The sequence below is a fragment of the Nicotiana tabacum genome, chromosome 10 (assembly GCF_000715075.1).
Source record: "Nicotiana tabacum cultivar K326 chromosome 10, ASM71507v2, whole genome shotgun sequence".
Lineage (NCBI taxonomy): Eukaryota > Viridiplantae > Streptophyta > Magnoliopsida > Solanales > Solanaceae > Nicotiana > Nicotiana tabacum.
In genome coordinates, this window is record NC_134089.1 from 61,456,034 (window position 1) to 61,528,122 (window position 72,089).

The 72,089-nt window shown below is 38.0% G+C and overlaps 1 protein-coding gene across 2 annotated transcripts; it reads left to right on the forward strand.

Annotated features, from left to right (window-relative positions):
• Nucleotides 1-7,521: 7,521 nt before the first annotated feature.
• Nucleotides 7,522-59,156, forward strand: LOC107776854 (N-terminal acetyltransferase B complex auxiliary subunit NAA25). Of its 2 annotated transcripts, none has more exons than XM_075222908.1 (18): nt 7,522-8,010; nt 8,095-8,213; nt 8,294-8,368; nt 15,579-15,672; nt 15,778-15,896; nt 20,005-20,075; nt 22,173-22,314; nt 22,410-22,585; nt 23,026-23,228; nt 24,538-24,668; nt 34,864-34,940; nt 40,613-40,687; nt 40,842-41,034; nt 42,051-42,170; nt 42,843-42,981; nt 43,118-43,158; nt 56,802-57,065; nt 58,140-59,156. In XM_075222908.1, the coding sequence occupies exons 1-18, from the start codon at nt 7,707-7,709 to the stop codon at nt 58,842-58,844; spliced, it is 3,048 nt and encodes a 1,015-aa protein (XP_075079009.1). In that variant the 5' UTR covers nt 7,522-7,706; the 3' UTR covers nt 58,845-59,156. The 2 variants fall into 2 exon arrangements, with proteins under 2 accessions (XP_075079009.1, XP_075079010.1); XM_075222909.1 differs by having other exon boundaries at nt 58,161-59,156.
• Nucleotides 59,157-72,089: the final 12,933 nt, after the last annotated feature.

Genomic DNA, 72,089 nt, shown 5'->3' on the forward strand with positions numbered 1-72,089 from the left:
CTTGGCCTTATTACATTTGAAAAGCAAATAAACCTAATTTACTTGATTCTATAAGGACTTTCTCCAGTCTGGATGCTCTTATCGATCAGATTCCCCAGTTCGCGCAGGTTCAGCAGTAGGTATGCCTTTGCTAAATGTCCTCCTTCGCTTCCTTCAGTGTTCTGGCAATCGGTGACTCTCTTCCTCATTTTTCCCTCCAATTCCATCAGACTGTACTCCAGATATTCCAACCTTTCACTGTATTTAATAGCCTTCTCTCTCCATTCATTGATTAGTTCCATATCGGTCTTGTGTCGCTCCATGAGCTCGGCCTCGGCCTCGGACTCGTGAACTCTTTTGCCCGTGCCTCGGCAACTTTATCTATGACTCTATTTCCTGGACCAACTCTTGGCTCGAATATTCCTACTATGTTATCCTCTAACCATGACGGGTAAAAGTACACATGACCAGTATGATGTCGATCTGGCTCGATGGTATCCTTTTCCACGATAATTTTCAAATGCCACATGTGATGAGCTTCACATTTGTATGGGACGCCGTCATCCTAAAAATCTGCCCTGAAGTGACTCATTTTAGCAACTCGCGGTATGACCTGCTTCCTGCCTGCCTATCTTATAACTCTGATGAGAGCATAAGTGTATATGACCCTCAACCTGATTAGTACCAAGTGTGGAACATCCCTAGATCTGATGATGAACTCGTCGGTAGGGAACCATTCGAATATCCACTGAACTTGATCCTCGGTCAAATTGCTGAAAAACCGCGCCCATCCTATAACATTCTCGGGTTGAGCAAACCTGTCTGGATATAAGTCATTCTCTTAGGATGATGGAAAGCTATATGGTCATTCCACGGCCTTCGAGGAAGCTCTTGACGGTATTGACCCTTTTGGAGATGCTCTAACAACCAAACTTGTAACAATAAATTACAACCTTCGAAGTATTTGTATCCTTTCTGACAGCGTTCTAAGGCTCGGTATATGTCTGCTATGATCATAGGGACAATGGTATATGTTTGCCCCTCGATCCCATCCATAAAGGTTTTGTCTACCATGGCCAGTCTGGTGTGGATTCTATCCCCTTGGATCGGAAACACTAACATACCCAAGAAATAGACGATGAACACAAAAAACTTGCGGTGAATTTAACCCAAGTAAGTGATGGAGAATTCGTCATCAAAAATACGATAAGATCCACTGTGACCGTATCATTCATAGAAGAAGTCAAAGGGTATGTAGGAATTCTTCAGGCACTCCAATTCATCATTCTTCTTTAATCCCATCATCTTCAGAAACCCCCTAGTAGAGCAATTTTATGGTACCAATAAACCAGGACTATCCCAAGGTAGCCCAGCAAATCCCCCTATTTCTTCCAAGAGAGGGGTCATTTCTATGTTTCCAAAGCGAAACACGGCTCTTTCTTTGTCCCAGAATATTGTGGCAGCTTCGATTAACATGTTGTTCGGCTGGAGGTCCAATAAAGAAGGAAAATTTCTCAAGACCCTTTTCACATGATTCTTATAACTTGATGGAAGATCTTCACACCAATCTAGCAACAATAGTGGTATGTTACGAACCATGCCGAACTTGGGGACTTCGTGCCTCATTTTCTGCAAAACAAATATGGTTAGGCCCTTTCCCCCTCCAGATCCAACTATTTATACAACAATGATTAGCATTTTGGCACTTATTTCTCCAAAATTAATGCACACAATCGTGGTTGCATCCATTGGGATTATGGAAAATCTGATGGACTTTTGGACGAGGCTTGTCTTAAAGGGTTATTATGTGGATAACATATTAACCCGGCTAGGTTTGAGCATGATGCATGTACAATTAATCAAAGTAAGGTTTCTAGAAAGGTCTAGACCGGCACAAAACTGTCAACTGCACCGCTGATCGACTAGTTTTACCGCAAATACGCCTTTCCGAATTTAAAAAGTGACATATAGGAAGAGCGAAACACTCATCAAACGTTGCTATAAGATTGATTACGCACGAGTGGAATATGATGTTGATCATGATTTATGCAACAATAAATAACATGTTGTCACGTATTTGCACGTAAAAAATGATAAAGGCAGTATTTAATAATTAAAATACGTTTAAGAAAGAAAACAAGGAGACAGGTTAGTTTCTGTAATAAAGGAAATCATAAATGCTTAAAAATAGGCAATTAAATCCAAATAAGGGGGGAGGGGGAGGGGAAGGGTGCACATGTATTCACGGGATAAAGCATGCTCAAGACTAATTCACAAAAACAAGTTTATTATGGTAAGAGCCTAAAAATATCTCTAATAGAGTCGTCATGCTGTCGCACCCCCTTTTTCCTCACGGAGTCCGGGCTTCGACATTTTGGGGACAACTCCTTTCCTTTTGGGAATTGGGTAAGAGATTTGAAGAGTCGCCACCTAACGGATTAAGGTGCGTTAGGGCACCTAGAACAAATAACTCATGAACTAGTTTACATTACCAGAGATTGGGTAAGGGCTCGAAATTACCTTGAGGGAAAGGTGTTAGGCACCCCTCGAGGTCCACAATAGTGGGTCCCGGCTAAAATCAATTTAAGTGAATTAGTCTTATAAGCAGATAAACAAACAGATATTACTTTAAAGAACTAGGAGTAAAAGGGTCCTAGGTTTTTTAGCGTATAGGATCACTTCTGTGCAATACTTGGTAATCGTCTCCAAATTGGAATGCTACACATAGCATTAGCGCATAGGTCATCATATCCTTTACTGCCTGATTACCCTCCCCTTAATTATTACCTAAGCGTTCTAACAACATCGAATACGTATCATGTGTGTGCACTACATGTCCCTTACTTGTGGCCCTAGAGGTGTTTAGGACCTCTATTTAAGGTGGTTCTAGACTCACCTATGGTGCTTAAAAGGAGAAACTAAGCGCCAAACAAAAACAAGCAGGGCTGCCACATAAAAGATCACTTAAGAGACTCATATTTACCTCCAAAAATAGACAAACAGATGCACGCTATTCAAACAAGCAGTTTTAAAACGATTAAGGTCCTAGAGGCAGGATATCTAAATGAGCATAGAATATGCAACAGTTTTATTAAGGCGAGGCAGTGAACACTTATCAGTTTGCCTACTAATTTTTTATCACGTACTAAATCTGAGCACGTTTCAAACAGCAAGAAAATCACAATTTCAAACCCAATATTTAATTGTCCTACAGGCTTGCCTAAGTGATAACTGGCAGAATCCTATAGATATAACATCTAAACGTTAATTATACCATAATTTTATAAACTAGTGATTGATTCTTAACATGTGGATTTTATCTTTTAGACCCTAGAGACATGCTTTCTAAGTGCTAAAAACTATTCACAAACATTATTTTATGACACATAAAATTGATTTTATACACTTTTTTCTATAGACATGATATCTAATGTTGAAGCTGTTTTTACACTTATTTCCTATATGCACGATGTCTAAGTGTCAAGACTGATTTTTATATGTGTTTCCTATATGCATGATTTATAGGCAAGTAAAAGCGTTAATCAGTTGCCAAGCGAGTTCAACAAGGAAATTCATAGAAACATGGTTTCTATTGCACCCATGAAGGTTTTGAAAACATGATTATTGAGGCAGAATTGAGAAACGTCTTAGAAGTAGGATTCCTAGTGATGCAAAGTATGGAAATTCAGGATTTTAAAGAATGAGATAAGTTCTATAGGCATGGCTTCTAATGCATATAAGTAAACAATCGTCACAACAACCTATAAGCATGATTTCTAATGCATATAAATAATCACAACAATCCTATAGGCATGATTTCCACCCGATCCCAACAAAGATATATAAAAATCCCTCCCAACTTTACTAATAGACTAATATAAATAAATTATATAATAAAAGAACCATTATACTATAGGGAGCCTTCATAGGCCCAATACCAATCTGGTAACCAGGCCTTTAAACATAGCATCTCTGAGCATAGTGGTAACCTATCCATAACACATAAAACTGGTTTCTGGTGTGTCAAAGTTCGCAAGGGCCTCAAGGACCCCGGGCAATGCTCACACCAGAATCAGATGTTCAACAAAATTCACCAAGGATTGGAAAACCATCCCCAATGTATCAGAGTTCAGAGGAGTCTCATGGACTCTAAGCAGTGCTCACACTAGGGGTGATAGGACCCTAGTTAACTAAGAGTAAGAGTTGGAAAACAGTATACAAGGGTGGGGGTAGTTTTACGAAAAAAGACAGTTTATTTTCAGAAGTGAATAGAAACAGGTTGCAAACAGAACAGGACCATGTTTCAGCAGATTGATTTAGACTTAGTTACCGGTAGTTAAACAAAACAGGAACACTAGAATCATAGACAAAACAAAGTCACAAACAAGGTTTCACATTGCTGGAGCTGATTTAGTCTATTAACTATTACCAAATATAATCATATAGACATGTATTTAACAGATAGAAACATGATTAAGTCAAATGGCTAATCCGACAGCCATACAGAAAAGATAGTGATAATCTAAAGCATATTATTCTTGAAAGAAGTACACAGAAACCATGAGTTGATCAAGAACATGCTAAGGCAGACTATCAGCACATAAAATAGGATAGGAATGGGGGCATGCTAGTTGAGAACTGGGTAAATAAGTGTCATGGATCAAACAGGAACATGCTATCATATAGAACATGACAGAACCTAAGTCATGCTGGTTAAGAGAAACATAGGGCAGAACAGAAGCATGTTGAAACACTAACCACACAGCCACATGGGACAAAGAGGTAACAAGACTAAAACATACTGGTTAAAATAAACAAGAAACATATAATAAACATGCACATATTGAGGTTCAGGGTAAACTAATCATATAAGTCATAGAATAGGAAATGAAGCATAGTAGTTGAGAAAGAGATGGGTAAGAGGCAAGTATCAAAGCAGAAGTATACTGAGATACATAACACTTAGAAAAGATTATAGTAACAGAAATAGGGGCATACTAGTTAAGAGATAGCAAACAAGAAGGTGAAAGCAAGTTGAATCCAATAACCTAGCCTTGACTTTCAGCCGGCTAGACAGTGTAGCAAAACAAGTAACAGAAAGAACTACAATGGAGAGTGTGTGTGAATAAGAGTTTGTGTGTGTTTCTGTATCTTTCTGAGTGTGTTTGAAAGAAGTCAGAATGGGGGAATTATATAGCACTTAGCAGGGTGAAACAAATAAGACAAAGAATAATTCAAGGTTCACAAATAAGGTATACAAATAAAATCAATCAGTTAATTGGGGCTAAACTAAATCAAATAACTCAACAGGATCTGGGAAAGACCCCTTGAAATAGGGGAAATTAATTAACAACCCAGATTAGAGGTTAAACAAGGCAATGAAATCAATCAAAGACCATCTAGGAGCCGGCTAAGGCAATCAAATCCCATAAATCTGGTTAATAAACTAATTAAGGCAAGTAGTACCAATTAAGAGTCACAACTAAGGAAAATAGGTTAAAAAAAATCACAGAAAAGTATCAATCTCGGCAGAAAAATATAATTTGAATCCTAATAAAATCAGCCAATCTCTTCTAATTGTCAGAGATGAAAATAACGAGCAAATATTGAAATAATCAGTGAAATAAGCAGAAACCCTAAGGTTCAGAACATATGCAGTCAAGCAGACAAAGAATAACGGAATTAAATACTCAAACTTCTTTAGAAAAGTTTTGCAGAAACGCAAAGAAATGAAGCCCTAGTTTTAGAGAAACATTAGAATCGGTTAATAATAAGGAAGAAACATAAGGTTTTTGAAGAAAATACCAGATAAAGTTAAAATCATCTCAGATCTACATGGATCTGAATAGACTCAAGTAGAAAGAGATTAGGGTTTTGAAAAATGGAACGAGGTGAGAAAAATTCAGTTAAGAACCAGAGTTTCAAACCATAATCATAAAGATAATAATACTCACAAACATAGCAATGAACACAAGGCAGGTTCATCGAAGAAATGAAGATTTTAGGTTGACTCTGAGTTGAACCTCTTCGAGATTCCTTCAGATAACAGCAAAATCGAACAACCAGAAAAAGTAAGAGGCCGGCTGGGGCCTAAAGTCAAAGGGAAACCCCATGGAACAGAGGGTTTTCCGGTGACGGTGGCTAGGGTTAGGGGAGCGCCCGAGAGACAAGAGAGAAGATAGGGATTCAAGGGCGGCGGTTTGTGTAAAATGAGGTAGGGTTTGGGGGTTTGGTATATTAAAAAAAGGAAAGTGTGTCCTCGACCGTTGATCTCTTGATATCAACGGTTAGGATTGAATTTGGGGTTGGGGCGGGTTAAAATAATTGGGTTATTGGGTTTGGGTTAGATTAGGGTATTGGGCTAAGGTTTACACTTCATAGGCGACACTTGGAGAAGAACCTTCTCACCCGCCATGTAGGCGACATCTCGAACCTTCCTATCCGCATAACTCTTTTGCCTTGACTGAGCTATACGAAGTCGCTCCTGAATCAACTTAACCTTCTGTAAAGCATCACAGATCAAACAGTGCCCAACAGTCTAGCCTCACTGCGCGCAAACCAACCAATCGACGAATGATATCGCCTCCCATACATGGTCTCGTACGACGCCATCTGAATGCTCGATTGATAGATGTTGTTGTAGGCGAATTCCGCTAAAGATAAAAACTGGTCCCACTGACCCCTAAACTCTATAGAGCAGGCCCGCAACATGTCCTCCAATATCTGAATACTGCACTCAAACTATCCGTCCATCTGAGGATAAAATGTGGTACTCAACTAGACCCATGTGCGCAACTCATGCTGTACGATTCTCCAAAAATACGATGTGAAATGTGTGCCTCGGTCAGAAATGATGCAAATGGGCATGCCATGCACGCAAATAATCTCACAGATGTAAATCTTAGCCGACCGCCTTGAAGAATAGGAAATCATCACCAGAATGAAGTGTGCATACTTAGTCAACTAGTCCACAAAAACACATACTGCATCATATTTCCTCAATGTCTGTGGTAAGGCTACAACAAAATTCATAGTGATGCGCTCCCACTTCCACTCTGGTATTTTCAATCGCTAAATAAACCCACCCGGCTTCTGATGCTTGTACTTCACCTGTTGACAATTCAAACACCAAGAGACTTAAGCAACAATAGTGCTTTTTATCCTAATGTGATTTTAACTCCAATTCTAATTACTTTAACTCAAATTTTTTGTTCTTTTGTTCTACCAATTCTCGTTCCTTTCTTTATGTTAGTCTTTTAATTTTTTTCTAATGATAGTTAAAGACATAATTGGTGATAAATAAAGACATATTTGGTGATAAATTAGTAGAAAGAGATCTTCTTAAATTATTTTTATGCGTAATTCTTGAAAAATTTAATATTTAAACAATTGAATGTATTTTAATAAAGTTATCAATTACAGTACAATACCATACAATTAAATCAAACAATAATATGTTATTTAATAATAACAAATAATATAATCTATCATAATATAAAATAATATAATATAATACAATACAGTATCATCCAAACAACATCTAAGCCCCGACAACCCTGAAGTTGCACGGATATACCAGACCGCACTCACGCTGTAGGCATCAATTAGGTTTTTTCTTCTCTCACACAAAATAACTTTAAGCCGACTCCCAAAGCTGATAAGTTACCACAAGCTTTGACTCTGTAATCCAGTAGTCTCTGTAAATCCAATTCTCAAACGGCTGGAAAATGGCGTCCAAGTTTGGGTTGGCTGGTGGCATACCGGAGCGTAGAGTTCGACCCATTTGGGATGCCATTGATTCTCGCCAGTTCAAAAATGCTCTCAAGCACTGCACCCCTCTCCTCTCCAAATACCCCAATTCCCCTTATGCTCTGGCACTTAAAGCTTTGGTTTTGGAAAGGATGGGTAAAGCGGAAGAAGCATTTTCTGTTTGCTTAAATGCCAAAGAGCTTTTGTACACTAATGACTCTGTCTTGATTGACGATCTTACTCTCAGCACTCTACAAATTGTTTTCCAGCGACTTGATCACTGTCAGTATCTTGATGTTTTCTACCGAGCTGGTCATTCATTCTTTTTTGACTCAATGTTTTGGAATTTGTTTTGTATCTTCACAGTGGATATGGCAACAAGTTGCTACGAGTATGCTTGTGGCAAATTTCCGAGTAACCTGGATCTAATGATGGGTCTCTTCAACTGCTACGTCCGCGAATACTCCTTTGTGAAGCAACAACAGGTTTGGCAGCATCTATTCTCAAGTACAAGTTTGATTTTCTACAACCAAAGCATAGTTTCATTTCTTTTACCCATTTACAGATAGCTATTAAAATGTACAAGATTGTTGGTGAAGAAAGGTTCCTGCTTTGGGCAGTATGCAGCATTCAGTTGCAGGTTCTGTCTTCACTTCCTTCTCTATCTTTTTTTTTTGATAAGTAATTAAAGATATTATAAATTTATGCACTAAGCCAGTGCATCAGGCATAATTACAGGTTGTGCAAACCCTCTATTGTATCTAGCATTCCATCTACATCATGTTCAATTACCAGATTGCACCAAAAAGCTAACAAAAAAATACATCTCTTTAAGGCTGTGAATATTGCTCGATGTGCCTTCAAAAATTCTATTGTTTCTTTCAAGCCAGACAGTCCACCAGATGGCTTGAGGTATCGTATTCCAAGTTCTTAGAGATTTCTTACTAATCCCCTCTCTGCTCCAACCTTGCAAGAGCTCAACAATTGATTTTGGCATGGCCCAACTATTGCCCAAAATTACCAGAAACATATTCCACAGCTGCCTAGTGACCCTACAATGCAAGAAGAGATGGCCAACTTCTTCCGGATGCTCTTCACACAATGGACATCTACTGCACAGTTGAAACCCCCTCTTTTGGAGGTTTGATTGTGTAAGACAAGCCTCCCGAGCAACAATCCAAGAGAAACAAGCAACCTTTAAAGGAGCCTTGCTTCTCCAAACCTTTTCCCAAGGACATAATACCCCATCGCTGCTAGAATCCAGCATGTGGTAACAACTTTTGACTGAAAAGAGACCCTGTTGATCGCTTTTCCAACCTATGGAGTCTGTTCTGTTGTGATCCAAGGTTATGTTGTTTAACCTCTGAAGCAGAATACATAGTCTTTCCACTTCCCAATCATTAAAATCCCTTCTTGGGAAAAGATTCCACCCTTGTGTTGAAAAGAATACTGCAATTTCTCCCTTTTGTTGAGAAGATAAGCTGAAAATGTCCGTGAATTGGTCTTTTAGTGGGGTGTGACCCAGCCATGCATCTTCCCAAAATCTGATTTTCCTCCCATCACCAAGAATAAAGCTTATATTTGACTTGAATTTGTTCCAATAACCTCTGATATTTTTCCATACTCCGGTACCATGGGAGGCTGTAGATATTTTTGTACTCCCGGGGTTCTCAAGTGTGAATTTTTCCACCAACACCCTCCTCCATAGTGCCTCTACCTCCTTGTTGAATCTCCAATGCCATTTCATCAACATGCTTTCATTGTGACCTTTTAGGTTCTTAATACCAATACCGCCTTTCCTTCTATCTCTAGTGACTGCTTTCCAATTCACTAGGCAGAAAGCATTGGATTGTTTATTTCCTTGCTAAAGGAAGTTTCGTCTCAATCTGTCAAATCTTTTCAAAACTGAGGCAGGAGCCTGGAAGAGAGACATGGTGTAGGTAGGAAGTGCACTGAGCACACTGTTGATCAAAGTGACTCTGCCCCCTAAAGAAAGATATTGTCTCTTCCAGTTAGCCAACTTCATCTCCGTCTTCTCAATCACCTCATTCCATATTGTCACTGATTCATGAGATTTCCTTAGCTTTGTTCCACTGGAAAGATAATTCAGTTCTGGGTTCCAATTGTTTTTAGTCTTCTTTATTCAGTTTCATTAAGCTCAAAAACTAAGTCTAGTCTTGTGCATTAAATCCAATTCGTTGTTAATTACTTTCTTATTTCTCACAAATTGGAGTGGCTTCAGAAAGTCGATCAAGCAACCAACTACACCTGAATACCAAATTAACTGCAGTATATCATATGAATCCTTTCATATTCATTCTGCTCTATACATTTATATTAGTGTTAAGTGGAGTCATCCTAGTTAGAATATTTTTACTTTGGCCGTCACTCTGTACAGAATTCCTCTTCCTCGCCTCGGATTTGTGATCAGTTGTGTCTTTAGAAGCTCACTTACGTGTAGTTGAATGACTTGTGAAAATATGAAACAAAAAATCAGCATTTTATTCATTCAAAGTTGGATTGTTTTACGTATCAGGATCAAGCCTGATTATGAAGGGCATTGATGATTTTGAAACATAGACACAAAGTAATTAAGGAAGCTTGAGAAGTTCAAATTTATCACTTTGACTCTACCCTTTTTGAATAAATATTGATTCTTCTACCCCAATAATATTTTCCCAAAACTTTGTAGCGCTTGTCGTCAACACTCCTCAACCTTGAATCTTCCTCCTAAAGGTTGTCCCAAATATTTGGTGGGAAGCTCAACAACTCGACATCCCTATGCTAGCCCGCCCCTGTACATTACGTACCTTTCTAATTAGCATTAATTCTGATCTCCACATTAATATGAAGCCCAAACAGTACTTATTCAAGAATGGGAAATAGATTGGAGCAAATCAATTTGAACATGCAAATAGAGGACATGTTAAATGGAGATGCGATGGAAAAGGTAGTAATACACGAGGTTTTTTATATCCATCAGTGAGATACAGATGAAATAAATGCAAGATCATACAACATAAAGCTTGCCTCATGCAGGATGGTCTCTTTAAAAGGGGGCTCACTGAAGTGACTGCAAAAGTGATGTGTTTCAGCTGGGTAGTACTACATAGAGCTTGCCTCATGCAGGATTATCTCATGAAAAGAGGCTTTTCACTGATAAATTGATACTTTATAATCTGGAGGATGCGAATCATCTTTTCTTGCACTGCGTCGTGGGAAGAGATCTCTAGAACATGTCTCATACTCTTTCTGGAATTCACCCTGTGATGCCATTCACCGCGAAGACTGCCTACATCAGCTCGTGTTTCTCGAGAGTAGAGAAACATATCCAGGAACTATGACGTACCATACTAGATGCATTTTTTGGGCCCTTGGAGGGGGAGAAATTTGATATGCTTTGAAAGAACCGTCACGTCAATACTGATTCGAAAGCTAGATGTTTGCTGAAACTTATTTTGCTGGAAAAAACTCAACATTGTGAATGGTGGGCATCAACTTCTTGACTTTGTTGGTTCTTTAAGTTTGTGATGGGAGTCACCCAAGCAGTTGTACAATTCTGCATCATCTGGATGTGGTTAGCAGCAAAATTTACATTAGTTTACCCCAAAACTCTTTAGCAATAAGACCGATATCTAGCAAAAAGGTCTCGTGCCTATACAATAAGTTCTGGATGCATTTAACTTTTGCAACAGCTATGAACTCCATCTTTCCTTCAAAAGCATCTTCTATTTCTTTCTAGCCATATTATCCATGCAATGCACAAGTGAACTGTCCTCCAAATGCTTTAGAAGAAAAGTTCTATATAGGCGGTATATATTAGTATAGAATATGTTTTAGATGTTAATACTTTTACTGTAGGTCCAGTGTTTTGAATAGCGTGAGACGACAAATAACGATGAGGGCCTAATTCACTGAAGCGAGAAGCGAAGCGCTCGCCTTTTTGATGTGAAGCGACAATTTATATAAAAAAATAAAATATTAAATTATAAAAATATTAAATTATATATATACACACAATATATCAATTAAAAACTCAGGTTTGAAGAAGCTCTCTGCCTTTGCCCATTAAGGAATTGAAAAACAGAGCAAAAAAAAGAACGAAGAGAAGAAGAAACAGGAAGGAAGGAAGAAAGAATGAAACAAAGAAAAAGCTCTCTGCTGCTCGATCAAAAACAACAGAGCAAAAAAGAAAAAGAAGAAGAGAAGAAGAAGAAAAAGGAAGAAAGAAAGAGAGGAGAAAGAAGAAAGAATAAGAAAGAACGAAAAAAGGCAGAAACTCGAAGAAAAGAACTCAATGTGACTGGGTTGACTTGAAGGGGAAAGAAGAAGAAATCGCTGAAGCCCTAAATTTTTTCTTTTAATCACTGGTCTGCTGCCTTTTTTCTTTTCTTTTTTTTTCAAAAAGCGACGCTACAGGGCGCCTCTCGCTACACAGGCAGAGGCGCTCGCCTTTTTGAAATCGCCACGCAACAGAGGCAAATAGAGCTGGAGGCTCACATCGCATCGCCTCACGCTATTAGCTGAGGCGAACGCTATTTACAATACTGTGTAGATCTTATGCTTTTAAGAAGTGGTTTAACCTTTAGGGATTTATACATTTATTACAAAACTTACTACAATACTTTTTATTTGTATTTGCATAATATTGGCATGAGATATCTTATTAAAAAAATATTGACATGATATTTTAAATGCAATAACGTGGTCAACAGGGATTGGTATAGCCGAACCCAACTTGTTTGGGAGTGAGACGTAGTTGTAGACAATAAGACCTTACTTTCGCCTTTTACGGATATTAATCCTGACATTCATTAGCCACTAAAACAACATCAACAATCTTTTTACCTCTAATAAAGGCATTTTGAGTCCCTCATACTAAGTTATTCATCATCACTTTTGGTTTTTCCGTGCACACCTCTACGATAATCTCATAAATCTTGTAAGAGACTTATTGGCCCGTAATCTTTAATATATACAGCTCTATTCCATAAGTGGGGTATGCGGAGGGTGAGATGTACGCAGCCTTACCTCTATCCTGGAAGGCAGAGAGGCTGTTTCCGAAAAACCCTCGACTAAAGAATCTTTGTTTAAGGGCAATAAATAATAAAAGTAGCATTATACCTTTTCTCAAATGTTCCTTCCAAATAAAAGAACTAGAAGGTCTTCCTTATTCCATCTTTTATAATATGGCAACACATTTGGAAAAAAAGCCAAATTACACGCATCCAGGTTAAATGCCTTATCACCTTCAACTATCTTCATCATCTCTATTTCACTCCCTTAATCATTATTCCGATCCACAATCACGAATTCACCCTCCCTTACCTCATTAATTTCTAACTTCCTCTTGATCCATAATAGAAGGATGCCCTTGCACTCCCAATACAGGAAAACACATCATATTTAACCCACTACTCCCATACAATTCTAACTATTACATCGGTCATAGCCTCCATATTTGTTTCTTGAAATCATGGTAAGTTGGTCCCCGGTTCTTGAACTCCCACCTTGAAGACGACTCTTTTGTTTGGGTCTATTAGAAGATTCCCATATCGGATGGGGAGGGATGGTAGGTTTCTTTATATGGCCTTGGGAAATTCTCATCTCATGAGCTAGCTTTTTGGGGTTGAGTTAGGTCTAATGTCCAATTTTTTTCATCGTATGAGAGCCAGACCTATCCTGATTCTTGGTTTTTGATGTTGAACCTCCATCTTATGTTGTCCCCACTCCAAATGTCCTGGAAGAGTCCAGCATCGGCTGTGGAGGGATGGGTAGGTCTCGTTATATGATCTTGGGTAATCCTTGTTCAGGAGCTAGCTTTTGAATTTGAGTTACACCCAAAGTCCATTTATTTAGGATCATTCATTTCCCTCGTATTCCAAGTTATTACCTTAACATCGATGGACAATATCTTTGCCCTTTCCTCTCAACCTCCCTCGCCTCCTTCAATTCACCCTTTTTATTTCCTCCTGAACTTCCTCTTGTAAACCACCATACACCACCATCCTTTTTGGGCTTTCCCCTTCCTCCTTCCCATCTTTTCCCTTTCATCCACACTCTTGGTCCGCCTTGCTCCTTTTGCCTCTAATTCAATGTCAAGTGACAATTCTATGACCCTATCTTCCTTCCTCCTTAAAGGACACACCCAAGAACTCCCCAAAATATAAAATACTTTTTCCTCACCTATTTGGTAAGTCACCTCTCTCCATCAATGATTGCTAACGGTTAGCCATCTTTCTCTATTTGTGGATTTTCACACATTCTGGAGCAACCAGCACTGCCAGAATCAGCTATTTCTGGGAACTACAGTCAACGTAGGTCCTTCAGCATGTTCTCTGGAAATATTGGTGCTGTTACTTCCCCCTTTGAACCCCTTGAATATTTCCAGCATTTCCTGGACCTTCTTGAACAGGCACAACACTCCCAGATTCGCAACATTCTGCCGTCGGCGTGGTTGGCGAAGCGTACCTGGAACTTGGGCAGCCTTATTAGACCTCCTTGGAGACACATATTCTCATAATGGAAGGGTGATGGTCCAATCTTCTTCCACCATCTTCTAGCATATTAGGGAATGATCCAAAACAGGCTTCACAACGCTTGTTGAATGGAATTTGGAAACTTCTTTTGCCATTCAGTACTCTAATATCGCGGTTATCTACCTTATTCAAAAAAAAAAAAAATCGCGGTTATCTACTCTTATGCACTCTGTCAGTTTAATCTGTTTTCCCATTGAATTATGTTATTATTGTGGTGCTGTCCATTTTATGCTAGAAAATCAAATTCCAGTAACTAGCCGTGGAAGTCCATTTCATCAGAGTTAATTCTTCTAGGTTGGCCTTGAGCATTCTGTTCTACTGTTTGTCCTCATTTATGGAATGGTGATGCCTAATCTTCTGAATATCTGTTGGGATATGCTCTGTTGATTTTTATGCACTTCATACAAGCTAATGTGCATTTGAGACTGATTATATGAATTAATGAGGTTTATATTGTGATGTGGAAGGAGTCTGATACACTTTCTGGGAGCATTATTGCTAGATCTAATTCTGTGGTTTGTCTGATTGCATGAAACTTTGAATAATATTTATTCAGATAGGCTAAAGTTAATAGTGAATTTTTGAATAATATTATTTGAGGGGAGCAGAAATATGGTGCTTTTAAGAGGGAAAAACAATTACTATTGAAAAGATTTATGTCTTGTCTGCGCACATGGGCACTTTATAGTATGTGCTGCATTCCTTGTCAGAACTATTGCAGACTGAGTTTGAAGCCCTTTTTGAAATTATGCAGGAGCAAATAAGCAATTTTTTTGGTTGAAAATATTGTGTTTCATTATCCAATTTTTTTTTTTTTTTTTTTTGGTTAACGCTATGCGTGCTACAATGAAAAATATTTCTCATGATTGGAGGATGACTGTGTCAAATGTTAACACATTTTTTAGAAGTAAAAATCACTTATTTGTATCATATGTTTTCACAAGTCTCTCCCTTTTTGTTCTGTACACCCTTGCTCCTATCTTGCTCTCAATCCTTCTTTGATTACCTTTTGTCTGTGGACTAATCATGTTGTTAGGCACACTTGGTTCTCTATCATGTTAGCTACTCCTTGCTAGTGCCTTTTTTCTGATTTTGCTTGTTTGGTCTTCAGAAAAGTAGTAGTACTGTAGTGTGTGTATGTTCGTCATATATACTTCCTCTGAATCTATGGTAGTTTCAGCCTCCTAAATCTTCCTAGTTTCAGAGAGTAGATCCTGAAAATTGTAATTGTTCATCTCTTTGCAACCATTTGATGCTCAACTTAACCTTTGTTATTGTTTAATTTCTCATATTCCTTTCATCTTGTTATAGGTTCTCTGCGGCAATGGAAGAGAGAAGCTGTTACACTTAGCAGAAGGCCTGCTGAAGAAGCATATAGCTTCCCATAGTTTACATGAACCGGAAGGTTTTTTTTGTTTATTCTCCTGTAACTCATGAGTAATCAGGCCTAACGCTCTCTTATCCTTTGTCCGTATTCTATCTACTGAAACATTTTATGCTTTTTTTGCAGCTCTTATTGTATACATTTCCTTATTAGAGCAGCAATCTAAATATGGAGATGCCTTAGAACTTCTTACTGGAAAATTTGGGTCTCTTATAATGACTGAAGTTGATAGACTACGTTTGCAGGTACTGCCTGCATTTTTCAGCTTGTACAGTTGTGGTTGTTGATTAAGTTGACTAGTACCCATCCAAATAATAATCGATCAATTTGAAAGAGAAAGGAAGAGTTCCTTTACATTTAGGGGCAATTGTTCGCCCCTAGGGATTTGGTCGAATCGTAAGAGCGCAACAAGTAATGTGTGGGTTAGGCATGTTGCCGGTTCAAATCTTGCTGTTGGCAAGTGCTTGGTATTAAAGTGCAGAAGGGTAGAGGGCAGGCCTGTTATCCACCAGGTTTCAAACTGTGCGCCTTTAGCCCTCGAAATTTCTCGGTTATGACCACGACCTCGCGTGGATTGGGTGTAACCTCGGGTCCAAGAGTGCGCATTTCTCTCGCTAATTGTACTTTTTTCTATCCCAAAAGGAATGTTGTGTCACGACCCAAATTTCCCAACCAAGGGGTCGTGATGGCGCGTAACAACATGATATCATAAAAAGGATAAAGCTCAGGAATGTATAACACAACTAAAGCCAACAACCGTCTTAACACCTTCCAGAACCGGAATCACTGTGTATATGAGCTTCTACAAAATTACTAAATACAATGTATGAAATAATAAATACACTGTTTGATTCGAATAAACAGTAGAAAGTCTAAAAGAGGGGTGACATCAAAGCCTGCGGACGAGTGTGCAGCACTACCTCGAGTCTCCACAACCAAGCAAGCTAGTCCGGCCTCTGAGTAACGCTAGGTCCGATGCCAAAATCTGCACAAGAAGTGCAAAAGTGTAGTATGGGTACGATCGACCCAATGTACTTCGTAAGTGTCGAGCCTAAGTAGTGACATGGCTAAGACAAGATACCAACATATAAACCTGTGTAGTTAAGTAACGAAAAAATAACGAGAGATATAACAATTAAGAGAACAAGAAAAGTAGAAGTAAGATAGCAAATAGGTAGCAAGTGAGATAACAAGTGTACTAGCAAGAATTAATAATAATGCGAGAAATACTAAAAGGAGCAACTACGGAATATAATGACTGAAATTTCAAAATAACACCAAACAAGCCTTTCACAACAACTCAAGTTCAAGAAATCAACGAGGCAACCATGAAACAACATAGCCAAAACCTCTATTCGCATAGTAAAAGCAAGGAAAAAGAAGGTAACATATCAATTAGCACGGAAGCACCCGTTGTGCATATTCACTCTTCCTCACAAGCACGGAAGCACCCATCGTGCAATACCTCTTACCTCACAGCATGGAAGCGGCTGCCGTGCAATATCTCTCAACCTCACAGCACGGAAGCACCCGTCGTGTAATATCTCTCAACCTCACAGCACAGAAACACCTGTCGTGCATAACACTCATCCTCACCAAGAACACGTAAAATCAGTATCAAACAAGGTGAGGAGCAACAACAACATCAACAAGAGTGATTAAATATAACACACCACAAGAGAGATAACCATCATTTTTGCACCAATAGCTAAACCAACATATCAAGAATTTCCAATGCGCAACATCTCAACAATCCTAACGTAGCTATCATCATGAACAACATCAAGGATTTTACGATCTATTTAAAGCAAGTAAGACATGATACATAAAACAACATAACATAATCATGTTAGTTCTACCCGCTGCTTAACCCATAGCAATCGCATATACACTCTTCGCCTTGCATATACTGCTCCCAACATATATAGCACATAGAGAATAGACCCAATGACATCCTAATTCCCTCAGATCAAGGTTAACCAAGACACTTACCTCTTTTCGGCACAAATCAACCCTTCAATACTGTCTTTCCTTTAGCACAAGCTTCCAAACCACTCGAATCTAGCCAATTAATACTCAAATAAGTCACAACAAGCTTTAGAAACTACCCTAGTATAAAATATGTTTGACCTTTATCACATTTGGAAAAGTCAACCTGGGTCCACATCATCGAAATCTGAAATTAAGACCAATTCCTGTTTTTTAACCATTCTCCCCCGAGTCCAAATATGTTGTTTGCATCAAGATTGGACCTCAAATCGAGGTCCAAATCCTCAAATTAGCTCTCATAAGTTTTTCTCCAAAACCCCAATTTCTACGCTTTAAAATACTAGATTTAGGAATAAAAATCTATGGGAATTCATGATAATAAATCAAAACTAGGTAAAAGTTACTAACTGTAGAAGTAGGGATGAAAATCCTTTAAAAAAATCTCCTCAATATGTGAACTAGGTCTCAAAAATGGTGAAAGTAGCTAAATCCCGATTTTTCAGCCCTTTATATAACTAGGCGTCAGGTGCTCTTCGCTTTCGCAAAGCACCTGTCCCATTCGCGAAGGTCAACGACCAATTGGTCATCGCGTCCGCGAAGGCCTCCTCTCGTTCGCGAAGGTTATCGCCGCCAAGACTCTGTGTTCGCGATGTTGTGGTCGCGTTCTCGATGAAGAAACTCCTACCAGCTCTTAGGTCGCGTTCGCGATGAAGAAACTCCTACCAGCCCCCAAGAGCTTAGGCCTACGCGTTCGCGTTTGGGCAACCGTGTTCGCGAAGGCCTACTCCCAATGCCCTTTAGAACGCGAGACAAGCTCCGCGTTCGCGATGCACACTACACCAACAGCATATCAGTTGCTGCAAATTGTGCAGAAATGGTCGGAAACCACCCCGAAATTCACTCGAGCCCCCCGAGCCTTACTCCAAACATTCACACATTTATATAAACTTCATACAAACTCGCTCGTAAGATCAAAACACCACAATAACATAAAAAATCAAGAATCAACCATCAAAACTCAAAAATTTCGAATTTCAAATTTTCAACTTCTCATAATAAGCGCCGAAATGGCCTCGAGTCACCCGGGACCCCAACCAATCATGCATACCCGTCTAAAATCATCATACAAACCTTCCAAACCTTCCAGAAATCAAAACGGATTATACACGCAAGTCATAAGTCATCAATTCAAAGTCTTAAAACATGAAACGAAAAGCTAGAACTCAAAACGACCTATCAGGTCGTTACATGTTGGTTTCAGAGTACTAGGTCAAAGTATCTATAATTAGGGTTTGTTTCGTATAACAATCCCTTGATTTAAGAATAAAATTTACATATTCAAGAACTACTCTCTCCATCTCAATTTATCTGAACCTATTTCCTTTTAGCCCGTGCCAAAAAGAATGACCCCTTTTCATATTTGAAAACAATTTACCTTTATGCAATGATTTAGAGTCGCACAAAATATATGTGCCTCATATTACACCACAAGTTCAAAAGTCTTCTCTTTTTTCTTAAACTTCGTGCCCAATCAGCTAGGTTCACATAAATTGAAACGGAGGGAGTATAAAAAAGTACTATTAACCTAAAGTTGTAAAAATTAAACATACTTTGGAAGAAGTTTGATAAAATTTTTGTTGACTTTTTTTGTATATATAAGACAGGGGGAGTTGCATTTTCGGCTAATACAAAACACCCAACTGCATAATTAGCGTTCGCGATTTCTACTTGGATCACTGATGGTTGATTGTTAAACAAGGAAGAATTTGTGCAAGGTGTTTGTAAATAGCATCTTCAATTATCAAAAGAGAAAAATTGTATGAATAGCATTTTTCATAGATATATTACTCCTTAATGTAGATAACTCTCACTTTAAGTGTCAGACTCTAAGTGACAGTTGTCATGAAAGCATAGAAATTTGTTTTCCAGAAGTTGTGGAGCACATAATTCAACCTTGCAAACCTTGTCTTTTTTTTTTGTTAGTATGATCTTTTCAGTTCTGCAAAATGTTGAAAGCATACTATGTTAGTCATGTTTGGAGCCTCTTCTTTTCTGTTCTTGCGTTAATAGGACACTAATAATATTTTTTTTTAGTGTGGGGCTTTTAGTACGTTTTCAGCAATGATCTGGGACAGCAGCAGCACTATGCACTTGGTTGTTTGTTATTATGGTAGAAAAACTTTACTTCCCCCCTCCCACACCGTGCCGTCCAAAGAAAAAAGAAGAAAAGAATAAAGCTTTTCTGTAAATTGGATATATATATTTCATTTCATGGCATATTAGTCCAAGGGTGCTCTCCTTTATTTTCTAGGGAACATTGGTTTTCGTTCCTTAAATGTGCATTCTTTGACTTCAAGTTGACAGGGGAGGCTTCTTGCCAGAGGAGGTGATTGTGCTGCTGCAACTAGCATATTCCAGAAGGTTTTAGAACTCTGGTATGTAATTTGAGAATGCTGATGGATTCATGTTCATTTTTTGTTTGTGTGTTTACTTGTAGTAATTTGAATATTGAAGATGCACTCTTAGCTCTTCAACATTGAGATGCATCTCAAAATATGTTGCTTTTAGAATAATATGTTACCATATCAAGAAAAAAAACATCGATGCTTTTAGAATGATTTATGGCATTGTTTCCAGATATTCTGGGTGATATCAAAGAAGATAATTTGTCTCGGTGAATATTTTGTTTGTTAAAGAAGATAATTTGAATAAGATAGCTTCTAGCAAAACCAGGGATGAATCTAGGCACTATGGCTGGGAGGGGCTACAAATAGTTCTGGGTACTGAAGTATTTTTAAAAATGCAACAAAATGAATTCCTACTTTTTTTGATCAGTACAAAGGATAAAGAAAAAAAGGAGGCTAGAGATATATCAACGCAAGTTTAAATAACACCTGTTTGGATATCCAAAGGGTTGGTTCAATGGAGCCGACTTGCTCCAGCCTTTAGTGGACATGATTACCTTGATTTGTGTTTGCCGCTGTAGCAAGCTCTCAGTGAATTCTTCAAAGGCAACCTGGAATGGACACCAACGTCGTGGGAAAAAAATTATGTAACACTGTTTGCAATGCCATGTTCTAGTCAACAGCCAAACTGCAAACCTTTAAGACGATCGTAACACACACACACACACATATTTAAATCTGACAATTAAAACGTCCTCCTCACTGACATATTATTTGTCTCTCAGTTGAGTTTCGAGGAAATTTTGGATTTAACTTGCATTGAATAAGAACATTCAAATTCTGCTTGACTTATTATCTTTATTCTTTAAGAAATGGCATTTGTTGCTCCATTCTTAGTTTTTCTTTTAAGAAATATGTCTGACTTAAGACCAAATTATGCAAATGTAGATCATTAAAGATACTAAGTGAAACAAGAACAACTGAAGTGTTTAAATTATAAGTTCAAAAGTTTGTTATTAAATAGATTACTCAAGTTTAGTAACTATTTTAGTTTCATTTTTTAGAAGTTTAGTTCACAGTTCACTTATCAGCTGGTGGATGATAAAATTTTCTAGTTATTTCTTGTCTCCTTATATTCCTTTATATATTATGTTGTCTAATTTCTTTTCTTAACATATTATAAAGCAGCCCCTGTTATGAATGATAAAGTTGCTACCCCTTACATTTATTTGTAAGGAGGAATGTTTACAATTATTTAAATATACTAGGGTACTTATAAAGTTTATAAAGCTTTGAGGGCAGCACATCTCCATCTTACACATAAGATATCTTCACCAATTTCAAGAACTGGGTATACTCAAGTACACAAATGAGAAGTAATTAGAATTTTCTTCGCCAATAGTTCCTCCATGACCGAATTTCTGCTTAATTGATGTGATGTTGATTCATTTTTAATATGATTTTGATTCATTTAGCTGGAGGAGGATGTATTGTCTTTCTTCTGTTCTTCTTTCTCTCTTGCTGTCTAAAAAGATGGTTAATCATGAAAATTCAAGTCTACGCACACAGCACCAAAAGTATTGTTAATCATGAATCTCAGAGACAAAATGAGGACTTCTATCTGCAGTGCGAACTCATCTATGTCTCGGTTTCGACGTGTGCTAGCATTTGTTTCTTGGATTCTCCATTAAAAAAAGGTCTTTCTTTTTATCCGAACACATCAAGTTAGTACCAAATAATCCTTATAAAAAAAGCTAGTACCAAATAATGTTTACCATTTTATTTTCTATTTGTTCACAAAACGGCAAAGCCTGGTTTTATGCAGGTCTTTTCCCGTATAATCCTGGCAGACTTTTTCAGTGTTAGTGCAAAAGCACTATGCATTAAGAATTAGATTCTCACTAGCATTCTTTGGCTTATTTTGTTGTTACACATGGTCTATGTTAAGTCTCTTTAAGAACCAAGGTCAGTCTGAAAGTTTTGACCTTGCATGAAATCTTACTTTCAAAATGATGGAGGTGGTAACCAAATGATATTAATTTCTCTTATGCTCATGTAGGAAGTAATTTTGGCCTTGTTTTCCACTGTTCATCATAAAAGTATGTGTAACACTAAATTCTTTGGCAGCCCTGATGACTGGGAGTGTTTCCTCCATTATCTTGGCTGTTTACTGGAGGATGCTGGTAGCTTGTGCGTGGGAACAAAGAATGATTCTACTTATCCTCTAAAGTCGATGGACTCCCAAGTTTCTCATTTGACAGATGAAGCAGTAATTGCTGATATCCCTAGTAATTTATGAATTATTACTCCAACTTCTAGGACAAAAATCTATAATGTCTGACTCATGCAAGTTGTTGAATGTAGTTTGGTTCTCGGCTATCAAATGCGTCATCTCTTGTACAAAAGTTGTTAACAGAGGCAAGTGATGATACTGTAAGATGTCCATACTTGGCAAATATTGAGATTGAAAGAAGAAAACTTTTACATGGAAAGGGTGATGCAAATAAGTTGACGGAGGCTTTGATAGAATATTTTTTCAGGTAGATTCTAATATTCTTTCATCAATTTTTTGAGTTAATTTGAATTTTAAAATCACGATAGAGTGATGTAAGACTTCTGAGATTTTTCTTGAAGACTGTAATGAGCAACAACATCATTACCTTAGGATGTTTTATAAGTAATATTAGAATTGAATATACCATGGATGTCTGCTGAGAATAGTCTAAGTTGTCAGTTGTGAATTAGAGTCTCTAAGTTGGAACTGATCAACATACCTGCTCTGCAACTGAAGTTCTTGTTGAAAGATATTTAACTTTTGCACGGATGGATAACTTTGTTGGAAACCTTTTTCGGTCATGCTCATCCCATTTTGCTGATTTGTCCAAATCAGGGATGTATTCTACTCTTTTTTGGGATGTCTCGTAGTTATACTTGATTATAACCTCCATATTATCCTTGAGTTTTCCTTCCTTGATTGCAGGTTTGGACATTTGGCTTGTTTTGCTTCCGATGTTGAAACTTTTTTACACATTTTGGATCTTGATAAGAAGACACAGCTTCTGGAGAAGTTGATGGAATGCTGTGAACGTATTCCAACAAATCCCAGAAAGACTCTTGGGCAGCATATTACCGTCTTCAAAATTCAAAATATTGTTGGAAGCATGTTCACTCTTCCATTAAATGGTACATCTAGAACACATTATTTTTCATATATGAGCCTGTTCTTTTTTTTTTTTTTCCTTTAGTTTGGGTGTGGATATGATTTGAAGTAGATGCATGTTGAATTAATGTTTTATCCAAGACTTGAATTTTAACTTAGGGGTCATAGTGAAAGGGAATTGAAACAATGAAATATGTTAATGTCCATACATCTTGGATTGCTTGCGGACTGTAAGCATATGTTTTTATTCTGGGCAGGTTGCAATAATAGAATGGTACAATAGATATGAGGGAGGAATTTTATAGTCGAGGGATCAATAATGGGTTGGCTTTTTGTAGTGGCAGGGACTATGTTTTTGGTGATGGTAGGGGTTTAAGTTAAGGTGAAATGGATATTTATGTATTGGGGCATTAGGATGGTGAGGGTTATTGGTGAAGGTCGAACTAGAGTGCACTTGTGCTCTGAAAATCTCCACCTCATTGTTGGTGGTTCATTTGGGGTGGGTTGGGGGTGGTGGGGGTGGGGGGATAGTGTGTGGAGTTCAATTCAACTTTTTTCTTACATCGTCAGTCAACATTTGCCTTCACTCCACTTATTTAAGATGACAGTTGAAATTGTTATTTTTTATGGCAAGTGACAAAAGTATGCATGTGACGGATTTTTGATATTTACCAAATTAGAGATGCTATATTAGACATTATCTATAAGGAGAAGAAATACAACAGTTGGAACAACAATTACAACAACAAACCCAGTTTAATCCCATAAGTGGGGTCTAAATACAGCAGTTGGAACCTTTCGAGAAAAGTGGACTTCGTTTGGTGTTTCCCAAAATAGTAATTTGAGTCTGCAGCTCTCTTGATGGAAAGAGTAAATGCTTTGCACCAATCATGGTTATCAATAGTTCAAATGGTTCTAGCCTATATTGTAGATTGTATACAGGTATAATCATAGTTATCAATAGTTTAAAGGGAAACCAAAGTTTAAAGGGTGCTAGCCTGTAGTGTGGATTGTATACATGTACCTCGAGAATTACTTTAATGACATTTTAGTTGGGAATCCTTTTACTGTTTCTTTCAATGAAATCAGTGACCATGTTTAAGAAAACTGTGTAGACATTTTGTTTTGCAAATTCGTATAGAGAGATCGACCTGTTTATCTTGAATATCTATAGTTTTGTGGCCGAGCATAATGTGTCACTAATCATGTAAGAAGCTTTGACATCTCAGTTCATCTAATCATTTCATGAAGTTATGTTTTTGAGAAAGTCAACATCTGTGCAAAGCCCATTTTTGGTGCATAAGCTAGAGTATTAACATTCTTCTTTTCTAGAGCTGGAGACAACGGCCGTAAAGATGACACAATTGTACTGTGAAAATCTCCCACTGTCAAAAGATTTGGATGCTCAAGAGAGTATGTATGGCGAAGATCTTCTGTCTATGGCATGCAATTTGTTGGTTCAGGTTCGGATTTTCAATATGGTGTTACAGTGCTTTATTCATTATGGATTATCACAATTATGTGACTCAAAAGCTGCAGGTTCAAACTGTACTAAGATGTGTTTTATATGATGTTCCTTTAAATGGCTTTCTAGTAATTAAAGACACCAAATCCTGTTGCCTAAGTGTTTATCTTGGCTGGTAAGTTGTACATGTTGAAGTGTGTGACTATTTCATTTGATAGTTTAAGCTGTTATATAGCACATTTTTTATTTTCTCAGTTATGTCTTTAACACGTTCCTTCACATGAAGGCTTGATTCTTTTTCATGAGCCAAGCACGTGAAATTACTATCTGTTAATAGATGATGGTGAGACTCGAACCTAGGACCTCATCTACCATATTGAAGTGTGTGACTATCTCATCTAAAAGCTTAAACTGGTATCGGGAGCTCACTTTTCATTTTCTTAATTGTCCTCAAAAGTACATTTGGGAATACTTTTTTAAAAAATACACATTTTTGTAGGTCAAAAAGTGTGACATGTTCTTTTCCTATTCTTGAAGATATCCGTCTTTGATTTTTATCTGAATTACAAGCCAGAAATAACCATATTCACCTATCAGCCATAATACGGGATTTCATCTATTTCCTTTTGTTTTTTTTTCGGGGGGGGGGGGGTTGTTTGTTGAGTTTTACATAGAGCAAGAAAATCCGAAATGATTTCTGCCACCAGGTTACCACTATCTGATCATACATCAAGACATCATCGTGCAATTCTATCTTTTGTGAATGCGTAGCTGTGCACTTTTGCTTTAGGGGTTAATGTATTGATGGCACTTTTCCCTCCATATTTTGATATTTATGCATCCTCTCTCCACTTAAATTATGATTCACATGTAGAAATGTGTGGAGATTTAATGTGCACCAATATGTTATACTGCTTTAGTTTTATATGCAAAACTTGGTTTATAGCATGTTTGACCTAGTTTTTGAAAAATTACCAGTGCTTATTTTTCAGTTGTACTTATTTTGGAGAATTGAAGTGTTTGGCCAATTTCTCAAAAAAAAAAAATGGTTCGTAGTAGTACAAAGGAAGTATAAACTTGTATGTAGCTTCTCATTGGAAGCAGAAGTACGAAATTAATATTTCAAGACGAAAATATGCTTATCAAAAACTGAATTTTACCAAACTATCCTTAATTTTTAGATGCAGTGGTATGCGGGAAGCATGAATGGTTCTTGACTATTCCACCGGATACCTGTTACCTTCCACCACTAATATAAGTACTGTGTAACTCTTCCCACCATGGATTATGTAGATGGAAAAAAATCACGTAAAGTTGTTCCCCCTTCACAATTTTCCAATGGAACACCTCTAGTTGGTCAGAATACACAACACCTATAACCCTATGTGTTTCTCACTTGCCCTGGTATGGATAACACATCATAGCCATGACCTATAAAATCATGGCACATCATCATCTTCATCAACCTAAAACCGAAATATAACCTTGTGAGGTAGTCTTCGTCGATTGAAGCAGTGCCCTCGACCCCACTGGTATCAACTTCTCCACTGTCATTGCCCAACACCTTCTTACACTCCTGTATCAAAACACCATTTTCACCAACATAAGTACGAAAATAATACAAATGAAATTGTTGTTAACAAGTAAAGAAAACATAAGATACATCCCTTCATGACCCAATAAAATTAGAACATAACAGAGCAAAAACATGTGACGCAATTCTCGATTGCATTTTGGTAGGAAGCCCATTTTTGTCTAAATTTGATCTTTTCACCATTGTGATTGTTAACTTGACCTAGTTTTGTCAGCAAAAATGTTGAGGCCGCTACCCCAGAGTACCAATTGTTAGTCACACTTAATTCTCCAAGGAAAGTCGTGGGCCTCGAGATGGAGCTTTAGGAGAGACCTCCAACGTTGCAATTCTTTACTGGTGCCTTCTCAACCAAACCAAATGGGTGAAGTAGAGTCTGTGTGTGATGAATATCTGGAGTTGGATCTGACTGTGGTTTTCTTTAGATTTGTTTACGGAGCTTTTGTACTGCTATTGAGTTTTTCGGCTACAGACATGGGTGTGTATTTGTGTGTTTCTTGTGAAGAAGCTGGTGAAGGAGTGAGATTGTGTGGGAGTAAATAGTGTTTCAATTGTGGTGTGAGTTACTAGATGGGAGGTTAAAAAGTGGGATTCCTGGGATTTTATGCAAGCTGGACGTAGAGAATGCTTTTGAAAAAGTTAACTGGTCTTAATTTACTAGCAATGCTGAAAGATATGCGGTTTGGTGACAAATGGATCAAATGGATTAAATTCAGTCTCACCACAATGAAATATTCATCTTAATGAATAGGACTCCAGTTGGGTTTTTCTCTCCATAAAGGGATAAGACAATGAGATCCACCCTCTCCTTTTCTTTTCATCTTAGCCATGGAAGGATTGAGTAAGATGTTGAACAAAGCCAAGCAAATGCAATGGATTGAAGAGTTTAGGGTGGGCAGCAGTGTAGCCAACCCAGTCACATTTGCTTTACGTTGATGACACATTAATTTAGGGTGGGAAGCAGTGTAGCCAACCCATTCACAAATTTTGAAGCAGAATGCCGATAAAACACAAAGTGATCGGCTTTAGTACGATTCATGCCAAACTCCTGAACAACTGTGCTAAACTAACAACCAGGCTCGAGGAGACTGTTTTAGACCATAGAGTGATCGACAAAATCGACATACAAGACCACTAGACTCCCCCTAAGCAATGAAACCAGGTGGTTAATCCATGTAAACTTTATTCTCGAGACATTCTTAATGTCCAACTGATAGAGAGGCCCAGAGCTAACATCAACCATGGATAGAAAGAGACGAACTGATGCTATTGTAGCCACGGGAGAGGAAGTATTACCGTAATTAAGCCCAAATATCTGAGTATACCCTTTGTCAACAAGCCGGGGCTTAAGCTAATCAATCTTGCTATCCAGACCAACTTTGATTGCATAAACCCAATGACAACCAACGATAGATTTACTAGAAGGAAGAGGAACAAGTTCCCAAGTACCACTCGCATGTAAAGAAGACATCTCGTCAATCATAGTCTGTCGTCATCCTAGATGAGCTTCACCTATAGACTTAGGAGTGGAAACAGAGGGCAGAAGAGACAAAAACTTAATGGGGTGATGACAGGCGATGATAACTTAAACCGACATAATGTGGATTAGGATTAATGTGGACCATATACTTTCCGAAGTACAATGAGTGGACTAGGAGGAGACAAGTCCGCGGTAGAAGCAGGGTCAGGTGCATGGTGTGAATCAGCTGGGCCTGATGCTGGATGCGGACGACGATAATAAGTTAAGAGTGGTCTTCCAGTGGTTGGGGATCTAGGAAGAGCAACACTAGATCACTGTAAGACTAGGCGCTGCATCAAAGTGAAGTAATTGAGAGAATAATTCATCAACTGTAGGGACAATTGGATTAGCCAAAGTCTGGTCGCGTATTGGATCAAGTTTGTTAGCAAGTCCAGCGAGTGTAAGAACTAGAAACATCTTCTGTCATTGCTCTTGTAGCTTTCCAACACTAGTAGAAACTGGCATCAACTTTTCAAATACCTCTATGACTGTTTGTACTTGTCTCTAGTAAGTAGAAGTATCCAATTCCTGTTTCTTCAAATTTCTCACCCGTGATATCACATCATAAACATGCGATATGTCATTAGTGTATAAGATGCGACCCTTTTTCCAAACTAATTGACATGTCTGTAATGGACGAAACAAGAGCATCAATTTGGAATCAATAGATCACCACAAGATATTACACAACTAAGCATCGATCTTCTCCCAAAGTGCTTTGGCTTTTTCATATCCCTCACTAGTCTTTTTAGTTAAGTGATCTTGAAATCCTTGATCCTTGCACCACAACTCAATCGAGGAATCCCAAGCTAAATACTTTGAACTTCCCATTAAGGATTTCGAAGATCTGTGTTTATGGAACCAAACAATATCCAACCCTAGAGACATGATAAGATTGAAGAGAGTTCTAGCAAAATATCACCAAAAACAGAAAAAGAATCAAGGATAGTTAGTGTAGCTCGCTGGAAAAAGAAAATAACTGCCAGAATCTGTAAACAAAACAACATACCCAGTAAAATTCCGTTATTGGGGTCTGGGGAAGGTAGAGTGTACGCAGACCTTACCCCTACCTCGGAAGGGTAGAGAGGCTGTTTTCGGGAGACCCTTGGCTCAACAGAAGAGATAATAATATCGGAAAAGAAATAAAAGAAAAGGTCTGTAACAACAAAAGAGGCCACAAAAGTAATAACAACATCGTAAGAGAACAAATAAGTGATAGGTCAATAGCATAATACTACGCAAAGCAACAAAATAGTGTGAACACTCCATAGATCGCTAACAGACCTAGACAAGACTCTATCAGACTACCCGGTACAAAGAGGGAAAAACGCTCGACTATCCCCTAGCCTACAACCCTAATTCGACCTTTATACGTTCCTATCAAGAGCCATGTCCTTGGAAATCTGAAGCCGCGCCGTGTCCTGCCTGATCACCTCGCTCCAATACTTCTTAGGCTGCCCTTTACCTCTTCTCGTACCTGCCAAAGCCAACCGCTCGCACCTCCTAACCGAGGCATCTATGGTTCTCCTCCGCACGTGGCCGAACCATCTAAGCCTCGCTTCCCGTATCTTGTCGTCCACGGGAGCAACACCCATCCTCTCCCAAATATCTTCATTCCTTATCTTATCCAGTCTAGTATGCCCGCACATCCATCTCAACATCCTCTTTTTGGCTACTTTCATCTTCTGGATATGTGAATTCTTAACTAGCCAACACTTATCCCCATACAACATGGCCGGTCTAACCACCGTTCTGTAGAACTTACCTTTGAGTTTCGGTGGCACCTTCTTGTCACACAGGACTCCAGACGCTAACCGCCATTTCATCTACCCCACCTCAATACGGTGCGCGACATCCTCGTCGATCTTCCCATCTCCCTGGATAATTGACCCTAGGTACTTGAAACTCTCTCTCTTGGGGATGACTTGCGAGTCGAGCCTCACTACCATGTCCGCTTCCCCCGTTATGCCGCTGAACCTACACTCCAAATATTCCGTCTTAGTCCTACTCAACTTGAAACCTTTAGACTCCAGGGCCTGCCTTCAAACCTCCAGCCTCTCATTGACGCCGCCTCGCGTCTCTTCAATCAGAACTATATCATCAGCGAACAACATACACCATGGCAGGGCGTCCATCGCCAGGGAAAATAAGAACGGGCTAAGCACAGATCCTTGGTGTAACCCCATAACCACCGGAAAAAGCTCTGAGTCACCTCCCGCTGTTCTGACCCGAGTCTTAGCTCCATCATACATATCCTTTATCGATCTAATGTACGCTACCGACACCCCTTTCACCTCCAGGCATCTTCAAAGAACGTCCCTAGGGACCTTGTCATACGCCTTCTCTAGGTCAATAAACCAGAATTTGCAAACAACTCGCCGAATAATAAAAAGGCCGACTGAATTTGGTTTAACCTGGATGTGTAGGCTCGAAATTCCCTTGCGAGCAAGCTGTCCTGAAGAAATTTTGCAAAAAAGTGGCCGGAACAGGTCCCACGCGCCGGCGCGTGAAACGGATCTCACCGGAAAATTCCTCCTCTGTCCGGCGCGTGAGGGCGCATGGGGAGGACTTTTCCGGTGGGGTTGGCTGGGGTTTTCTCGCCGGAACCTGAGGAACCTGCTGGTGGTGTTGCTTTTCGAACAACATTCACGGAAACAAAGATGGCGCAAATCAGATCGGAAGGTTATTGGAAAGACACACGACGACTGCCTTTTCTGTCCCGGATGTTTCTTTGATACCATGTGAGAAAGTATGGGAAAATTATATTATTGATATTATATTACCTAAAGTATCTTACAAAATACCTATTTATATACATTGTTTAGATAGAAGTAGAGATCTATTTCCCAATGTGGGACACTATACATAATAACTATCTAACAGTTAGTGGTTCAGATTGCTAGTGATCCCAACTCTACAATAAGTCAATATAGATCAGGAAACTCATGGGTCCCACTTTTCAGAAGGAATATGCATGACTGGGAGTTGGGTAGTTTGTTTACATTGCTTGGTAGACTGGGAAGCTTCACTATGAATGAGCAGATCCCTGATAGAATCAGATGGGTTGGTTGTGACTCAAGTCCATATTCAGTGAAGATGGGCTACAGAAGCATGTGTGAGCATAATGGAATCATTGACTCGTGGCCATGGAAGCTCATCTGGAATACAAAGCTTCCAACAAAGGTTATCTGCTTTACTTGGACTGTACTCAAAGAAGCCTGCCTAACTCAAGACAATCTCTGCAAAAGGAGCTTCCAGCTAGTAAATAGATGCTACCTATGTCAGCAAAGTTCTGAGTCAATCAACCACCTATTCTTACATTGTCCAGTGGCAGCAGACATGTGGTATATGTTTCTTTCTATCCTGGGAATAAGCTGGACACAACCACAAGGCATCAGGGAAGCAGTGGAAGGTTGGAGCAGTTGGAAAGTTGAAAGGGCCATCAAGAAAGTCTGGAAGATAATCCCAGCATGCATTTTTTGGTGCCTTTGACAAGAAAGAAATCACAGATGCTTTGACGGCATTTCAACTTCTATGCATGCTCTCAAAGCCAAATGCCTCGTGCAACTATTTAGTTGGAGTTCTCTAACACCTGTAAATAATGTAATTCCTCTTCTAGATTTCATTGGATCTATGTGTCTAGCTTAACTCAGTTATTTCCTTACTTTTGTTTTTTTGAGTTAGCTCCCTAAGCAGATTAAGTTTTTTGTTGTAATGGAGTTAACTCAATCTCTTCTTGTAACTTTGCATCTTCTGGATGCCTACAATGAAGAATCTTATTTCATCAAAAAAAAAAAAAAACTCTTGGAAAGTTGACAGAGCCATCAAGATCTGGCAAATGATCCCAACATGCATTTTTCGGTGTATATGAACAAAGAGGAATAGCAGAAGTTCTGATGGCATTTCAACTCCTAATTGTACCATGAAATCTAAGTGTTTGATGAACCTGTTAATTCCCTTAGAGCTTGTCCAATACCACCAGTACCAGAAATGCATCTCCTTCGCCCGCGCGAGAGACTTCTATGCCAGCCGGGAATAACGGCTCTGTTATGAAAGAAAGCGGCGGACAGATTAATTTGGCCGGTATTCCCTAATGAGTAGCTTTAGGAGATAAAGGTCCCCCTTATATACGGAAACCCTCTGCAGCCTTCTTGACGATCAAGTAAATCACAAGGAGGTCCACATTATCCTGCTATTCTACGACCAGCCGCCTACTTAATTACACTTCCGGCATTAAGCAAGTTCCTTCTTCTGCGAATATGAGATAGACCGATAGCAGCAACAGTTGTACCTTGTCTTGGGGCGTCTTTGGATTTACGATAGAAAGCTCGCCGGAGAAAGCCAGGTGCCGTAGGTAAGCTCTATTTGGCCCGTAAGTTGCATCTTGAGTCTTAAGAATTGGGTCCCTTAGCCCCTGGATTGGTGCGCAAGCAAAAGAAGAACAAAAAAGAGGGGCCTCTGGCTTATTAAGAAGCATATAAACGACATACTAAGCAGAAGCGCGTAGCGTCGAGTATACACCCGGTACCTAGCTTCCCGTAAACGATACGACAATGGAAGATCCTTAGACATAATAGCCCTCATTATAGGAACAAGGGATATGGAACTAACTAAGGATCTTAACATGTGAGAGGAGACAGGAAAAAAGTCCTTAGTCACTCCGTGTACGAAGAACCGCTTAGCAAACTCCAAAGCACCAACTGACGATACTAACGATTTCTCGTAAATGATATATTTCCCTGCTAGATTTTATTGGCTCTCTCTCTCTCTCACTATAGCTTAACAACCATTTTTTTGATTTTTGTTTAGCTTCAGGCTCTGACCTAGGAAAACTTTGTATTAGGAACAACTAAACTTCTTTCTTGTGCTTTTTGCATCTTCTTGATACCTTTAATGCAGTATCTTACTTCATAAAAAATGTATGTGCATGTATTTTGGTTGTGGGTTGTTCACGAAGGAGGCGGTGTGAAACAGTGTTATCAAAGGCGAAAAACGCAAAAAAGCTCTAAGGTCTGTTGGGGCTTTAAGCGCAAAGCGCAAATAAAGCGTGGGCTTTAATGAAGAAACACACAAATGCAGAAAAACTATAAATATGTATGGCGTAGTCCAAGACTAATATCTATAAGCATGAATACCAAATATATCTGGACAAAGAAATTGAAGAAAATTTACGATAAAGTGAAATATCAATTATTTTAGTGTCGCCTCTTACGCAGTGTTGTCAAAGGCGCGCTTAAGCCCTGAAGCGAGGTTCAAAACACGTTGAGCGCTTCGCCTCACTTTGTGGGCGCTTTAGTGTCACGTCAAAGCTCTAAGGCATACTTTTCCTTGCCAATGAGTGTAATCCTGAAAAGTCGAACTTAAACAATTGATATTTCACTTTATCGTGAATTTTTTTAATTTCTTTGTCCATATATTTGTTATTCATGCTTATAATGATTAGTCTTGGACTACATGCATATTTTTACTTTTTTCCCATTGCGCCTTTTTTCATTAAAGCCCAGTCTTTATTTTCGCTTTGTGCTTAAAGCCCCAACACACCTTAGAGCTTTTTTGCACTTTTCGCCTTTGATAACACTGCTTTTACGTATTACGCTTGTTAGTAAGGAAAAGTACGCCTTAGAGCCTTGATGACAAAACCTGAAGCGCCCGTTAAGCGACGTGAAGCGCTCAACATGTTATGAGCCTCGCTTTAGCGCTTAAGCGCGCCTTTGATAACATTGGTGTGAAGATGGTGAATGAAATGGGTTCTACGAAGCTCCTTTTGGTAATTAATCACTAGGTTCCTTTTCTGGATGTACGAGATAGGTGCTTTGTTAACTGTTGGTGAATTGGTGAAAAAGTGAAGAAAGAAGAGAGGGCCTTCTTTTCCAGAAAGGGGGTGGGGGAGAGGAAGTGACGGGAAGGAGAAGGGAAAACGAATGGAAGGAAAAGACAGAGAAAAGAAAAAGAAGTGAATATTTTGTCCCTCTTTTAATTTCTTTTTATCACCACATCCGCTCCTCACAAGCATGATTAGCCCGACTTTTGCTGCTCCTTACAAGCATGATAAGCATGACCAACAGTTATAGGCGTTCATTATGCGATTGTCCTTACCAAACAAAGGTGTTTAGCCGAGGAAAGTCTAAGTACAAGGGCCAGCTGTGCGAAACGTGCAAGTTGGAGTGCGATCTGTGTATTAGGACCAATATATATATATATATATTATATTAAGTGATGTAATTTGATATATTTAAATGATCATATAAAAATTAAATAATTACTCCCTCCATTCCAATTTATGTGAACCTGTTTGACTGGGCACGAAGTTTAAGAAAAAATGAAGACTTCTAGAATTTGTGGTCCTAAATAAGTCAAAAAGGGGCCCAGAGTATTTATGTGGTTATAAAAGCTTCTCATTAAGGGTAGAATTGTAAGTTTAAGCTAAATTATTACCAAATTTAGAAAGGGGTCATTCTTTTTGGAACGGACCAAAGAAAATAGGTTCACATAAACTGGAACAGAGGGAGTATATATTTTGTGATGTTCAATATTATTACCTTGATTTAAGTATACTTATATTAAATAGAAGCTTTAATGTATTTGTGATTTTATTTTACATATTAATCAAGTAAAATCAAAAAACATAATTAAGTTTTTTATAATAAATATTTAAAAAATTTAAATGATACTAATTGTAAAGCGAATATTTAGATGTTTTTTTCTTCATAATTTGACACTCAAAATCACTTTTTGAAAAGATTGGCTAAACAAAACCATTCCTCTAGTACTTAGTAAGTGCTTTTCAAATGGATTGGCCACATACAAACTACTATTCTCCCCAAGTACTTCTTTGACAATCCATTTTGGCAAAAGTGTTTCTCAAAATAAGCAGGTTTTGGAAGATTGACCAAATGTGCGTTTACTGGTTTTTGTGTATTGCTTGCTTTCAGCTTATGTATGTGTTTGACTATAAGGTGATTTGAATTTTCATAATTTCCAATTGCTAAGTCAATATTTTTCTTTCTGTTCGTGTATAATGGAAAAGCTTGTTAGTATCTTGTGGAACTGTCTAACTGATGAATCTTCTTCCCCTGGCTGTAGCTCTTTTGGCGTACTAGGCATATCGGATATCTGGTGGAATCAATTATGATCTTGGAATTTGGTTTGGCAGTACGAAGGTTAGAAGATTTAAATTTTTATATGGCTTCTAAATTACATTTGCTATCCCATTGGTCAGATGTATATCTTTCTTGAATACAACAAAAAAATAAAGACATGTTAACTGATGTATGGCTTACACGAAATGTGTAAATATTGTAGACTTGACTAATGGATCCTGTTCTTGATTTTCTTACTAATTTTGAGGGTCATGAGATCTAGTAAGGAACTTTGATTTTATGCACATTTTTGCTGATCTATATGTTTTATTAACCAGCAGACCTTGGTCACTCTTGAATATTTACATTTAAAATAGAGTAGTATGATTTTCATCTGCTTATAAGTTTGAAAAAATGCTCTCAAAAGCGAGTCACTAGGATAGAGTCCAAAACCTCTTTCAAGTGAGTTGTGCCTACTGTGAGATGTCCCTATTGTGAGATGTCTGGTTGCGTGGATTAACTTAGTTTTTTATCCGTTTCCTTGGTGATTGTTTTAAAACTTCATTTTCTTTCTTTTTATCATGGATAACATCATCTAGTCCAATATTGGTGATAAGTCTTTCCATATTACAGAGAACAAAGATAGAGCAGAGATTTGGTATGAGTGGGTGGAGCGAAAGACAAATTTCATGAGGACTGTGGATATGTGAACTCTTGCATATCACTTCAGAAGGGAAGGAGAATGATATCAGGAGATGGAAGTGTCGCGGTCATGTCTTTAGTTTTTATTGTGCCAAAAAGTACAATGACTATGGCTGGTTCATTAGTGTTGTCGCAGTGCAAGGAATACGTAGAGCAGTTACAATTCTTCCAGGTATCCAACTGAGGCAGAAGAAATGGTGGAGCATTGTCCAAGTAGTTGGTGGACAATATGGATGAAAAGGAACCGTAGATGCTTTGAAGATAGATTTAGTTCTGAATAGAAGATCAAGATGAACGTATATTTTTGTTTCACTTTTGGTGTAAAGAGGCTCTCGTAGAAGATGTAGAGTCTATAGTGGACATCATTGGGGCCTTGTAACTACCAGAAGACTAGGTTTTTGCTCTTTTTGGGGGTCCTGTGATTTGCTGTAATCTCTTAGGACGAAGAAGATGCCCGAAGAATGAAGCTGGAGCATGATGATTCCGTCGTACATGAACAAGTGTGATATCCGGAATTACAACAACTATAGAGGTATCAAGTTGTTTAGCCATACCTTGAAAATTTGGGAGAGGGTGGTGGAAGCGAGGGTGAGGAGGAGTGTGTCTATTTTCGAGAATCAGTTCGGATTCATGTCGGGGCGTTCAGCTGCCGAAACCTTTCACCTTGTAAGGAGATTAGTAGAGCAGCAGAGGGAAAGGAAGAGGACTTGCATATGGTATTTATTGATTTAGAAAAGGCATGTGACAAAGTTCCTAGGAGGTGGTATGAAGATGTTTGGAAGCTAAATGAGTTCTTGTTGCTTACATTACGGTGATTAAGGACATGTATGATGGAGTTGAGACACGAGTGAGGACAATGAGAGGAGACTCAGAACACTTTCCTATGGTGATGGGGTTATGCCAGGGATTAGCCCTTAGCCCGTTTTTATTTGCCTTGACGATTGATGCACTGACACGTCACATTCGAGGAGAGGTGCCATGGTGTATGCTATTTGCAGATGACATTGTATTGATTGATGAGGCTTGGACAGGGTTAACGCGAGCTTGGAGGTTTAGAGAGACACTGGAGTCTAAAGGTTTCAATTTGAGCAGGATCAAGACTGAATACGTGGAGTGCAAATTCAATGATGTGACTCATGATGAGGATATGGACGTGAGGCTTGATACACAAGTCATCTCCAAGAGAGGAAGTTTCAAGTACCTTGGGTCAGTAATCCAAGGGAATGTTGAGATTGACGAGGATGTCACACATCGTATCGGAGGTAGGTGGATGAAATAGAGGCTCGCATCCGATGTTCTGTGTGATAAGAATGTGCCACCTAAACTCATAGGTAAGTTATACAGAGTGGTGGTTCGGCAGACTATATTGTATGGGGTTGTTTGTTGCTAGTCAAGAACTCCCATGTCCAGAAGATGAAGGTAGCAGAAATGAGGATATTGAGATGGATTTGCGGTACTAAACTAGATAAAATTAGGAACGAAGATATTCGGGACAAGGTGGGCGTAGTCCCCATGGAGGACTAGATGCGGAAAGCGAGGCTTAGATGACTCGGACACGTGAAGAGGAGGGGCGCAGATGCCCTTGTAAGGAGGTGTGAGAAGTTGGCATCGATGGGCCTGAGGAGAGGTAGAGGTAGGGCAAAGAAGTATTGGGGGGAGGTGATTAGACAGGACATGACGCTGCTTCAACTTACCAAGAACATAACTCTTGATAGGGGAGTGTGGAGGTTGAAAATTAGAGTAGAAGGGTAGTAGGCAGTCGTGAGCCATGCCTTTTCTTTTTTAGATTTCTATTACTACCTGCTGTTTCTCTCGCCTCGATTTTCTTGTTATCTGCTTCTTTTTGCATCTTTTCTTGAGCCGAGTGTCTATCGAAAACCACCTCTCTACCTTCTCAAGGTAGGGGTAAGGTGTGCACACACACTACCCTCCCCAGATCCTACTTGTGGGATTATACTGTTGTTGTTGTTGTCTTAGCACAATCTTTGTGGTAAGGGTTACTGTATCTTATATATAACTTATGTTACCTTCTCCAAAAAAAAAAAAAAAAATAGAATGGTCAAATGAGGATTTTCATGTAACCAATCTGGACCTTTTTAGGATTGAGACATACAACAGAATGGTCAAACTTAATGAGGCGCATCAATGCTACTTATGCTTGAATACTTATGTGTTGTACAAAAGAATACTTATGTGTTGGATTTGAATGGATTGGGTTGTTTGGTATCTTCTTGTGTAGTGAAGAGAGGTAAAAGTAAGAGTGGTTTTTCTTGAGATCAGCAATGCTACTTATGCTAGATATAACTGAGTTGTCCTTGAAGTCTGAATTTTTGCAACTCAAGAAAGGAAAGTCTGTGAAGGATACAAAGGGTATAGTGAAAGTTGCCCAAGGAAACATGGAATTTGGTGCTAAGGTGCTAATATTCATGTAGGTCAAAAACTAGATCCAAACTTGATTTTAGCAGATACCTGGGAGAGATGGTCTGTTAGAACCATAAACATGTACCATTTTACTGATTCTTTTGTGCAATTATACAGTCTGGTTAAGATGCCATTGCCAATTCTTAGAGTGTGCTACTTGGTTTCCAAACTATATTTCCTGTTTTCGAGAGAATAGCTGGTTTTGATTTTGAAACCAAACAACAATTTTTTTTTTTAAACGTGGGAAACCAAAACATTTTTTTATTTTATTTTTTATGTACAGTAGTTTCTAGGGGAAAAAAGCGAAAAAAGGCAAATGGATGTATTCTAATAATAGAACAACCCCTTTTCTACTTAAGCTGTTCTTTAATTTTCTAAATCTGTTTTTTCTTAAGTAATTCAGATTCTCATAATTAGTGGTGGCAAAATGGATAAAAGAAAACAGTTATCCACCCATATGATCCATTAAAAAATGGGTTTAATTTTTTAAAATGGATAATGAACTTTTTAAAAACGGGTCAAATATGGAAAGAATTATATTATCCACTTAGAAAATAAATAACCAATGGATACCTAATGAGTTTAATTTTTACATTTGTAAAGCCTCAAATTGGGGGTTCCTCAAGTTTGGGAGACTAGGAATTTCTCCAAAAAGTGATCATATTCAAGAAGCCATGGATAGTATGGATATCTATATTATCCGCCGGTTAACCCATTTTTATCCGTATTAAATATGGGTCGGTCGGATAATTTATCCGTTTTTGCATGACCTGTTTTCGACCCGTCCCATATCCGACCCGACCTGCTCGTTTGCCACCACTACTCATAATTATGTCTATTTCTGTCTATTAACCTTTTCTTTAGCCATTTTATTGCATAAAGGCCCAATTCTTTCAGAAGCAAATGTAAAATACATAAATTTTTTCCAACGACCAAAACCAAACTAAAAAGAAGCCTATTTCCCAATTCAAATGCCACCTTTACATTGGGTTTCTGTATCCATCTACATTAGGAACTTGCTGTAATGCAATATTCAAGTGTCAAATACATCACGAGTGACGTATATGTTTGCATACTTGCATTGTGGAATAAGTCTTTTCAATCATTCGAGAAAGTTAATCTTTTGAACTTCAGCTATAGTTTTTTTCTGAAACTGGTAAAGTAGTGATATTACAAAAGTCAACAGCCAAGCACTAAGACGGTGCTTGTGAGTTACAAGATTTGAGAACCCCCCTACAAAAACAATAAAAGAAAGGGATCCTGTACTGAGTTGATGAACTCTATCATGCCGTCTTCATCATTACATCATGAGTGTTGCAACAGAACGGCAAAAACCAGAAACATTTGTACTTTAGAAACTCTACTGGGTTGCTTTTTCCTTCAAAGCACTTGGAATTCCTTTCTTCCCATGATACCCAGCAGACACAAGCTGGCATTGTGTTCCATATTCTTTTCAAAGATTTTCTAATACCACCATAATCTCAACTGAACAACAAATCTTTCACGGAGCAAGGCATCACACTGCGCAGTGCATAAAAGGATGATTGCTGTTCTCTTTCTCCTTGTACAAATCTGCTGCATATCATCATTTCCAGTCGCTTCAGGTTGATTCAAGTGAGAGAAGCCTTGTGTGTAACTAGCCACATAAAACATGCCTCAGCTATATTCTTACTTACAAAAAAACTGCAAGAGTAAATCAATTTTTTGGTGTATCTGGACGGAAAGAAATCAGAGGTGTTTTGATGGCATCTCAGCTTCAACCTACTCCCTCAAGACTATTTGCTTAGTTAATCTATTTAGCTGGATTCATCTTTCCCCTGTAACTAGTGCAGGCCACCTTGTGGATTTCATTAGCTCCCTGTTCTTAGCATAAATTTTTGTACTGGAGCTAGTTATCTACCTTTTTGTATCTTTTGCATCTTCTGGATGCCTATTCATGAATCACCCTTACTTCATCAAAAAAAAAAAAAAACTGCAAGAGTAAATAAAAATAGATGCTTTTGAAAAGGAAATAGTACTCCATCCCATTTTATGTGACGGTTTTCAACTTTATGATGTTAATTTGACTTTTAATTATAATCGAAGAAAATATAAAAGCAATGGGTGAAAAGTTAGTATGATGAAGAAAACCTATCAAAGTTTTAAGATTTGAATTGTTGAAAGTACTGGAGTTGTATGGAAAAGGAATCGTAACCGTGTGATGGACTCGCAGACCTAACAAGTTGGTCTTAGGGAAGATTTTTTAAGATAACCAGTTGAGAAAAATGAAGGTTAGTGCAGATTAAGAGAGGACGGCCCACCGAGAATGATTCCTTAATGTTCTTTGTTCTTGTTACACAATTGGCACATGTTCAAAACTACTGCAGGAAACATGAAGCTTATATTTCTGTACTTTACCTATCTTTTTCCTTTTACTTTGGAAATAAATTTTACTATTACTTTTCTACCAATAGAGTTACTGCTATTAATTCATATGCTATAATAACTTCAGTTCCTTATCATATAACTAGAGAACTGTGCTGATGTGAATTCTGATAATCCTTCATGATACATTGTATATTTTTAGTGCTTAGCTTCTCTTGAAATGTTGTTTTTTCCCTGACAAATTATCTATGATGCATGGTTGACAGACATATTTGGCAGTACAAGATTTTACTGTTGCATTTGTACTCTCACTGGAGTTCTCTTCCATTGGCTTATGAATGGTAAGATCATTTTTTCTCATTGTTCACCAGAAATCTGTACATTACATGTTTGTGATATGTTCTATTTCTGTCATTGGGAAATCAATCTTTGGGATTACCATTTTTGAAGCTTCCATGTTTCTTGTATGATAACAGTTCTCCTCTTCCTATTTAGGTATAAAACACTGGACGTCAAGAACATATTGTTGGAAAGTGTATCGCACCATATTTTGCCACAGATGTTATCATCGCCATTGTGGGCTGATTCAACAGATATTTTGAGGGATTATCTAAGATTTATGGATGATCACTTCAGAGAATCTGCTGATCTTACATTTCTTGCATATCGTCATCGGAGTTACTCTAAAGTAAGTTTGTGACCTACGAAAATCATTCCTTCGGTGTTTGTAGTGCTAAATTTACCGTCTCAATTCAAGCTGGGTTAGCGTGGGTTTCGTGGAAATACAACGGATCTCGGCTTTAAGAAAATGCTTTTCTTTTGTAATATGGATTCTCTACCAGTGGAAACTAAATGGTTGCAAGATTTATCCAACATTATTTATAAAATAAAAATATTAGCGAGACATTATTTATAAAATGAAAATATTACCAAAAATTTGAAATCAATTGATGATGTATTCCAAGCTCCCAGAATGCGCAGAAGTTTCATGCAATTTACACCATATCTGTACGCCCATATTGGCAGATTCTAGTTCGTGCATTGTGCTGTTAAATCATAGCTTTATATCAATTGTGTCTTTGATAGGTAGATGAACAAATGCTAGGCTTTGCTGCATGATGCAGGAGTACCTATCATGAGAAAATCTAATTCTTTCACAGAAATATAGAAATTTGTCCCTTATTTTCTTGCTTCAATGTCGGAAGTAGCCTTTTAACTGAAGGTCAACCTGATGGAGGTAAACGGATAATCAGTGAACTTGTGAACTACCTTTTTCCTTAAATGGCACATGAGTTCTCTTACCTCTATTTGTATAGTCTGCATCTTCTCCCAAAGTAAGTAAAATAAGGTTAAGTTGTTTTTAGTAGTTCTGGGAGTATTTTCGCATAGAAGGGGTTTAATAATTTCTCTTTCCACTGTATTGTCAACCTTTCCTCTGGCTATAGCAACTGAGGAGAAAGGCTAACAGGAAGTACTTTTCACTATATTTGGACACCTTAGCTCTTGTGATGCGAGTTCCGAGAGGGTATTGATGGAACAAATATTTATTTTCTTCTTAGAGGCTCACAATGCTTATTATAACTAAATTGTTCTCTTTTTAATATCATTTCAAATGGTTCCTTTCTTTGAACAAAAGAATAATTTAATAAAGCATTCAGTAAATAGGCATAATGGTAACAATATTTTCATTTGTAAATTTTCTAGGTTATTGAGTTTGTTCAGTTCAAGGAGCGATTGCAACAATCTAGCCAGTACATGATGGCAAAGATTGAAAAAAGCATTCTGCAGTTAAAGCAGAAAGCAAATAACATCGAAGAAGAGGAGGTAACCTTTTTTCCATGTCACTTTAGGTTTTTCTTCTGAACACTTCTTTGTTGCACGTTTATAACTGCAATGCCTTTGAAAACCATTTTAGCCCTGGGGTATTTGACATCTATTTCACCTTATCTTGAGATACCCGTTGATTCGATAAAGTGCAACAATAGATAGATCCATCAAACTTGAAATACTTTGTCAAAAAAGAACAATATGCATACATTCTTTTCTTCCCCTTTAACTCTTTCTTTTGTTATCTTTTCAATTTAGCTTCACGAATTGATTAGATAATATAATTTAATAAATGGGCGTATGGTTCCTTATTTTTTACTTTTATCTCCAATTGTATAAAAAGAGCTTATGGTCGAGTTGGTCAAAAGCTATTGGTTTTAGGAGAGCACTTGTTTTCAGAAGTAATGTGGAGTTATGATCTAATAAAAGAAGAAAGTCAAAGGGATTAATGTGCTATATGGCTGTTAATTTTGATGGATTTTTACAGACTTTTCCCAATAAGTTTTGGGGGTAGTATATATATTTGGGAGGTAAGGAGATATATTTTGCTTCCCTAACTAAAAGCTCCACCAAAAAAAACTAAAAGCTCTACAAAAGGAGGGGGGGTATTTGAATTGTATTTAACTGTTTAATATTTCAGTGACGGATTTTCTTTTTGGGATTTCTTAGGGCATTCTAGAAAGCTTGAAACATGGAGTTCAGTTTCTTGAACTCTCAGATGAAATTGGAAGCAAATCATTGACCTTCAATGAAGAATTGCAGTTGCGGCCCTGGTGGACGCCAACTTGTGACAAAAATTATCTCTTAGGTTGGTATATGATGCACCTGATCGTATGATTTTGACAACTTTATTATTTGTATCATGCAGGTAGAACTTTTGTCTTTCCACATAGTTTGCTGCATACATACTGTCTTAAAAAATGATTGCTTTTCTTTGTGTGCAGAGCCATTTGAAGGATCATCTTATTGCACTCAAGAGACCTTGGTACGAATTTTTGTCTTCAATATTGCATACACTAATGATGTTTATTCAAGGGGGATGTATGAGGAAGAGTTCAATTCAAGATAAAAATTTATAAACTTCCGTTTCAAGATTAATTACATTGTAACTTAAAAATGAACTTTGACGCAAAATCTTCCTTAAGCATTACTCGTCCTTGTACGATGGGTTGGAGACGGTCCTCATTAATTCTAGCAGCAGTATACTTGCCATTATGCGTTCTTTCACTCTTTGGGATCAATATTTCCTTGATAAAAGTTAAACTTGACCTGCTTTCTTTTTCTAATAGCGGGTTCTTTGTTTTCAAGTTGCTAAGTCATACCATGAAAATTTGGGAGAAGGTGGTGGAAGTTAAGGTGAGGAGTAGTGTATCTATATTCGAGAATCACTTCAGATTCATGCTAGGGCGATCGACCACAGAAGCCATTCACCTTATTAGGAGACTAGTGGAGCAGTATAGGGATAGGAAGAAGAACTTGCACATGATGTTTATTAACCTAGAAAAAGCTTATGAAGGTTCCGAGGGAGATTCTTTAGAGGTGTTTGGAGGTTAGATGTTTGTCCGTAGCTTATACTAGGGTGATCCAGGATATGTATGATGGCGTTAATACCTCGGCTAGGACGGTGGGAGGATACTCGGAACACTTCCCTGTCGCGGTGGGCTTGCATCAGGGATCCGTGCGTAGCCCGTTTTTATTTGCCTTGGTGACTGATGTTCTGACGCGACACATTCAAGAGGAGGTGCGATGGTGCATGTTATTTGCGGATGATATAGTACTAATTGACGAGACGCGAGGTGGTGTTAACACGAGGGTGGAGGTTTGGAGACAGACCCTGGAGTCAAAAGGTTTGAAGATAAGCAGGACTAAAACAGAGTACTTAGAATGCAAGTTCAACAACGTGACCCATGATGCGGACGTGGAAGTGAAGCTGGATTCACAAGTCATACCTAAGAATGGGAGTTTCAAGTACCCCGAATGTATTATCCAAGGTAATGGTGAGATTGACGAGGATGTCACACAGCGTATTAGAGTGGGATGGATGAAATGGAGGCTCGCTTTCTGGGTTTTGTGTGATAAGAAGGTGCCACCAAGACTTAAGGGTAAGTTTTAGAGAGTGGTGATTAGACCTACTATGTTATATGGGATAAGAGTGTTGGCATGTTAAGAAAACCCATGTCCAGAAGATGGAAGTGACAGAAATGAGGATGCTGAGATGGATGTGTGGGCATACCAGGTTAGATAAGAGAAGGAATGTTGTTATTCGGGAAAAGGTAGGAGTGACACCCGTAGAGGACAAGATGAGGGAAGCTAGATTGAGATGGAACATGCATGTGAAGAGGAGGTGCATAGATGCCCCAGTGAGGATGTTTGAGAGGTTGGCTATGGGGGCTGAAGAGAGGTAGAAGTAAGCCCAAGAAGTATTGGGGTGAGGTGATTAGGCGTGACATGACGCTACTTCAGCTAACTAAGGACATGACCCTTGATAGAAAGGTATGGAGGTTGAGAATTAGGGTAGAAGGGTAGTGGTTAAGCGGTAGTGTCTTATTTATATGCCGATACTATTAGCGTTAGTCTCGTATTTTCATTTCTTCGTATCCGCATATTTCTTTTTGTTAGTTTTTTAAAAGATGGGGCAGCAAAAAGATTAAAAGTATTGATTGAAAATGTCTCTAAATTATTTTATTAAGTGTGAGAATGCACAGGAGAAAATATTATTGATACTATTCTCATATGTTAAACATGATACAATGAGCCCTATATATATAATAACATGTCCTACTCCTAATACATATGGGATTGGGGTTATTTACTACTATTTACATAATTATTCTAACACTCCCCTCAAGTTGGTGCATATAAATCATATGTACCGAGCTTGTTACATATGTAGTTAATACGAAGACCAGTGAGGGACTTGGTGAAAATATCTGCAAGCTGATCATTCGACTTCACAAACTTTGTAGCAATATCTCCCGAGAGTATCTTTTCTCTGACAAAGTTACAGTCAATCTCAATGTGTTTAGTTCTCTCATGGAACACTGGATTTGACGCAATATGAAGAGCAGCTTGATTATCACACACAAGTCCCATCTGACTAATCTCACCAAATTTCAACTCCTTGAGCAACTGTTTGATCCAAAATAGCTCGCATGTCGCCATAGCCATTGCTCGATATTCTACTTCGGCACTAGACCGAGCAACCACATTCTGTTTCTTGCTCTTCCAAGACACCAAATTTCCTCCTAATATCCAGACGTAGAACGTCTATCAGAAGGTGATCTTGCCCAATCAGCATCTGAGTATCCAATGATTTGCTCATGACCTCGATCCTCAAACAATAAACCTTTGCCTGGAGCTGATTTTATATACCGAAGAATGCGAATAACTGCATCCCAATGACTATCACACGGAGAATCCATAAACTGACTCACAATACTCACATGGAAGGAAATGTCAGGTCTTGTCACTGTAAGGTAATTTAATTTACCAACCAACTACCTATATCTTGCAGGATCGCTAATAGGCTTCCCCTGTCCTGGCAGAAGTTTAGAATTCGGTTCCATCGGAGTGTCAACAAGTCTACAACCTGTCATTCTTGTCTCCTCAAGAATATTTAAGGCATACTTCCGTTGTGAGATCACAATACCTGAGCTAGACTGAGCGACCTCAATACCCAGAAAATACTTTAGTTTGCCCAGGTCCTTAGTCTGAAAGTGTTGAGAGAGATGTTGCTTCAATTTAGTAATACCATCCTGATCATTGCCGGTAATAACAATATCATCAATATAGACCACCAGATAAATATAGAGACTCGAAGCAGAGTGCCGATAAAACACAGAGTGATCAGCTTCACTCCGAGTCATGCCAAACTCCTGGATAACTCTGCTGAACTTACCAAACCAGGCTCGAGGAGACTGCTTTAGACCATAAAGTGACCGGCACAAGCGACATACAAGGCCACGAGAATCCCCCTAAGCAACAAACCCAGGTGGTTGCTCCATATAAACTTCATCCTCAAGGTCACCGCGTAAAAAGGCATTCTTAATGTCCAGCTGATAGAGAGGCCAATGGCGAACAACAGCCATGGATAGAAAAAGGCGGACTAATGCTGCCTTAGCCACGGGAGAGAAAGTATCACTGTAAATGAGCCCAAATATCTGAGTATATCCCTTGGAAACAAGACGGGCCTTAAGGCGATCAATCTTGCCATCTGGACCAACCTTGACTGCATATACCCAGCGACAACCAACAGTAGATTTACCTGAAGGAAGAGGAACGATCTCCCAAGTACCACTCGTATGTAAAGCCGACATCTCGTCAGTCATAGCCTGTCGCCATCCTGGATGAGACAATGCTTCACCTGTAGACTTAGGGATAGAAACAGAGGACAAAGAAGATATAAAAGCATAATAGGGTGATAACAAACGATGATAACTTAAACCGACATAATGGGGATTAGTATTAAGGGTGGTCCGTATACCTTTTCGAAGTGCAATCGGTGTACTAGGAAGAGACAAGTCCGCAGTAGGAGCAGGGTCAGGTGCAGGACGTGAATCAGCTGGGCACAGCCTGATGCTAGGTGCGGACGACAATGATACGTCAAGAGTGGTGTTCCTATGGCGGGGAGTCTAGGAGGAGCCACATTGGACTCCCCAACGGTTGGAATGGGTAAAACTTCTGTGGCGGAATGTGAAGGAGGAGCTATAGTAAACTCCTTAAAGGTTGGTATAGGTAAGACCTTAGATATATCAAGGTGGTCAGAATGGTCAGAAGAGGTAAAGAAAGGTTTAGACTCAAAAAATATGACGTTAGATGATATAAAGTACCTACGAAGATCAAGTGAGTAACAACGATATCCCTTCTGAACACGAGAATAACCAAGGAAGACACACTTGAGAGCACGAGGAGCTAATTTATCTTTCCTAGGGGCTAAGTTATGAACGAAACAAGTGCTCCCAAAAACACAAGGGGGAACAGAGTATAAGGGTGACATGGGAAACAATACTGCATATGGAATCTGATTCTGGATGGGAGAGAAATGCATTCGATTAACCAAATAACAAGCTATGAGAACTGCATCGCCCAAAAAACGCAACGGAACATGAGATTCAATGAGAAATGTGCGAGCAGTCTCAATGATGTGCCTATTCTCTCTCTGCAACCCCATTTTACTGAGGGGTATAAGGACAAGAGGTCTGATGAATAATTCCTTGAGAAGTCATAAACTACTGAAATTGAGAGGATAAATATTCTAAGGCATTATCACTGCGAAAAGTGCGAATAGAAACACCAAATTGATTTTTAATTTCAGCACAAAAATTCTGGAATATAGAAAACAACTCAGAACGATCTTTCATTAAGAAAATCCAAGTACATCTTGAATGATCATCAATGAAACTAACAAAATAACGAAATCCCAAGGTTGAACTGACTCTACTAGGACCCCATATATCAGAATGAACTAAAGAAAAAACAGACTCTGCATGACTCTCAATACTATGAGGAAAAGATGCTCGGGTATGTTTCCCGAGCTGACATGACTCACACTCTAATGTAGATAAACTAGACAAACTAGGCACCATCTTCTGAAGCTTGGATAAGCTTGGATGTCCTAAACGTCTGTGAATTAGGTCCGGAGGATTTGTAACTAGACATGCCTTGGAGGAATTGAGTGAGTTAAGGTAGTAAAGGCCTTCTAATTCAAGTTCCTGTTCCAATCGTCTGTCCCGTACTGCGGTCCTGCATAATAAAAGAATCATCAATAAAATATATACCACAATGGAGGGCACGAGTCAAACAACTAACAGATGCAAGATTAAAAGGACAGCCAAGGACATAAAGAACAGAATCTAGAGTGACAGAGGGGAGGGGATTCGCTTGTCTAACTCCTTTTGCTTTAGTTTGAGACCCATTGGCTAAAGTAACAGTGGGAAGAGACTGTGAATACACAATATCTGACAAAAGTGATTTATTACCAGAGATATGATCAGAAGCGGCTGAGTCCACAACCCATTGTCCAAAAGTACTAGACTAGAAAACACAAGCAAAAGAATTACCAGCAACAGAAGTATCAGTCTGAGCAACAGAGGCTACTTGTGGAGATGTCTGCTTACTTGCTCGATACTGAAGGAACTCATTATACTCCCCTTTAGATAAAGAAAATCCCTGGTTACCTGTAGTCTTGGTCTGAGCAACATAAGCATTTTTGGGTGGACGACCATATAAAGAATAACACACATCACAAGTGTGTCCAAGCTTACGACAATAAGAGCACTTGGGTCTAGATCTTCCAAAACGACCTCCTTCTTGTCTATTCTCCATAGTTTGAGATACCCGATTGTCCACTGACTGGGATACGAGGACAGATGAGTCAAGTGTCTATGATGAGCTCACTGGGTGACTTGGTGTGCAGCAAGGCGAAGTAATCGAGAGAATAATTCATCAACTGTGGGGATAGTCGGACTAGCCAAAATCTGGTCACGTACTGAATCAAGGTCATTAGGGAGTCCAGTGAGTGTAAGAACTAGAAACATCTTCTGTCGTTGCTCTTGTTGCTTTTCAATACTAGCAGAAACTGGCATCAACGTCTCAAATTCTTCCATGACTGCCTGTACTTGTCCCAAGTAAGTACACATAACCAATTCCTGTTTCTTCAAGCTTGTCATTCACGATATTACATCATAGAAACGAGATATGTCATTAGTGTATAAATTACGAGCCTTTTCCCAAACTAAATAACATGTCTGGAATGGATGGAACAAGGGCATCAACTTGGAATCAATAGATCGCCACATGATACTACATAATTGAGCATCGACCTTCTCCCAAAGTGTTTTGGCCTTTTCATCACCTTCGCTAGCCTTTTTTGTTAAATGATCTTGAACTCCTTGATCTTTACACCACAACTCGACAGACGAAGCCCAAGCTAAGTAGTTTGAACTTCCCATTAAAGGTTTTGAGGTAATCTTAACACCGGAACTGCCGGAACCCGGGGTTTTATACCCGAAAACATCGACTCCCAAAGACATCGTTGGATTGAAGTGAGGTCTATAAAATTATCACCAAATAACAGAAAGAATCAATTGAAAACTCGGTGAAACAGATGAAGGAGACACTGTTTTTGCCGGAAAGTTACTGTAGCTGTTGGAAAAAATTAGTGTAGTCGTCGGAAAAACTCAAAGTGGTCAGAATTTGGTTTGAACTAGATGGGTAGGCTCGGAATTATGAGGAGAACAAGCTGTCCTGAAGAAACTTTTTCAAAATCTGACTGGAAGAGGTCACATGCGCCGACGCGTGTGACAGATGCGCCGCTGGAAGCAGATCTCCGACAGGCGCATGGGGGCGCGTGGGTGAGTATTTTCTAGGGGTGTCAATGGTTCGGGTCGGCCGGTTCTTTTATAAAATTTATACCATACTCATATTTCGGTTATTCTATTATGTATAACCAAAATTAAACTTTTTGAAACCGTCCCAATCATGTCGGTTTCTCTTCGGTATCGGTACGGTTCGGTTAATTTTCGATATTTGTTAAATGTCATATAAAGGTCACTAGTAAAAGTAGAATGCAATAACATACATATTTTTATAGGACTTAGAAAAACTCTCCAGAAAGTTTTGCTATTTAAATGGTGATGAATTATGAAAACATGAAAGATGACCAAAGTATAAATTCATCAACTACTCTACCGCTGCGTAAAAGAAACCACGCAAAGACAAAGAAAAGATAAACCACACAAGTAGAAAGATATTAACCTAGTTGGAACTCAAGAATAAAGTATATAGAAGATTAAATATTCAAAAAGATAAATAGAAATCATACGAAAGGAAACATATTCAATACATTGTAGTTTGCTACTCATAATTCGTTAGAATACTTTGTGTCTTGCTAGTGAATATGCTGGAAATAATTTAGTTTCAGTAGGAGTAGCATAATAGGATTGGGAATTAGGATTTTGATCTTAATTACTTGTTGGCTTGTAACCATTTTCATAATTCCAAGACCCAAGGAAAAATTTAGTACTTTATTATTTTTGAACTTAATATATAAATATATTTTTCATATGTAAATTTATTCGGTACGATTCAGTATTTTTTCGGTTTATTTCCATAAAATAAAAAACCTACCCTAATTATCGGTACGATTGTAGATTTATATAAAAGCCTACGGTTTTATTAAAAAAACCTAAAAATCGGTTCGGTGCGGTACGGTTCGGTTAGTTTAGTCGGTTTTTAAATATCCATTGACACCCCTAGTATTTTTCGGTGATTTTTTCTGGGGTTTGGTCCGATCTCTCTTGGGAACATTTTGGTAGTGTTGGATTTTGCACAACACTGATAGAAATTGATGTGATTACGGGCAACCTTCTAAGTCGCTAGAAAATTGCACGACGACGAGGTCTTTCTTCCCGGAAGTCGCTGGAATGATGCACAACGATAGGTTTCTCACTAAAGCTCTGATACCATGTGAGAATGCACGGGAGAAAGTATTATTGATACTATTCTCATATGTTAAACATGATACAATGAGCCCTATATATACATAACATGTCTTAGTCCTAATACATATGAGATTAGGGTTATTTACTCCTATTTACATAACTATTCTAACATTAAGCATAACAAGATTTTAAATAGCCAATTAGGAACAAAAAATTCACATAATTTAAAATTCAAAAAACCTAAAATATCTTAACTAACTTAAACAATCTAATAAAAATTTATAATTGAAATTCATCCTAAAACTAAGCAACTTATTCTGCTAAAAACGTTACTGCAGTAACTAAAAGCAACAAAATTTCAACACTTTTACTATATGTCGTTTCTTTCGCTTCGACTATTATATCACCTTTATTCGCTATGGTTACTAGTTTTTTTTGAACACAACACACGAATATATTATATTACTTAAAGCAAAAAACTACATAGACATAGTAGATGTTTTTAGGGCATTACTATTGCCCATAGTTGCCAAATAGTTACAAACACTAGTAGAAATATTCTTAAAACTATTACAAACACCATGCTTGTTCTTGATCACTTCTTGTTCAACAAAATAGGGTGGACATGCATGGTAAAAACACTTTGTAGAGGGTGGGCTCTTGATAGCTTCCATGGCCAGCATATGTGCCACCTCATTTCCTTCCCTGAAATTATGCTTCAGGTGTGGGAACTTCAATTGGTGCATTAACCATCTGCGTTCAGAAACAATGTTAGAGAAGTTATAGCTATCCTCATATATAAGCTTGATGACATCCGTATAGTCAGTTTCAATTTCCAGATTTAGGAAGTTCATTTCTTTAGCAATTTTTAATCCTTCTAGCAATGCCATCAACTATGCATGTGTAGGAGAAATTGCTTGGCTTGCTTTGTGGAATCCCACAATCCAGTCTCCATTGCTATTTCAGAATGCACCACCAAGCCCAGCTACATTATTGTTGCTGAGGGTTGAATTTTCTTTTAATGGTCCCGGAGTTTGTTTGTGTTTGGCTGTTTGCAGCTGATATGGAGAGTGTTGCACATGCATTGACTTAAATTTATAGCATGTATAATTGGATTTTGCTTTGTCAGTTACAGTTGAAATAGCATGGCAATAGTTCAACCACTGAAGCAGTCTCATTAAGTTTTCAGTTCTATTGTAATTGGAACCAGATTCGGGTAGGTATCATGACTTCTGAGACTTCTAAACTCCATTGTCTATCTAAGTTGCTCGGACACGGGTGCGGATCTAGAGGTCGGATCCTTCTAGATGTAAATTTTAAAATAGGGAATACGGATCCCAGTACGGATACGAGTGCGAGATCTGGCTAAAAATAATTCAAAAATATATATATATAAAAATATCTCTAAATTATGAGAAATTTTGTGGAACACTTACGTATAGCTTGTCAAGTATGGATTTCTTTTTTATTCTCACGTTGTAGATAAGTAAAGGATTGATCTCTTAGATAAGGTATGCTATTTTCTTCAAATTTATAATGTACATCAGGTGCTAACTAAGGAAAGAAATAAAAGAGATTCCTACAAATCTGCTATCTATATGTGGGTTATGTACACTACTAAGAAACAGTCTATTCTCATTGTGTAAAGTGTCTAGGTTCATTCTGTAACACTCCCCCTCAAGCTGGAGCATATATATTGATCATCCCAAGCTTGTTACAAAGGTAATCAACTCGAGTGCCATTCAATGCTTTAGTGAACAAATCAGCTAGCTGCTCTCCTTTCTTCAAGTAGCCAGTAGAAATGAAGTTATCCTGAATCTTCTCACGAATAAAATGACAGTCAACTTCAATATGTTTGGTTCTTTCATGATACACTGGATTTGAGGCAATATGGAGTGCAACTTAATTATCACACCAGAGTTTTGATGGAGTAGGATACTTCAACCCAATTTCAGTTAAAAGGTGATGTATCCACATTATCTCACATGTTGATTGTGCCATAGCTCCATACTCGGATTCTGCACTGGACCTAGATACAACATTTTGTTTCTTACTTCTCCATGATACCAAGTTTCCACCAACAAATACACAGTAACCAGTAGTAGATCTTCTATCAATCTTGGATCCAGCCCAATTTGCATCGGCAAAACAATCAATGCGAGAATGACCGTGATTGCTGTATAATATGCCAAGTCCAAGAGCTCCTTTTAAGTAACATAGGATCTGCTCCAAAGCCTCCCAATGTTTAACTGTGGGCGCGGACATGAACTGACTAACCATACTCACTGCAAAAGCAATATCTGGACGAGTCACAGTAAGATAGTTTAATCTCCCAACTAACCTCCTGTATCTATCTGGATCATTAAATGGATCGCCATCATCTTTCATAAGATGCAAATTAGGAACCATTGGAGTACTGCAAGGCTTGGCAGCCAGCTTACCAATTTTTGCTAGTAAGTCAAGAATATACTTTCTCTGAGATAGAAAAATTCCCTTCTTGCTTCTAGTTATTTCTACTCCCAAGAAGTATTTCAGTTGTCCCAAGTCTTTTGTATGAAACTTAGTATGTGAGAAAGACTTGAGAGAAGAGATTCCTACATAATCACTCCCTGTGATTACAATGCCATCCACATATACAACAAGGAGAATAGATTCAGCTGTTGATTGCTTGTAGAAGACAGAATGATCACATTTGCTCTTTTTCAGTCCAAATTCTTGAACTGCTTCACTAAATTTACCAAACCAAGCCCGGGGACTCTGCTTCAAGCCATATAAAGATTTCTTCAAATGGCAGACCTTGCCATACTCCCCCTGAGTAACAAAACCAGGTGGTTGCTCCATATATACCTCTTCATGGAGATCATCATGAAGAAAAACATTCTTAATATCCAATTTATGCAAAGGCCAATTCCCAGAAGCAGCTGGAGAAATGAACAAGCGGACAGAAGTAAGTTTGGCAACCGGAGAGAAGGTGTCTGAATAATCCACCCCATAAGTCTGAGCATACCCCTTAGCCACAAGTCTGTCCTTAAGTCTCGCCACAGAGCCATCAGGATTAACTTTAACCGTGAAGACCCACTTGCATCCCACTGCTTTCTTTCCACGGGGTAAATCCACTAAATCCCAAGTGTGGTTTTTCTCTAAGGCATGTATTTCTTTAAGCATTGCTTCAGACCATCCAGGATGATTCAAAGCTTCCTTCACCGTTTTGGGTATAGAAACAGAGTCTAGAGACATAATCAAAGATCTAGATGCAGGAGACAAGTGGTCGTAGGAAACAAAATTAGCAATAGAATATGTGGATTTGCAAGTACGTATACCTTTGCGAAGAGCAATTGGAAGGTCAAGGTCTTCTTGAGGGTCGGGTGGAGGCAAATCTGATGATGAAGGAACTGATGACGAAGGAATTGGTGCGGAACATGTATCATTCGTCTGTTGCCTCCGCGAGTAAACTTGAGCAATTGGCGGTCTTGCTAACACAGTTGGAGCAGGTGCTGAAGGCAGAATAATGGATTGGTGCTCGATAGAACTAGGAGATGGAGGAACATCATCTCGTTGTTCTGTCAAAGTACGAGTAGCCTGATATACTAGCCACTCTTCTTCCTCCCCCTGACTTGTAGAAATGGGAGGTGCATAGATGAATGGTGTAGTATCTGAAAGTACCACATCAATTGATACCAAATATTTGCCAAGTTCAGTAGAATAACACCGATACCCCTTCTGAAGGCGAGAATAGCCAAGGAAAACACACTTTAGTACCTTGGGATCCATCTTGGTAACAGATAGTCGAACATTTCGAACATAACATGTGCTTCCAAATACCTTAGATTCCACCGGAAATAATGCCTTGTTTGGAAAAAGGATACTGTGAGGCACATTACCACCAAGCACAGTAGACGACATGCGATTAATCAGAAAACAAGCCATAGAGACCGCATCAGCCCAGAACTGTTTAGGAACCTTCATTTGGAACAAAAGTGCCCGAGTTGTCTCAAGTAGATGCCTATTCTTCGTCTCAGCAACTCCATTTTGAGGGGGTGTATCAACACATGAAGACTGATGTAGTATACCATGTTGTCTCATGTACGACTGAAATAACTCTGACATGTATTCTTTAGCATTATCACTCCTTAGAATACGCATCAAAGCGTTAAATTGAGTTTTGACTTCAGCACAGAAGGCAGAAAAACACTTCAGAGCGGTTCTTCATAAAGTAAATCCAAGTCATTCGAGAAAAATTATCTACAAAGATGACAAAATACTTATACCCAGTTTTGGAAACAACGGGACATGGTCCCCAAATATCAGAATGAACTAACTCAAAAGCTGACTCAACTCGTTTATTAACCCTTGGACTTAACGAGATGCGATAGTGTTTTGCAAATTGACATGACTCACAATCCAATGAAGAAATATTCTGAAACTGAGGACAAAGCTTCTTCAACAAAGGTAGAAAGGGGTGTCCCAATCGACAATGTGCTTCAAAGGGAGACACAACACTAGAGCATGCAATAGACCGTGACTCCCATTCATCAAGGATGTAGAGATCACCAGATAAATATTCTTTACCAATAACCTGTTTTGTTGTAAGATCTGGAAACAAACAATGATCTGGAAAGAATGCAACAGAACAATTAAGGTCTTTAGTGATTTTACTAACAGAAATCAAGTTAAAGGCCAAGTTTGGTAGACTTAATACAGATGACAGGGTAATAGAGGAAGTTGGTTTAACAGTCCCAGATCCAACACTGTTACAAGTTGATCCATCAGCTACAGTAATTGGAGAGGGTGCTTTATGTGAGCGAAAGCTAGAAAAAATATTTGGATTACCTGTCATGTGATTTGTGGCACCTGGATCGATCACCCATTTATTGGAAGAGGTGATAAGACATGTTTTATCTGACCCAACAAAGGCAGTAACTGAAGAAGATTCCTTAACTGATTTATGATTTTGAAGGAACTTTAGAAACTCATCCGAAACCAAGATTGCTGGACTAGGAGTTGTTGCATTATTATTCTTTACCATCATGTTTTCCTTTGAATAACAAACCGATTAAATTAACAGAGGTCCCCAAAGCTAAAAGATACTAAAACAGATCTCTGGTAAACACGAAGTCAACAATCTATTTAACAGAACTCCACTCCAATAATCCACTCAACCAAATCAGAGAACCAAACAAATTTGTCCCCAAAATCAAATATAATCAGAGACCAACAAAGTTTTTGATAAGGGAAGACCCAACAGATAATATCAAGTCTCAAATTGTAATAAAGCGTCTTACAAGGAAGACCCAACAAATACCAATTCACAAAACAAGCAATCAGATGCAAAAATATTGTTCCACGACTACTTCAGTATCCAAAAACAAACCAAACAGTTGAAGAACTCAAACCTGACCTAAATTGATGTAATACAACCTTGTCCGAGTCTGTTCTTCACGAAAATAAGCTTCTGTTATCAGAGGATAACCATCAATCGATCGAAAATAATCAAGCTGATCTCGGAGAACAAAGCTGGACAGAGAATGGACCACACACGCACCTCACGTTCTACCTGAAAGTTTTGGTCAACTCCGGCGAAGCCATAAATGTGGCTCCGATACCATGTAATTAACAAGATATGGAAGAATCAAATTGGTATGTTATTCCATGTAGTGATACATATATATACATGTACATCAGGTACTAACTAAGGAAAGAAATAAAAGAGATTCCTACAAATCTGCTATCTATATATGGGTTATGTACACTACTAAGAAATAGTCTATGTTCATTGTGTAAAATGTCTAGGTTCATTCTATAACAATTTTCATGGTCGTAGATAAGTAAATGATTGATTTCCTAGCTAAGGTATGCTATTTTCTTCAAATTTACCCTACTTTTGGTTCTGTTTCCGAGAATCAAATTGTATCTCGTCTCAAATTTTTCCATTCGTCGTGGTCAAAGTACCCAAAATTGTTTGACCAGATCCGGTACGGATCCCCACACCCACACCCATACTAGTGTCGTGTCGACACGAGTGCGGCACCTAAGCTGCCGTGTCGGAGCAACTTAGTCTGAGACTATGTCCTTTTCAATTTTCTTATTATTAATGGTTTTGATAATTTCTATGTATGAAATTCATGTAGAACCTAAGCTTGCGGAAGGAAATTTCTCACTTTATTATTGTTGTACTCTTTCGTTGTAGCATGATCAAATCAAACAGTCTCAAGCTAAAGTGGTTAAAACAATTGAGAAGAGATCCCTTTTACCACGAATGGTGTATCTGTCTATTCAATGTGCTTCATCATCTTTCAAGGAAAGTGTTGAAGCAAATGGTGTGGTCTTTGACCCTAAACTATCATCAGAGCTGAGATTGTTACTCGACCGGTATGCCAATATCTTGGGATTCTCCTTCCAGGATGCTGTAGGGCTGGCTTTTGATATTTCGAGTGGCCTTAAGGACTCAGAGGTAAATTCTTCTCTCTTCGTACTGTGGATGCTTCCAAAGCTATACTTTTTTAGCATGTGGAGTACTTTTCATTTATTGTTTCTTGCTTTAATTTTTATATTTACATGCATGCTTATCGAGCAATTATGGTGAATTTTGTTATTTTGCATCTCTCCCACATTTGTTGTAATGGCTGGGATAATTTTTAAGGAGACGTGGAATTCTTAACTGTACAGGTTAAACAATAGAATTCGGGCATGTCACTTAAGAAATGGACAAATTGCATTTCTGCATTCGTCAAATTAAATTTTCAGAAGTTACAACTAGCGAGATTTCAAAGCGTCTCTTGGGCATTGAATAACCTTTGTTATTTATTTTGGTGATACTTTTACTTTTAGGAACAATATTTTCATTTTATGACGAACAAAAGCTAGAATTTTAGTCCTATATCATATGCATCTTTAACATTTTATTTTTCAGGTATTTTCATGGTAGATGTTAGAAAGATAATTTGCATTATGCTTGATTGAGGATTGGAGTAAACCAGAAATTTAGTTGTTTTGAAGTATGTCTTCGGTGTATGCTCTTGGGAGCATCAAGGCAGAGAAACTGAATTAGACTCTAATACTTGAGAATTCAAACTTAAATTCTGAGGATAAATCTCACTTAAAGCTGGTATTATGTTGCAGTTTTATATGGACCATGAAAAACACCTAGATGTAGATCATATTCAACCTGATTTTTAGCTATGCTTAGCGCTGCATGTGGGTAATTAGTTTACTCAAGGTGATCAAATTTGTGAGAGAGAAGCGTCCTGTTACACGAAGCAAAGTTTGTGGATTTAGGTTGCTGAACCCTTTGTAATTCAAAGTTGCAATGAATGCATGAGAATTTGCATATTGTTCCAGATGTACAGTTGAAGTATAAGAGAAAAGAACTAAATATATCAATTCTAAGAGAATCATTATGTAGTGCTTGAAGGATTTAACAATTAACTCTTCAATGCAGCTCAAAACTATCTTGCACTTACAAGTATATTTCTGTCTGGTGTCAACTGTCAAGCTGTCAGTTTTGTGATGAACTAAGTTTTTATAGATTTTTGCTACTTCAATACAGGCATGGAGCTGCAATCTGATTGATTGGATGAACTTTCTTGTGTTTTTAAATGCTTGGAATCTTTATTCTCATGAAGTAGATGGAGATTCAAATAGGCATGGTACATGGCTAATTGTGAATTCAATATTGAAGAAATATATCCTGGATAAAGTCGGATCAATGGGACCACTGGAATCCTCACCTGGATGTGATCTTCCTAATCTGGTGCTTTTAGTGACAGAACCTATAGCTTGGCATATACTGGTGATTCAGTCTTGTGCCAGATCGTTAGTGCCTTCAGGAAAGAGAAAAAAGAAAGGAGGACCTGCAGAGAACTTTAACGTTCAGCTGTCTCAAGAATTACAAGAGTCGATTCTGTCTGTATGCGAGACTATAGAGCTGGTCAGGCAATGGCTTAACCAACAAATTATCAAGTCAGACGATTACAAATCGGAAAGCATACTTTCATCACTCCTAGAAGATAAAGAGGAGGGACCCGGGAAGGTCTACCGAGTTCTTGAATCTTTAACTTCCTCGACAAGTGATGTGGATTTTGGGGATCGGATCACTCGAGCATTGCAGTCCTGGAGTGCAACCGTTATTTCTAGAAAAATCATTTGTAGTCAGCGCACTGCATTATCTAATTTCCTGAAAATTTGTGATTCAAAAATCAAATCATTACAGGCGTTGAAAGCTCATTTATAGGTGGAGAAATAGTGAATTCTCTGTGTGTTGTGAGGACTGATTGTTCCGAGTGATATTTTTGCTTCTCTAGGCACTGTTTTTTCACCAAATTTTCTTCAGTTTTAATAGTGGTCAGATGTAACAGGGACAAGCACCAGGCTGGTATCTCACTCAATGTTGCATAAAGTTGTATTCCGTTCAAAATTTTCCTTCCAGGTTTCGGTTCTGCTCAACTATATAGAATAAACATGAAATTCATTTTCCGAGTTTCTCATTCGTTTTGCCGGCTTGTAATATTTGAAATAGAGATTTTTTTGTATATTGCTGTTACCTATTGATTCTGGTCTCTTAGTTCTTGGAAAAAGGAAAAAAAAAGGGATAATATCATAGGACCTCCCTCACGATTCACTCCACCATACTGCCCTCTCGTGTTTTATGATATTACGCCTATTTTCCTTATTTTAAATTTTTTGTGACAATTCTGTTTACATGTAATTTGACTAATTACCCTTTGTAATTGTATACGGGTAAAATCGGAGATAATGAGCATCCTGATTTTTCGGCGAACGAAGAAAGGACTTAACTGTGTGTAGTCGAGATCGAAGTCGGGAGCTGCCCGTATCAAAGCTTGAACAAAACACCTGCCCTCGGAGCCAAGAGATCATGTCGAACCTGATTCGAATAATGAGACCTCGGAAGGCATTGCCAAACGACTGCACGTGATTAACAAAGGGCTGTGATATCCGTGCCCAACCGGATACTACGGTGTGAATCTCGGCCGTATCAGTGGTAGATCAGTGATTAGCGAGCAGAAGGATTTTTACCTTTTTTAAAATTGTACGTAGGATAAAACTCTCCTACTATATAAAGGGGAAGCTGATTATTCATCACACATTGTAACATGCCTACTAAGGCAATATACTTCTGTTCTTAAAAGTTATTCAAAGTTCTTGTTTTTTATAAGTTCTTTCATTAGTGCAAGTTCGGAACCGAAGGCAGATTCCTTGTTAAGCCACTAACCGAGCTCGGACTTACTCTTATCATTAGTTTGACCATTCATTACGTCTTTTATTTGCTTAATGTAACGTCATTGATCACTTGTATTGAATTAATTCACATATCTTTAAAACCGCGTATAAATTCAATTATTATTCGTTTTTAAAGGTAAACAGTAATATATCCTTTTATTTAATTGTTTTTGAAATGTGTTTTTCTTAAATTAATACTGTAGAACAAAATATGTAAATACCAATATTGCAAGATTCTCAAATCTCAACAGAGAAGGAAATGAAGATGAAAAAAATTGATTGACATTGCGTTGATGTCACGATCCCCAAACTGATCCGGTTGTGATGACGCCTATCGTGAAACTAGGCCAGCCGATACATTCCCAATTAAACCCATATTTCATTTAAAACTTAAAAAAAACCATTTTTCAACTGAAATCCGATAAAGATATAAAGTCAAAATCAAACAAAGCAGAAAAATACAAGCCCGACCTCGGGTGCCACTAAGTCATGAACCATGCTACAATAGTTTCGAAACAAGACCAAATAGTCTGAAAATAACAATGTATTAATAGGAAGATAGAGAAGGAGAAAAGCGGAACTACGAATCGCTAGGCAGCTACCTCGCTATCTCCTTAAAATTTTGATTTAAGCTTGAATTGGATAACTGAGAACAAGCCTGAATCTGCACACAAGGTGCAGGGGGTAACGTGAGTACACCAACTCAGTAAGTAACAAGTCCAAACTATGGACAGACAGGTAGTGACGAACCAAACCTCAACAGGTAATACAATTAAACTGTACAGAAAAGTAAGCATGCTTGTAGTTCAAGTATTAGACTTAACAGGAAATAAATACAATCTGAACAGTATGGAGTATAAGCTCAGCAAAATCTCTATGTACCAATGCAGAGAAAGCATGAAAGATGTACCGCACTCACAAGTGCTCAACCACTCGGTACTGTATATGGCCGTCCGACCCAAGGAAGATCTATCCCGGAATATATACACATCACTGACTGCAGTCATCCACTACCGAGGAAGGCCATTCCAGCCCTAAGGAGAAGATCCATCTCCAGGTATAAATACTTCGGACAAGATCCATGTCTAGGGAAGATCCATCCCTCAATAACATCAACTGCGCTCCCTGGGGGTGTAAAGACTGCGGAGGGGCTCATTTCAGCCCAAGTACTACAACAAGCCAACAAAGGCATAATCAATATCTCGCTGCGGCGTGCAGCCCGATCCCATACTGTCACTCAATATTAGGCTCTCGGTCTCACTCACTCATCACTCTCCGGTCTCACATACACAGGCTCAAAACGTCATGATACTAGCCCAAAACAATGATATGATGTGCCAAATAACAATAATCGAGACTGGGGCATGATATAATATGCACAAACAGGATTGAGTACAGAGTATGAATGAAGCTAATGATATGACAGCAAGAAACGACCTTTCGGGTCTCAACAGTATCGGCGTGAAGCCTTAACATGATAATTAGCATTATTTGCAGCTTATTAACATAATCACATAATCATTACACAAGTATCAGCAAGAAGAGTCACTAAGCTGTGCCATGGAATGATCCAGGCCGCAATTCTCACGGTGCACGCCTACTCGCCCGTCACTTGGCATTTGCGTCACCTCAATAGTAATCATAGAACACATAATTTAGTGTTTCGAACCTTCAGAACCAAGTTTAGAAGCGTTACTTACCTCAACCAAGCCAAAGCTCTAACCTGCGATGCCCTTGCCTCTCGATCCGGCATCCAAATGCTCCGGATCTAACCAAAATTATTGTCATCAATACACGCTAAAGGAATGAAACCCACACGAAAATTATCAAATTAGACCCAAAATCTCGAATTTGCTCAAATCCGGCCCCCGGGCCCACGACTCAAAATCCAACAAAAGTCGCAAAACTAGAAGCTTCTTTCACTCTCGAGTCCATACATACCAAAATCATCAAAATCGGACCTCAAATGATCCCTCAAATTCCCACTTTAAACTCTCCAATTTCAAGCCCTAATCTCCCAAATTTCTCCGCTAATTTCCACTAATATCATTATTAAACAATGAAAAAATGGTCATAAATACAAGTAATAAAGCTTAAGTAGCTTACCCAACTAATAACCCTTGATCCCTTTTGAGAAATCACTGCCCAAGCTCAACTATCATCTTAAAAAATGGAGAAACTTTGCAAAATTCGCAAAGAAGACCTTTTTATACCTTCTGCCTAGTGTTTTCCGCATCTGCGGTCTCAGAGTTGTTTCTGCGACGTCGTACCTGCGGAAAAACCATCGCAGGTGCGGTTTTCACTTAACCCTGGAAATCCCGCTTCTGCGGTCAGCTTCTCACTCCTGCGGTCCTTGTGCGCACCTGCGGTTTTCCTCAGCTCCCTAATTCTCCGTTTATGCGATCCAATCTCGCTTTTGCGGTCCCCACTCCGCAGGTGCGGAAATGACAGAAGCAACAAAGTTCAGCTGCTCAAACCAAATCACAATCCTTCCGTTAACCACCGAATTCATCCCGAGGCCTTCGGGACCTCCAACAAAAATACCAACAAGTCATATACCACTATTCAAACTTATTCCATCCTTCGGAACACTCAAACCAACATCGAAATACCAAATTGACCTCGGATTCAAGCCTAAGAACTTAGAAACTTTCAAATTCCGCATACGATGCCAAAACCTATCAAACCTCATCCGAATGACCTGAAATTTTGCACACACGTCACAAATGACACATCGGACCTACTCCAATTTTTGGAATTCCATTTCGACCCCGATATCAAGATTTTCACTGCCGACCAGAAAATGTCAAATTTTCAATTTCGCCAATTCTAGCTTAAATCTACCACGAACCTCCAAAATACATTTCGATCACGCTCTTAAGTCCCAAATCACCTAACGAAGCTATCCGAATCATAAAAATTCAATTCCGAGATCATTTACCCACAAGTCAACTTCCGGTTGACTTTACCAATTAAATCACCAACTTAAGAGACTAAGTGTCTCATTCCACTCTAAAACCACTCCGAACACAACACAACCAACACGATATGATCAAATACAACTGAACAACACACATGGAAATAAAAATGGGGAGAACAGGACTGCAACTCATGAAACGACCGACCCAACAGTTGATGTGGGGCAATATAAATGTCTCCAAACCTCCTTTCCATTTTCACTATCCCTTATTTCTCCTTATTCCATCTGCAAGCACATTGTCATTCTCCAATTGGACCGTCACTTGATTACGTTTCAATCCTGTCATATTCCCAAGAACTGGAATAAGTCTCAGATGGATGCTGAGGTTTATGCTATGTTGTCCTGTCTTTGAAGTTAAAAAACATGTAGTGAAGGGCAATTATATTTTTATTCTAGGAATTTAACAAAAAGATGTTTAAATAACTAATTAAACAAAAGGGTATACTAAAAAGGGTCAGTTAGAATTTTTTTAATATTAATTTTAAATAAATAAAAGAATTGTTGCAAAAAAAATTAAAATAAGGGAGGTAGACATAATATCATGAACTACAAGAAAAATTAGTGTAATGGAGCAAGATATGAGGGGAGGTTTCTAAATTTCTTTTAAAAAAAAAATATAAAATTGGGTGGATGTGGATTCATGTCATTGTACAAAAATAGAATAGAAGTGTGGGCAACTGAGGACACTTGTACTATGATAGATGTAATTCCCTTAAATAGTTGTTAGTCGTTAGGCTGCCTAACGCTTGCAATGACTTCAGTAAAAGTGGCAAAGTTATTTTAAGCTATGTCATATTACTAAGATTTTGGTCGAATTAATTAGAAGTGCCTTGATTGAAGCTTGTTATAACTACTTTCTCTGTGCTTATTGCGCGTGGATGTGAACAGGTTAGTTTTGGTTAGGAATGTTCCATTGATTTGACTTTTCAATGTTAGTGAAATCAACAACTACTTGACAAATGTTCGTTTTTTCTTAATTATTTGTGTTCCATTAGGTCTTAAGCAGTGTTGACTTATGAGTACGAATGTGAACAGAGTTGTTTGGGTTTAGGAAAAAGGGAATCGTCTATTGAGTTAGACGTTTCAATTTTTTTAACACACTTTGAAATGAAAATTTCAATTACTTGACTTCATTATTTTTCTTCTCATTCTTATTAACCATCTACAAAAGAAAATTAGAGTCGTTCCTTGGAGAATTTTTTTTATTGATTCTAGAACACACACGTTTCCTATGTATTTAATAAAAACGTTTAAAGATGAAATAGAAAACCGAATACAGGAGAAATCTTTTCAAATTGTTGCGACCAAACACCTACTCAAAGATATGTGGTTGTCAAGTAATAAAGTGATAAATAGAGTATTGTGCCTGGAAAAATTTGTTATTAACTATTAATTAAATTAGACTATCCTAATTATCTAAACAAGAGTTAAACCAAAAAATATTTGAATCTAAAATAACTAAAACGAAAATAAAATAAAATAATTAACTTTAAACATAGAGCAGATTTTTATGTTATCTATGTGAGAAAACAATTTAGGGATATGAGCTGTCTAACAATCATATTGTATTCTTCACTTGTATTGAATAATTAATTTATCTCATTTATTGGTTGGCATTGTTAATATTGCTTATAAGAATTTGTCGAGCTCTTACTCACCTAATCAAGCCAACCTAACGCTTATATGTCTATGGAGTTAGAATCAACATGAATGCATTGATAATTTCTGTACTAAGCAAGACGATAAACATATATCTATCCTATCCGCGAATCTATTCTCCGATACCAAGGTTCAAGAACTTGCTCTACTCAATCCTATGTGCAATCTAGAATTCACATTTTTGAGTTAAACTCTAGATCGTAGATAGTATTCAATTGGTGAGTGATGACGTCCACAACACACCTCAATAAGAGATATGATACTATCGTATGCAATAATAGTTACCCAACTATAACTCGGGGTCGAATCCACTGGGAGTTATAAGGGATGTTAAGAGTATATATTTGAAGCAAGTGAATGTGTAATCTAAGATTGCAGTTCTACAATAGAGCTTTGTTTTCTCCTTCTACTGTTACTTTAATGAATGCAAGCTAACGAGAATAGACTAGAGATGAATGTTTTTGAGGTTTTTCTAAATAGTTTAAAGTCCTAGTGATGTGACCATAACCTAGGTGTTTGCCTAATGGGATAAAGACGTTAATGCTTATTTTGTTGATTGGGATGTATTATAGCTCTCAACCCTGCATTACCCACTCAATATCTCTCGGTCAGAGAGTGATTTTGCCTAATTTATCTTTCTCAAGTCCAAATGGGTATCAAACAAAATAGTTTATAAAAGCTCAAGTTGGATTCTTACTATCTCTAATTTGAACCCTTTAATTAGGCTAATCAATCTCTCAATTAACCCAATTCCTTATTAGCTAAGTTATCCTAGACTAGATCCTTCTTTCTCAAGTAGAGACTAAGTCAAATAGGCATGAATCAATGTTTGCAACCATTAATTCTAAAATTGAGGCATGAACTAAACTAAATAATCAACACTCAATCATAAACAAACACTAAATTAAATACCCATAAGATTTACAAACTAGGGTTGGGTCACAACCCTAGTATAAATCTAGCTACTCATAAATTTTTTTACAGAAAATAAAGAAGAAAAGCTAATTAAACACATAATTAAAGATTAAAATGATGAAATCTAATATTAAAACACTTAAATAAGCTAAAACTTCCTAAAATAGTAAAAAGAAACAGCTACATCAGCTTTGTATGTTAAAAATTTACCTAAATTTGTGAAACTCGTCTATTTATACTGGACTAAAAATCACGAACAAAAATGTCCCTTGGGAGGTTCTGCGGCTGCACAATTCCATGTGCGATCCGCAGATTTCTTTAGCTGGCAGGAAGGTGAGTTCTGTGGCCGCACAATTCTAGACTGCGACCGCGAGGCAAGTTCTGCGACCGCACAATTCTTGTTTGGTCCGCACTTCACAAAGGCTTCAAGATTTGGCCTTTTTGTATATTCTCTGAACTTTGAATCTTTGTCCGTGAAAGCCCATTTTTGCAGCCGCACATTGCTGAAAATCCTATTGGGTTTTGCCTCTTGGTCTGCGGCCGCAGATGGAATTCTGCAGTTCGCAATTTCTTCTGTGGTCGCAGAATTCCTTCTGCGGACCACACATCTTTGCTTCTCCGTGCTTTATTGCCTTGTGCTTCGGAACACTCTTTTTTGAGTCGGATTTCATCATGGGAGACCAAACTTCCAGTATTCCTGCAATTTTGCACAATTTCATTAGTTTCGAGAATACAATTCAATACTTTCTGACTGAAATAAAAGCTAAAAGGTACTAATAAGCAGTCAAAATCCCCACATATCAGTGATCAAGTAAATAATTATACGCATGATTGAATAAACAAACTAATACAATAAATCAAGAAACCAAAATCAATATCCAAATAACAATAGCCATGAAAAAACCACAGTTCTAGAACGTGAAGTTTAGCTCCACATAGACGTGATAGCAAAACGATAAATCATCCAAAGAAACATAAAAATTATTAAGGCTGGAAAGACAGATGAAATGATGAACTCCTTCCTTTGAGGTGGCTCCTTGCTTTCCCTTGGTCGAAATCCCCAATACAACTGACCTTAAGAACTATTTATATGAATAGGAAAAGTTCTAGACAAATTTTAACCAAGTCTAAGCAAAATAGGAAAAACTTGGCCTCCGCAGATATTGGGTGCGTTGCACTAATGGTAGCACTGAAATTAGGTGCTATTGTGGGTTCTAGGTACTGGACTCCCCTCTATTTGTCTAACTCTTGCCTTCCATCTTTGCACACTTCCAATTATTTTTCGCCACAAAACATGCACTCCTACTTCATTCTCTTTCACTTGTTCCTACAAACACAAACATCACAATTAAGCTCAAAACTTCATAAAATACTTTAAATATCACTAATATTACACTGGAATGCGAGGTACATGACATCATGTTATACATATTTTTAGCAAAGTATCACCATTCCACACATAAATATTTGCTCATCCTCGAGTGAACCAAAACTAAACCAACCAATCTACCTCAAAACACAACCATAAGTATGCAACTTGAAGGAGCATATATCAGTTGAGAAAATTATACCCGTGACTACGGTTGGTAGAAACAATTAAACTCTAGTATATGCATTCTCTTCACACTCCCCCTTTTCTTATATCAAACTTCAAAAATTTTAAAATATTGAAAACACATAGACAACATGTCCATCATAATCCTAGCCTCAAAAACCAACTCAATTTCGCAATGCACTCAATGCTTGAACATTCACCATAATCAAGAAGTCTAATAACGTTACATATCTATTATGAAAGTGTGCCTTCACCATAAATAAAGAGAGAACCGAGTCCATACACTCAATAAATATTCGAGTATAATTTAAAATATCAAATATATGAAAAAAAATCACTCACTCTCACAAAAAAGTCACATGCATGCAAAAGGTACCATGCCCTTTATGTAAATCTCTACTAATGTAGGCTCACTCAGTATAAAATCAATTAAGACTTTTCAAGGTTGTAATGTGGGCTAAGGGATGGGTAAAGTAAATTTAAGAAATAATGGCTAACCCTCCAAACCATTTTAATACATTACATGATTACCTTTAAGTACAAATTTCTTCAATCCAACTTCAAATATCACAAGAAGATCACCCTAAAAATATTTTCTCCTTTCTTTAAGCACTAGTATACTTCACATTCTCTAGCAAGGACAAGATGAATATATTTCTTTTGCTACATATATTTTTTGATTTTTTTAAACAAACAAACACTCCCCACTAGTGGTGTTTCTTTCTTATCATATAAGTGCACCTTTATTCTTATCATTCGTTCCACTCAAAAGCTACTCCAAGTTCCCTCATTACTCTTTTTAGCGCTCACTTTTACAATTCAAGTGCTTTAAGAGGTACAAGGATCAAAATAAATCAATTAAGAAAGAAAGGGTATAGGCTTATAATCGGTTGCCAAACAAAATGCTTCTAAGCTCAAAAGTGCTAGCTAAGGATGATTTTTTTTGTGATAAGCAACAAAGCTCAAAAAGATCAAAGAAGGTCTAAAATTATTTTCAAACCGAGCAACACCTAGGATTTCACTTCAACTCACATGGGAGGCAGGTTCTAGACTCAAAACGCAATGCAAGGACTACACAAAAACTCACTTCACATATGGAACATGACTAACTGAAGATGGTCTCATTCTGACTCTCATATCAAAGCAAGTATTCATGGAGCCGTGAAAAATTAAGCATAAAGCATAAAGTGAACATGAATCAAGAAAATAAGCTATAGGCATCATAAGGCATGCTATCCAATTGATAAAGGCATCAAAAATTCTAAAACATAGGAAAGGTAAGCTCACATGCTACGACCTAAATATGTTGGTATCAAACAGGTCAAAAGAGCCCCTTCGAATTTATAGCAATTTTTCTTCTTCTTTTATTTCCTAATTCTCCTAATCTACTGTAAAGAGAAAGAATTCACCCAGTTCAAGTTACATTCCATTGAAGAATCGAGGCACAAAGAAAATTATAAAAATTATTATTACCTAAAGAATAAAATATACTTAGATATTAATCCTCCAAGAAAACTGTCTAGGAGATCCATCGTCGGCTAAAGTTTAATTTTTTCTTTTCTTTATTTTTTTTTAAAATTAAGCTACTAAAACTACTACGAAATATTATACTAATAATTCTACTTAACTATGTAAAGGCAAATAGGAAGCTACAAATCATAAATAAGAAGTTAGTAATATCACTAACACACAACTACTAATTATCCGAAGGAATTTTTTTTAACTTACACTTAAAAGAATGCAGTGTCCGCAATGCACAATTAAAGTCAAAAATTATAACGACTCGACCAGTCGTTTTGAGTATTACCATTCAGTTTGGTAGTTTGAGTTGACGAGTAGTTTCACATGGTGTATTATGACTTGCGTGCATCATTGGTTTTCATTTTTGAGTGGTTCAGGATTTATTTGGAAGAATGATTCTCATTTTAGAAGCTTTAAGTTGAAAGAGTTGATCAAGTTTGAATTTTTGCATATTTGATCTCGGATCAAAATTTTTATGGTTCCATTAGGTCCGAATGGTAATTTTAAACTTAGACATATGCTCGGAATTGGATTCGAAGATTCCTAGGTTGATTTGACATTTTTTAGCGAAAGTTTACAATTTGAAGGTTCAGAATTATCCTAAGTTTGACCATGGTCTGACTTTGTGGATATCAGATTCGGATTTTGATTTTGGGATTTAAAGTAGGTCTATTTTGTCATTTGAAACTTGTCTGCAAAATTTGGTGTCATTCCGGATTAATTTGATAGGAATCAGATGGTTGGTTGTGTTTTTAGGAATTCTTGAGTTCATTGTGAAATTTCATGTGTTTTGATGTCTGATTCATGATTCCGGATGTTATTTTGGTATTTTTATCGCACGAACGAGTTTGTATGATATTTTTAGACTTGTGTGGATATTTGGTGTGGAGCTCCGAGAGCTCGGGTAAGTTTCGGACGTGTTTCAGATTGATTTGGTCAGGTTTCATATTTCTAGTGCTGGGCAAGTGTTGCGTGTCTCACAAATGCGAGACAATGTTCGCATTTGTGAACCTCACATTTGTGAGGTGGGCTGTAGGCTGCCATGTTCGCATTTGTGAGCTGGTTATCTCTTTTGCGATTAGGAAACCTAGGTTGGCTTGATCACATTGGCGATCACATGATCGCTTTTATGAAATTAGGGTCACATTTGCGACTTTCCATAGGTTCAATAGATGCCACATTTGCGATGGATAACCCGCATTTGTTACTTTTGTTGTTGATAAAAATAGTAGAATTTCGGGACTTAGCTTCATTAATCACATTTTAGTATCCTAGACTCGATAGGAGACGATTTTTGAGGAGGGATTTTCACATATATTTATTGGGTATGATTTTGATCCAATTTTAATTATAGTACATGATTGTTTATGGGATTTAACACTAATCCATGAAATTTGTGAGAATTTTGTCTATGGTTTTGAAAAATAAAAATTTGAGATTTGAGAGTCGAGTTGGACTCGAATTTGAAAATAAAGCACATATATGGACTCATGGAGTTATGGGTAGTCGATATCTACCTTGAACTCGAATTTTGACTGGGCTGCCCTAGGTTTGTGTCACGATCCGGCCGGTCGTTTTAAGTGTTGTAGCCATATTCCCCCATTTACTTCTTATTCTATGCTAAATTATTATTATGTGACTTGTCGGGGTAGTCGGTTTGGTTTGGGGGTATGCTTCCGAATGAATTGGGACACTTAATTTTAATGTTGGAAGCATAAGTTAAAAGAGTTGACCGAATGTTGACTTATGTATAAATGACTCCTGAATGGAGTTTTGACGGTTCCGACAGCTCTGTAGGGTGATTTTGGACTTAGGACTGTATCTCGATATTGATTTGGAAGTCCGTAAATGATTTTAGCTTGAATTGGCAAAAGTTGAAAAAATAGAAGCTTGAAGAGTTGAGAAGTTTGACTGAGAGTTGACATTGTGGTTATTGGGCTCATATTTTGGTTCCAAATGTTGGAATAGGTCCGTTGTGTCATTTATGACTTGTGTCCAAAATTTAAGGTCAATCGGAGTTGATTTTGATAGTTTTCGGCATCGATTGTAGAAGTTGGAATTCATTAGTTTTTATTAGGCTTGAATTGGGGTACGATCCTTTTTTTGATGTTGTTTGATATGATTTGAGGCTTTGACTAAGTTTATATCATGTTTTAGGACTTGTTGGCATGTTTGGTTGAGGTCCCAGGGGCCTCGGGTGGATTTCAGATGGTTAACGTATCACGTAGAACTTTGTTTCTTAGGTTGTCCGGATAATGTTTACCGATAAAGTTATCTCACCTTTTCTGGTCTCGCACGCCATGTTGAATCCATTCAATACCTGGACCGCCGGTACTATTTGATCCTCTAACCCAGTTGCTCTATGACCCTCGAGCTGATGATGTTGGCCGAACTGCCTGGTTCAATCAACACACGCTTAACCCCAGATTTATTGATAAGTACAACTATTACAAGTGCATCGTTGTGAGGCTGTACGATGCCTTCGATGTCTTCGTCGCTGAACAGGATAGCTCTTTCCGGGACGTAATCCTGGGTAAATGTTTTCCTCGTAATAGACACTTTAGTGCGTGTTATCATCGGCCCTTGGGGGACAAAGATTCCCCCAATGATCATGTTGATTATGTGCTGAGGCTCCTCTTGTTCGACCTACTTGTTGGCGTCCCTATTTCTGAAGTGGTTTTTGGCTCACTCGCTTAGGAATTCTTGGAGGTTACCATTGTTGAACAATCGAGCAACTTCTTCTCTTAACTATCGGCAATCTTCGGTCCTATTACTGTGAGTGCCGTGATACTTACACATCAAATTAGGATCTCTCTAGGCAGGGTCGAACTGCAATGGTTGGGCCACTTGGTCTTTTTGATGTGCCCTATGGGAAACACGATGCTTGAAGTGTCCACGTTGAAATTGTACTCCAATAATCTTGGTGCTTCCGTACTCTCGAGCGACCTGTCAAACCCGTTTTTGCTCATTAGGGCCTGAATGCTTAGTCCTCGATCGTTTGTCTTTTTGTTCCTTATCAGGAGGCTAGCCTAGAATAAAAATTTAAAATAACAAGCATAAAATAGGGTGTGTTATGGAGATTCATATCAAATCACAACTATTATCCTTTGCCCAACGGTGGGTGCCAAACTGTGTACCCCAAAAATGAGTAACAATTAAATGTGTACGCGGTTTAAAGGATACACGGTTTAATTCAATATGAATAATAGGTAAATGAGTTAAAGACAAAATTAATGATCAAACCAATTGCAATGTAATGACCAAGCCTGATATTAGATTGAATAGTAGAATTCATCCTCGATTGGACCCTCAATACAAGCTCGGTCGCAAGTGAAGAAAAGAACAAACGAATAACGTCTTGAACAATAACTAGAAAATAAAAGTAAATTTTTATTGCTTTGATTTGCGTGTCACAATTTTAATAGAATAAAGAAAACTTTTCCCTTTATGTAGTAGGAGAATTTTAGTCCTAGTACAAGTTTAAAGAAAAGTTAAAATCTTCTTTTTTTGGTAAATGTTGATCCACAGTTGATACCGAACGGGATTCGCGCCGTAATATAAGGTTGAGGGCGAATATTACGGCCTCCTGTTCATCGTGCATAAACATT

Coding starts and splice junctions, on each gene's coding strand:
- LOC107776854 (XM_075222908.1), top strand. CDS start 7,707: ATGGCGTCCAAGTTTGGGTTGGCTGGTGGCATACCGGAGCGTAGAGTT. Junction 42,982..43,117: donor TGACAAAAATTATCTCTTAG/GTTGGTATATGA, acceptor CTTTGTGTGCAG/AGCCATTTGAAGGATCATCT. Junction 43,159..56,801: donor ATTGCACTCAAGAGACCTTG/GTACGAATTTTT, acceptor CTTTCGTTGTAG/CATGATCAAATCAAACAGTC.